The sequence below is a fragment of the Mesoplodon densirostris genome, chromosome 12 (genome assembly GCF_025265405.1).
Source record: "Mesoplodon densirostris isolate mMesDen1 chromosome 12, mMesDen1 primary haplotype, whole genome shotgun sequence".
NCBI classification, from domain to species: Eukaryota; Metazoa; Chordata; class Mammalia; order Artiodactyla; family Ziphiidae; genus Mesoplodon; species Mesoplodon densirostris.
Window position 1 is genome coordinate 30,598,060 of NC_082672.1, and position 72,089 is coordinate 30,670,148.

Consider the following 72,089-nt stretch of genomic DNA (forward strand, 5'->3'; position numbering starts at 1 on the left):
AACCCTAATGCCTTGTTCCAAACGTGACACTCTTTCAAAATGCCGAGGTCCTGTGTATGTTACTAAATTATCTTCCTTTATCCTATATGCATAGCCTCTATTGTAGTTAATTGTAGAAGTGCATGTGAAGAGAAATCAAATGAAATATTTGTTGAATAAGATCCTGTGCTCTGTGATGAGAAGAATAAGGTGCACGTTTTCAAATAATTTGGGACTAGAAGAGAATAATACTTTCTCCTTGAAAAGTTGACCCTAATCCATATATTCTTTATACATATATGACTGAAAATGTAAAGGCAAAAGAAATGGTGCTATTTGTTATTAAAATGAAGTATGTATGTGGCTTTATTTTTCTGGAATCGCCCATGTATTTTAAATTGTTCAGCCATCTGTTACCTTTCTGGATCCTCCCCTGACCACTCCCCCAATCCTGGACAGACTCCTCACCTTCCCTAAGATAGAAACAGTATTATTAAAAGCTCAGTGCACAAAAAGAGTATTTATACAATATATTTCATCAAGTTTGAGAATCAGATTATTGCATTCCAAGATGATACACTCAAAGTAGAAATCAGATAACTGTCAGTTCCCATGTTTGATTTTATCTTAAAAAAGTTAAATAATCATGGTTAAAAAGTGTTTTCATTGACTCTCTCATAGACCCACAAGTAGTTTTTAAAGATGCATGGAATAGCTTTTAAACTTGATGAGCATAATGGATGTAGTAATACATACCTTTGCCTTTTACAGATCTAACATCTCTCTTTTTTTTTTTTAAGTTGGTTACTTGGTTAACTAACCATGTTCTGTCTTTTATTTACTTGAAAAAACTTTTTCAGAATTACTAAATCTAGTGGTAAATCAGTTACTGGCTTCACTTCTGGTTTTCCAGAACTCTTCGTGGAATTTAGAATTGGAAGATGAAAGTATGTCATATTAAGGTAACTTTGATGACAGGACTTTTGAAAAAGAAAAACTAATGGATGTTAGTACTTCCCAGCATTAGTACTTCCAATAATATGATAGGAATGAACAATCTCTTATGTGATCTGGAGAGGCCGAGTCAGATGGCAGTTGGACATGAAACAAAAGCAAGAAAAAGAAGGCAGGTGATGATGAGTAAAGGAGCTAAAAAAATAAACAGTGAAAGTGGACTTCAGTCAGGTATTTGAATAGTTATCTAGTCTCAATATAAAGTTATCTAGCCTCCATAGGGAAAATCAATTGGCTTCGTCTGTATTTCTTCTGTGATATTCTGTGAGTGTGTGAAGGATTTGGTGAGGGGCACTCAGCACAGCCAGAATGATAAGAGGTTTAGCCACTGGCAAGTAAGAGCAGTAGAGCTCATGGTCACAAGGAGTCTTTGAAATAAATATTAACATCCACTGATGTCATCTCAGGTAGGGCCATCAGGGTCATGGGGTGATCCCATATTTTGGCCACAGACATTTCTGGTTACCAGCTGTTACACATGAAGCCAGTTCTTTACTTTCATTGAACTTCATTTCCTAATTCCAAAAATTTAGGATCACTGTGTTTAACTTGCAGGGTTCTTGTGAGAATTAAATGAGATAAGGTATGTGAAATGCCACAGAGGCAGTAAATTATAATGATCGTTTTCAGATAAAATCAAACTAAGAATGAAACAAGAGAAGCTGAAGGGAGTGACTAAGGTAGTGTTCCAAAAGGTGTTTATTCCAAGAACACAATGATGGTTTACATTTAGATATCTTTTTCTAAAATACTTCAGAGTACTAAGTGTCAAAAGGGAAAGACTACATGATGGTTTTGATAAATCCTGAAAAAATAATTTGATAATATTTTACATTTATTTTGGATTAAAAAGATACTTTAGTGCAATTAAAATGTTTATACTTATTGGTGAAACAAAGTGTGATCATACATTCAGGAATAAGGCAAGATAGAAAACACAAAATAAAACTTTCCCCCTCTCAATATTATTCACAGATAGCTAATCTTTTTTTTTTTTTTTTTTTTAGCTAGCCTTTTAGGAAACAAATTTCAAAAATCATATTTTATTTTCACAGATGATTTAAAAGTTAAAAGGATAACATATCATTAACTATGAATTTAAAAACCTAATGTATTAAGGTTTGATCCAGATAGTAAGAAATATTAACCTAGACCATCCAGCCAAAATCATAAAAATCAAATGTCACAATATATTTATTTCCATCTTTGAAGGTGGAAATCTATTTATAACTAACATTTAAGTAGCTTTTTGATGAAATAAAAAATCTAGTTAAAATAACCTTTAAGCTGGTAAGTAAAAGTAACTGCAAAGGGTACTTGATTATATCAGGTCTGTTTTACTGGCAAAATAGTTTTCTTATTAGAAATGAAAGAAATAAAACTCAGATTTTAAAAAAAAAGTTGATTGGGATTGACATATATACACTAATATGTATAAAATAGATAACTAATAAGAGCCCGCTCTATAAAAAAAAATAAATTAAATAAACTTCAAAAATTCAAAAGAAAAAAGTTATCTCTACTACCTTACCCATTCAACTATTTCCCTACTCTTGGTCTTTGGGAAGTCTTTAAATTTCATTTCAGTAATCTTCAATAATTTTGGCTAGAGACAATTGTTTTATTTCTTAAGTAAGAGTACATTCTGATTAACGGTATAGAGTTGTATGTACAACAGTAATACACATGTAGTTGGAAATTCTAATACATGAGGTTGGAAATTCTTCTCAGTGAGAGCGATCAGGCAGAGTTGCAGTGGAAATTATAATTTATACCCCAAAATAGGAAATGTTTTCTTTCTAGTTAAAGGATTGAGAATAATGTCCTTTGAGGGATTTGCAACCTGTTTAGCTTTGAGTGGGTGTTAGGTTATTAACTGTTGGGATTTCCCACAGCACCACCACCCTTCACCAAATTGCCCACCACCTGCACATGGAAGTTTATACTGAAAGGTGAAAATTCTCACAAACGGATGGGAAAATGAGTTGGTTTTCATGATAAGGTTATATGGTCTTTTAATTAAAGTTCGTGGGAATCAGAACATGCAATAGGTTTCATTCTGAGTTCTGGATACACTTCTGAAAGAGCAAATTCACAGTGGAACATGGGCAAAAATATTTACAGTAATGTAAATTTTAGACATGGAAAGAGTGAACCTTCATATTTATCATTTAAACAATGTAGCACAAGTGAAAACCTGATTTAGCAAACTTTATATCTCTTGACATTATAATATAAAAGTGTCTTTAGATGTTTCTAAGAATAAATAGAGCCTTATTAAATTATTTGCATGGTTAGTTTCTGACAATATGTATATTAGATATTCTTTTTAAAAAAATCATCCTTGTAAAAAATCCTAAAAATGTTGGATAAAACTTTAAAAAATCCATCTTTTTAAATGCTTAACTATTCTGGCAAGAAATGAAGGAGGCAGATTCATAGAGGCCAAAAAGAACAAGCAAGCATAAATCTGGAGATCTATTACAGCACTAAATTGGACAGCTGCCCAGGGGGACATCTGCCAGGACTTGGTGGCCCAAAGCTTTCTTTCAAAGGACCAAGTGGACTCTAGGTAGTCAGGCTTATGGACTAATCAAGTTGGGAAATTTAACTATAGACACCCTCATGATTCCAGAACCTTCAAAATGTAACATCTTTGGTAAAGAATGAACTAGAAAAAGTGCACCCCAAAAGGAAAAACTAAAAAATTTGGCTGTAGATAGGGGAAAAAAATCCTTTCTTGAGATTTGTAACCACAAGCAAGGCATTACTCAGGTTCTGGGCCAGAATTCATTCTATTTGTGTGGTCTAAAAACCCCAAGATGAAAATTTTGTTTAAATTGATCCTGGGTTGCTAGTGCCTCTAGCCACCTGGCAGAAGCAAACATTTATCTTCTGTAGGGGAATACATGTTAAATCAAGGCCACAAAACATATCCCTATAAAGTGTTACATGTATAAAGTCTCAATTCAAAAATTATAAAATACACAGAGACCACAGATTTACTTGTAATAAAATATGAATGCTTAGTGTATTGGGGGGAAAAAAAGCTAGAAAAAGTATGACAAAGGAATAACATACTATTTCAACTGTAAAGGGATTTAAAAAAAAAGCAACCAGTAGAATCTCTATAAATGAAAAATAAAGTAATTATTATGAGAACTCAATGGATAGACTAAACAAAAGATTTGACACATCTGAAGAGTGATGTAGTAGATTGGAAGATGTATAAGAAATTATCCAGTTTTCAGAACAGAGAGATACAGAGATAAGACATAGTAAAAATAGATTAAGAAATATGTAAGATAGAGTAAGAAAATGAAAACTATTTTGAATTCTAGAATGAGAGAGTAGAGAAAATGTGGGAAAGGCAGTATGCGAAGAAGTAAAGTCAAGAAATTTCCATAATTGATGAAAAAATTTCAGATTGAGACAATTCAACGAATCTCAAGCAACATATATAAAAAGGACTCCACACTTGGACAAACTGTAAAAACAGAACTTCAAGGCAAAAAGAACTGAAGAGAAAAATTACTTATGATGAAATGAAAACTAGACTGATATCTCAGTAGAAAGAAAAGTATCTAGAAGATAGCATGATAGAGCCTTAAAGTCCTGAGAGAATTACCTGCAAACCTAGAATTTTATGAAAGAGTCTATAAAAATATTTTACACCAAAACTAAGGAAGTTTACTACTAACCAACCTACTCTAGAGGAACATCTGAAGAACAAACACGTTCCAAAAAGAAAAGTCGGAGGTGAAATAGGAATGGTGAGCAAAGAAAATGATAAATGTGAGGGTGATCTATACAGATCTATACAGGTGATCTATACATTGATAAAATGATAATTGTCCAATTATGAAGTTAGAAAAACAGCAGAACTAAAAAATAAATAAGAATAATATATAATGAGGAAAAGTGTGTTTAGAATGTATTCAAAATGTCTAGAATTGCTTGAGAGAAGTAAATGAATTGATTAAATCTGGACTTTATTAAGGTAACTATTAATTTTAAAATTTCTGGACTAATAGAACAGAAATAGAGTATAGAACTTCTAAACTACTAGATAGAAGACACATACATGCAAGCATGTATAAATACATCAATAAATAAATTGGATAAGACACAAATTAGTGAAATTAGAAACTAAAAAATATTTAACTTGTGGCACAGATTAAAAAGATTAGAGATTATTATGCCAATAAATTTGAAAACTTAATTAAAATTTCTAGGAAAATATAGCTACCTAAAGCTATTTTTAAAAATCTGAAGAGTCCTATTATATTAGGAAATTTATGTCACTTAAAATCTTTCCATAAAAAAACTAATAAAGCTAGATGAATTTAATCATGAGTTCTATCAAATATTTGAGAAAGAGGTAATTCCTATTTTCACCAACTTTCCAGAGACCAAATAAATGACAAAACTCTTTAACTTGTTTTGTTAGGAATTACCTTTATTCAAAAAATCAGAAAAGGAAGTTTGAGAAAAGTATAGGACATTCTTATTCATGAACATAGAGGGGAAAATAAAAACAAAATATTAGCATGTAAAGTTTGCACTGTGTACAAAGATTCTATAACATGACCATTTGGATTTATCTCAGGAAAAAATATTAATAAGTTAGAAAATGATTTAATGCAATTCACCACTTTACTAGATCCAAAGGCAAACATATGCTTCTCTCATATTCAGAAACAACATTCAACAAAATTTAATATTTATTCATACTTTAAAACAAAAGATAAAAATTTCTTGACAAACTTCCTCAAACTGATAAATATAATTATCTAAAAATATTCTATAGTAAACCTCATTAATCATGAAGTGCTAAGCATTCTCTTTAAAATCAGGAACAAAATAAGAATGCCTGCTATGATAACTTTTATTCAATATTGAATTGTAAAACCTCACAAATATAATAAAGTGAGAAAAATAAATTAAATACCAAAGATTGGAAAATAAGTAACAAAATGTCACTATTCTCATAAAATATGATCATTTACCTAGAAAACCCTAAATAGTTTATAGGTATATTAACAGAACTAGTAATTTTTTTAGCTCTTTTGCTGATGTAAGATCAGTAATCATGTCTGTACACAAGCAACAAAATAGACAATAAAGTTTTATAGACCATATTATTTACAATAATCTATAAGGTACCTAGAAGTAAATCTAACAAAAGATATATAAGACCATTATGGAGAAAATTATAAGCTTTAACGTAAAATATTAAAGAAAAAGTTAACAGAAAGATGACCATATTTATGGGAAGAAAGACTCAATATTTGGAAGATATCAGTTCTCCCTAAATAATCATGATATTTAACTTAATTCCAATTAAAATCTCAAGTTGAATTTTAAAAATATATGGAAAAGCAAAAGGCAAGAACAGTCAAGATTATCCTCAAGAACTAACAGATATCATGACTTATAATAAAGCAACTATAATTTAGTAAGTGTGATAAGGTACAAGAATAAACAAACAGCCAAATGGCACAGAACAAACATCTCAATGGGCTTATGCATACCTGGGAACATGATATATGACCGAGGTTGGAGGACAGATCATGGGGGAAAGTATTCAACAAACAAAACAAGTCCAGTTGGCTATTCATATATTAACAAAAATAAAATCCCTAATTTATGTCTTAAATAAAAACAAATTCTAAATGAATAATGAACATATGTGAAGACAAAGCTTTTCAGACTTTTAGAAGACAATGTTAGTGAATATCTTTGTAACTTTGACACAGGAAAGAATTCCTTAAATAAAGATACATAAGGCACAAACTAAAAAGGAAAAGACAAATTCGACAATATTAAAACTGAGAATTATATTATCAAAAGACACGATACAGAAAGTGGAAAGATATGCCACAAATTGGTAGAAAATATTTGCATAAACTGGTAGAAAGTATCTTCCTTTGCCAAAAGATTAGTATGCAAAATATGTAAAGAATTCCTACAAGTTGATTTTTAAAGAGGCAAATAACCAAGAAAAGGGGAAAGACTTGAATAGACATTTTACTGGAAAAGAAACTCAGAAGATAAACAGGAAAAGATGCTCATTTCATTAGTACTCAGGAAATCAGGTTGAGATATCATTTTACACCGCTAGAATGGCAAAGCATTAAAATGTCTGACAATCAAGGGTTAGTGAAGCAATGACGACTCATAAACTGCTAATGGGAAAATAAATGCAACAGCTTTGGAAACAGTTTGGCATTTTCTAACAGAATTTAAAAGGTGCATAATCAGGACTTCCCTGGTGGTGCAGTGGTTAAGAAGCCACCTGCCAATGCAGGGGACACAGGTTCGAGCCCTGGTCCGGGAAGATCTCACATGCCACAGAGCAACTAAGCCCATGAGCCACAATTACAGAGCCTGCACTCTGGAGCCCACGAGACAAAACTACTGAGCCCGCGTGCCACAGCTACTGAAGCTCACGTGCCTGGATCCCATGCTCCACAACAAGAGAAGTCACCGCAATAAGAAGCCCGCTCGCTGCAACAAAGAGTAGCCCCCGCTCACCACAACTAGAGAAAGCTCGTGAGCAGCAACGAAGACCAAACGCAGCCAAAAGTAAAAATAAATAAACTAAAAAAAAGAAAAGGTGCATACTCTGGGAGCATTTCCATTCCCAGATAAATACTTTCACATATACACAGAAATCATGTACACAAAATTCTTATCAACATTGTTGATAAGTTGTAAAAAACTGAAAACCAAGCCAGTTCTATTTATGAGATAAATATATAAAACACCAGGTGACATTTTTTGGTGGGAAGATGCATACATATGTGGTAAAACAAAGAAAAGAGTAACACAAGAGTGATCGTTTTAAAATTCAGGAGAATAACAATGAAATCTTTTAGGGGTGCACATGGGACTTCAAAGTGTTGGTAATACTTCACTTCATAAGAAGGGTGGCAGATTTTAACATGCACATATGCTTCATATATAATTTTCTTGTGTAAAAATTTTGTAACGTATTTTTGAAAAAGTTTCTGAGCATTTGTTGGGTTTCACAAAGAGTAGAAACACATTCTTTCCAAAAGCAATTGTGATTTGGGTGTTAATGTAGATGGCTAAGTAAATACTTTAAAAAGTAGCCTATCTGGCATTGTAAAGTAGAGTCAATCCCATTTTATGAATGTTTATAATTCTAAAAGAATTATATTCTTCATTTTTTGTTAAAGTGTTAGTGAGTAGAATATATTGCCCTACTCAATAAGAAAAAATCAAATAAAACTGCAAACGTCATTGTGTATGTACTATTGAGATTTGGAAGAGGTCAGTGCAGCATTTTAATGATGGTGAACCACAGTGTGGATATCGTCTGATTATTAACATAAAGTCTCTAATCAGGTATTGCATCTTGCCTCTGAAGTCAGATGTTTGGATTGTCCCATTCATATGATATTTTAAGTATTGATTTTCTATTTCAACAGATATTTCTTTTATGGAAATTTTGTACATAAGATATGGAAACTGCATTGCCATAAGGAAATGTTTCTACTGCTATTACTCTGAAATTCTGATGCAGAGGATTTCTTTTTTTTTTTTTTTTTGTATTGCAAGAATAATGTCATGAAGTAATTGGTTTTCACTTATACACAATGAAATATCAGTATAACTTTATTGTTTAATCGAGTAGGTAGAAAGCTGATAGTTCTTATTCAAGCTTAAACAATGACTGTCAGTCAATACACTAAGCTGGTTTTGCTGTTAACATAGACAAAGAGGGAAAATGTGCCTGGTGCACAGGATCTCCACTAAACTAAAACACATTTAGAAAAAAAAGGATTAAGGATTTAAAAACTCAGAATTCATCTTGAAGTAGGACCAGACTCCTTACACTGGCATTCTGTTTGTGACTTGGAAAACAAAATGCCTTGTGATAAGTAATCAGATACATCATTATACACCTGTTAGAACAAAAAGTACTGTAGGCTGACTATCATAAAGAGTAGGAAGTAGGGACTGGATGCTTCAAGAGATTGAGTAATAATAAAGAAAAAGGCATCCTTTCAACTCAGAGGACAGTAGCTGATTTTGTTCCAGACAATACTGGGAGATGCTGGAACTGGGACTCATTCATACCTGATGACTAACAAGGACCTTATACAGAACATCAGATAGTATTGGTATCAGTTTAGAATCTGAGGGAAAGCTGTCCACATGGTCAAAGTTGGTATGAAGTATCATGACACATTGTGAGCAGCCTCAGCTCAGAATTTTTTATTATTTCCAAAACCAGAAAGTAAGCCGGATTTTAATTTTGTTCCAGCCCAAAGAAAAATGCATTATGGATTTTATCTCTCCCTATTTAGGGGTTGCCAAATCTACCAAATAAAAATAAAGGAAGTCCAGTTAAATTTGTATTTTAGATGAACAATGAATATGTTTTTAGTGTAAGTATTTCCCTGATATTTTGGGGGACATACTGACACTAAAAAATTATTTATTTTTATTCTAGCATCCTGTATTTTAGCTGGCAACCCTTACTCCATATTCTCTCCAAAGTTCTAAGTTTTTTGGTGATAGTTTGTCCATGATGGATTTTTAAAAGCAATATGGAGTGATGACTCTGTATTTATCTTGAACCTGAGAGAGTAATTCGAAACATCCAGAAGAGTTAGATCATGTAGGTTTCTTTGTTACAGATCTGGCCTGTTCATGTGAAGAATAAATGAAGTCTCTAGGTTAGCCAACATGGGGGAATCTTTGGCTCTTTGCCTGGTGGTGCTTCATTGATTCTTCTTGGCTTGATTTTCAGAAGAATAAAGGATTAAGCAAAAATGGTGAAAGGCAATAGCCTTTGCAAGGTACTTAGATTCTCTTTTACACAGTATGACTAAAAGCAGCTGGCCTGCCTGAAAAAGACACTCTTTTTTCAGAGAAAGCCAACATCAAGAAGTAAATGCCAGGTGTTTAAGCTACAGATTGAAAAACTATGCCCCCTGAGAATTTTTGTGCCATTTCAAATCACCCTCAACACAGAGTATAATTTTTTAAAATGTTATTTAAATTGTCCTTATATCTCAAAAAAGCAATAAATAATACTTGCCACAATCATTCTACCTATAAGTATTGACACGTGTTAAAAATTTGAAGAAAAAGATGTAAATGTATAACACATTGTGCTGGCCCCTTCCATATCCATTGTATCAGTGTTATAAAAGAGTTATAATAATTTGATGGAAGAAGCATAGTGGGAATAGTCAGTGGTAGTATAATATAGTAGAAGGATTGTAAACTCTGTAATTAGACCAGCACACCACACTGACTTTGAATTCCCTGAGGAGATGGCCTTGCTCTCTCATACAGCTGTATATTCCTCCTAATCTTTTAAGTATGCAACAAGAAGCCTTGGAATAGTTCTCTCTACTTATATCACCCCATGTGTGGGATAGAATCCAAGCACCTGCAGTGCTTCTTCTGTGGTGCAAGCTCTCTGCCCACTTTGGGCACTCCCAGAAAGTTTCTCAGACTTTACTGCAGATCACATCAGCTCTCCAAATGTCTTCTTCAGGGATGTGTCCTCTCAACAGGCCCTTTGGCCAACAGAGCTCATGGCAGCCACCCTGGGAAGTAAGGCTTTTTATAGGTGGGCATTAAGATGCACCTTTGCAAGCATCTTTGCTACAAAAAAGACAATGCTAACCGAGAATAAGGAAACCCAGGAAGCACACACATTTTATTCCATCTCTTGTCAAGACCAGTGCATGAAATTAAGGACCATTTGGAGATTACAGCTATAGAATAAGGAGTAACACCAGAACCAGAGCGAGGAGGTGGGAATCTGTTCACCTATATAAATGCTTCAACTGTAAGAAAATAATTTTCTAGATTTAATTCTAGCTAGTAGCCATTTCTTCATTGACAACAATTTTGCCTAATTTTGGCTTCTCAAAATGGTACTCTCTGAAGTATGATAATATTTGCAAGTAAGGATACTCATAATATAATTCAATCTAATGAGCGAAGAAAAACACATTACCTCTTTCAGGCAATTCTCTGGGTTCAAAGCAAACATTCCATGTACAATTAACAATACCCTGGCCTGACTAATCCTCCTTTCTCTTTTTAATTCTTCTTCGTCTGGCAATGTTAAACAGACTCCTTCCCACGAAAAACAGATAGCTGCTGAAGTTTTCTAAAAGAAACTCAACCCAGTCATGTTCCTTAGCTCTTTATTTACTAAAAACACACACAATGACATGTATCCTTATACATTTGATTGTCACTGTGGCACTTCTACCATAGAGACTGATTTATAAAGAAGTAAAAGCCAGATTATTTGTAGGGTGACTCTAGGGACAATATAAAGCTTGAGCAATATGATATGAACAGGAACACCAATGCTATTGATTCATTTAGTGTCACCACTTGTAATGCTGTTTTTATTTTATTATTTATTTATTTATGTAGGCCACGTCAGTGGCGTACATGATCTTACTTTCCCGACTAGGGATTGAACCCATGTCCCCTCCAGTGGAAGCATGGAATCCTAACCACGGGACTGTCACGGAATTCCCACCACTTGTAATACTGTTACAAAACTTACCTAAGCCCAAATCTTCTTTATGAAGTCTTTGACCTAATTGAAAAGTCACTCTCTTGTGACATTGTAGTACTTGCCATCCTCCAGGGAAGCTCCATGTCTCTCTATCCCACTCAGATCAGTTGAGTGATACTCTAAGCATGGCCACTGCCATTTTTTACATCTCATCATAGCCTTGCCATTGATCTATGCTGCTCTTTAAGTATGACTGACTCCTTCAATTCATTATGCCCACTATGGTGTATATTGCTACTACAGTGGCTCCAAGCCTGACTGCATAATCAAAATCTCTGATGTTAGCTCCTAGGAATCTATATTATTGAAAAGCACCCACTCCAGGGGATTCTGAGGCAGCCAGTTCATTGACTAGTATTTGTGGACTTTATAAGATTAACCTGAGCTTTTAAAATTTCTCCTTAACTTCACTGTCAAATATCCCAATACTACCAAAATTCCCATCTTGACTTTTCACAGTTCAAAGTAAGCAACCTGTTACTGTCTGCTTTTGCAAATCCAGTTCCAAGCCTAGGGATATTGGAGAAACATGAACAGTGAGAAGATATGGTTTTCTACCAATGTTTAATGTCCAGCTTCAAACTGGGCTTTACTGAAGATTTATTTTATTCACTACTGATTGATTTTCCTGTTGGACTAATGGTAGCCCATCTAGACCTTCTCTCTCCTCACGTCCCAATACTCTCTTGCCTTTACTATCATGCTCAGCAGATGCCTTTGGACCTTATTCAATAAGAAGTTTAGAAATGTCAGATTTTAGCTTCTGAATGGGCTGTTACCTAACGTCTTAAGCATCGCTCCTATTTTATAAAGACACATGTGCCCTGGAAACCCTTCCTTTTTGATTCCCAAGCTCCTATAATGGGCCCTTTCTCTCTAAAATTGTCTATGTCTCCATTTTCTCTGACTTATGTGTTGAAACTCAGCACTCCTGAAACAGGATGTCAAGGTCTTACCAAGGCAAGCCCAATGCTATTTTCAGGGAAGTATTCCCCCTCTACTTGCCCTTGTGCTTCCTCTGTTCTAAGAGCTTTCAGTCTGCTTGAGGGCAGGGACAGGGTTTCATGCACCTTTGATTTCAATACCCTGCACAGTCCCTGACACATTAAATGTATGCAAGTGATAATTGAATGAATGACTTCACCCCATTCTCCTTATTTTGAATTCCCTTTCCTCCCATGCTTGCTGGTTTACTAGATCCATCCTTTAAGACACAGTAAATGACTCATTCCTGATCACTCCCGCAGTAGCTGATTGTTATCATCTTTAAACTCTTTCAAGCCTAAACTATGCTAAACAGTTTAATGTTTAATTATTCACTACCAAGTGTTACCTCTTATTTGTGTAAGTCTTACTTCCACATCTAGATTTTAAGTCACTTATGGAAAATAAGTGCATATAAGATTATTGCATCACAAATGAAGACTTCAATACTATCTTGAAGATTAATTATTGGAGTTAATGAAAAGAAAGTCTGGTGGTGGAATTTTAGGAGAACAGGGCTCAGACTGTGAAACTCAAGTTCTAGTCCTATCTCTGTTGTAAACTAGATATGGAATCCTGGAGAAATCGTTGATCTTATTGTAGCCTTGGTTTCTTTATCTGTGAAAAAGCAGTTGAAAAAATATGATTTCTAATGGTTCAGTCAACCGTAAAGTCCACCCTCTGGGGACACTCCAGCTACCCTAGGAACGTGCTGAAGCAAAATATTTATTTCACCTGTTTTCTCTGCCTGGAACATTGTTCTTCCAGATATCCACTTCGTTCACTCACTCACTTCCTCCAACTCTCTGCCTACTTTTCACCTGCTCAACGAGGCTTACCCTGCTCACCCTATGGAAGCCTCCAATCCATCCTTATTCTTCACCCTCTCCTGTGCTACAGCACTCCTGGAACTCTGTTGAACATTTCATGCTGTTCAACATTTCATGCTGTTGAACATTTCAATTTTTTTCATAGCCCTTATCACCTTCTGACATACATGTAATTTTAAATTTATTATGTTCTGTTGTCTGTCTCTCCCCATGTAAGCCTCAGAGACCACGAGCTTGGTCTGGTGTCTACACTGATGCTTCTCAGGCACATAGACTTACCTGGCAGTTGCTGCCCAAAAAATATTTGCTGAATGAATGGATCCATTTATAATGGGAACAACATTTTCTAAATTAGAGTTTTGGAATCAAGATTCCCTATAACCTAAAACCATAAATGTCATCATTTTGACTTTTCTATTAAAATTGATTGATAAATAAAAGCATTAAGGCAGGAATGGGGTATAATTCTAATAATATATCACATTAATAAAGTATTTCTTTAAAATGGGTCAGAAGAGATTTTTCTGAATGTTTCCCTGACAAGATCCACATAGAGTAAAACTGGACCTCCTTGTGATCATTAGGAAATGAAATATCTGAGTTATAGATTTCAATCTTTTTTCTTGAAATATATATAAAATGTGGTACCACATATTCATGAAACTCTATAATCCTGAATATTAATGATTTCTCTTTGATGAATACATATTTATAGCAACTCAGTGTTCTGAATAGCAAGTAATTCTCTTGCTATTGCTATAAAAGAAGATGGAGGAAATATAAAAATTTAAGATAAATGTGTATTGTCCAAGTACATACTGTAAAAGTTATATTTGGAACTGTTCTAAAATTCTTCTTATGATTTGCTTGTTTCTCCTAAGAATGGTTTAAAGAAAATGAATGGAATTGATTGAGGATTACAATTTGATCAAGATTTAGTCAAGACTTTATTGTACAATAAATTTTATTTTTGTCTGTCTACCACTATTCTACTTATTTTAAAGTTTCATCTTTCCCTTCATCAGTGTCCAGTTTTGTGGTTTACTTTAGCATCTTGGCACCTCATCATCCTCCCAAGACTAAGAAAAACAGAAGATAAAACAATGTAAAAATTGTTTTGTCTAGATTCCAAGGGGGGGGGATTGAAAAGGTTGGCCTGGGACTTCCCTGGCAGTCCAGTTGTTAGGACTCCATGCTTTCACTGCTGAGGGCCCAGGTTTGATCCCTGGTTGAGGAACTAAGATCCCGCAAGCCACGGGGTGTACCAAAAAAGAAAAAAAAAAAAAAGTGCGGCCAAAAGGTGGGCACTGAGGGGGGCCAATGTGCCTGAGGCCACAGCAATGGGCAAAAGCAGGTAGTAGCAGTGGCCAACCACTTAGATAAACCAGGACATGAGAAGTCCTGTCCTTGGAGGTTGTAGGGAAATGGAATTACTCCCCAGTTCTCCTGGGAATATAGTTTATACTGTGATCTTCCAGAAGAATCCACTCTCCCTCATTGTTGACCAAGAAGAACAAATCTCATTACAATACTACTATGGAAGGTTGTACACCCACAACACTCTAAAGACTTGAGTGGTTCCAGGGTGACTCCCAGGTGTTCAGGGAGCAAGGAGACCATGTTTGTGTGTTCATTCCTCTGCACACATTTTCTTTTGACTAAGTCATTTTGCAGTTAATTTTACTGAGAATGACTTTGAGATTTTGGTCCCTTTATTGGAACATTGAGTATTGTCAGTTGAGACCCAACATTATAGCTAGGAGGTATTCATCATGCTGTTAGAAAAGCTAGCCTCTGCCATCTTCCCTCCAACAGTGATTCACTTATTGTTTTAAATAATTTCTGATCATGATTATGAATGTGAACATTTTCTAATACTCTTAGGCCCTGTTGGAACCCTGAGCACTTGTGGAGAATTTATCAGTATGCAATCAGCCTATCTTGGGCGTTTTGGTATAGGCCAAGTACATACATGTGTCAGAACTTATCTTACTGTGTGTTGCTATCTATTGATGTAGCTATCAATTCTATTAGACCTGAGGTCCATAGGGGCACATGGCTTATTATATTTCCATCCACTGTGTGCTTAAACTATGGCAGAACTTTAATATTTATTGGGTAGAAGTATCAATGAATTAATTTTAAACACACTGTTTACTTAGATATAAAATCCCTTGTAATTCAGTTTCTAGCTTGCTTGTGTTTTAAAATCTACCTGAAAATCAAGAATTTCTCCACAATTGTCAAGCATAATGTAGTACTAGAATGCATACAAAATTAATATAAGGTACTTAAAAATGAGAAAAAAAACATGGAAATTGGAAAATAGTTTTTTGTAGAATAATTCTTAGTTGTATTCATGATCTAAATTCTTTATAACTCAAACTAAAACTAAATAAATACAGATATAATATGCACTTGGAAGTTTATTTTATATAAAATGTAACGTGTCATATGAACCTATTGGGTTAGCCAAAAGTTTCATTCGTTTTTTCCCGTAAGATGGCTCTAGTGGAACTTAGTTGTCTTTAACTTCATTTGAAACAATTGTGTTAGATTGTATGTGACAGCTGTCATGTCAGTGTGCATTTAAAACAAGACTTATCAAAATTGGTGAATTTTTGCATAGCCATTTTAATATTGAAGATGGAAGAAAAGAAAGCAACATTTTTGGCCTATTATGCTTTATTATTTCAGGAAAGGTAATAACAACCAAAAAGCAAAGAAAAGATTTGTGCAGTGTACAGAGAAGGTGCTGTGACTGATAGAATGTGTCAAAAGTGGTTTGTGAAGTTTCTTGCTGGAGATTTCTTACTGGACGATGCTCCATGGTCGGGTAGACAAGTTGAATTTGATAGTGGTCAAATCAAGACTTTAACTGAGAACAATCAACGTTATGCCACACGGGAGATAGCCGACATACTCCAAATATCCAAATCAAGCATTGAAAATCATTTGCACCAGCTTGGTTGTGTTCATCACTTTGATGTTTTGGTTCCCCATAAGTTAAGTGAAAAAAACCTTCTTGACTGTATTTCCGCATGCAATTCTTTACTTAAACGTAATGAAAACATTCCATTTTTTAAAACAAATTGTGACGGGTGATGAAAAGTGGATACTGTACAATAATGTGGAACAGAAGAGATCATGGGGTAAGTGAAATGGACCACTACCAACCACACCAAAGTCTGGTCTTCATCCAAAGAAGGTGATGTTGTGTATATGGTGGGATTGGAAGGGAGTCCTCTATTATGAGATCCTTCTAGAAAACCAAATAATTAATTCCAACAAGTACTGCTCCCAATTAGACCAGCTGAAAGCAGCACTCGATGAAAAGTGTCCAGAATTAGCCTACAGAAAACGCATAATCTTCCATCAGGATAATGCAAGACCGCATGTTTCTTTGATGACCAGGCAAAAACTGTTACAGCTTGGCTGGGAAGTTCTGACTCATCCGCCATATTCATCAGACATTCCACCTTCAGATTTCCATTTATTTAGGTCCTTACAAAATTCTCTTAAAGGGGGGCTTCCCTGGTGGCGCAGTGGTTGAGAGTCCGCCTGCCGATGCAGGGGACACGGGTTCGTGCCCCAATCCCGGAAGATCCCACATGCCGTGGAGCGGCTGGACTCGCGAGCCATGGCCGCAGAGCCTGTATGTCCGGAGCCTGTGCTCCGCAACGGGAGAGGCCACAGCAGTGAGAGGCCCGTGTACAGCAAAAAAAAAAAAAAAAAAAAAAAATTCTCTTAATGGAAAAAATTACAATTCCCTGGAAGACTGTAAAAGGTACCTGGAACAGTTCTTTGCTCAAAAAGATAAAAAGTTTTGGGAAGATGGAATAATGAAGTTGCCTGAAACATGGCAGAAGGTAGTGGAACAAAAGGGTGAATAGGTTGTTCAATAAAGTTCTTGGTGAAACTGAAAAATGGGTCTTTTATTTTTACTTAAAAAACCGAAGGCACTTTTTGGCCAGCCCAATATTATATAATATATAGTATATAACATATATATATATGTTATAAATCCATTAAATATTATATTAACCTGTTTTTTAAAATATAACTGCATGCTAAATTGTGTTTGATATAATCACTAAAATCTTACAGACTTTATATGGATGCTAGACATATTTTCCAGAACAATTTGTCAAGTGAGGTAGTTTGTTACGATTGAAGACAATGGCTATTATAAGGGAAAATAAATTGGCAGATTATATATTGTAGTTCTATTTAGTCTTCAAATTCTCAGGCTAATAGTTTAATAAAAACTCTACCTTAATGATAATTGAGTCAATGAAACTGTATTTGAGTCTGTATATCTTAGATTTGTTGGAATTTTTTGCAAGCCGACATTTTACTTCTTCTCATAAATCAGATTCTCAATTTCTTAAACTCATCCTTACATCCCTTCCTATTCATAGAAACTCATGTAAATATATAAAACTTTTTCTAAAGCATGGAATCTGAAATGTCATGTTTCTTATTTATTATTATTCTTGTAAACTGAAGATTTTAGGTCACTAATGTACCAAAGGGCATGTTTCCAGCTATTGGATACCAGACATTTCCAAAATGACTCAATGAGATTCTATATTTTAATAATTTTCTTTAATGGGTTATTTGGTCAATATCAATAGAAGAACTTTACGTTTGTGTTTCATAATTTTAGTATAACATCTGTTCTAAATCTATGAAAAAAGTGGTATGGATTATAAATTTGTCTTTTTAAAATTTATCTTGGTATCACATATATAACTTATGAGATAAACTTTAATTACCCCCACTAACATGCTAGAACCACTCAGAAATCCTTGTGTGTTTTTGTGTATGTGTGTGTGTATGTGTGTGTGTTCTTCAAATTATTATTGTGAAGAATGTTTCCAATCAACCTATCCAAAATATGAATTGAACCTCAAAATTATTTGGATTGATGTATATGGACAGAAGTTTATGTCCCTTTTTTTGGTAATGGCAGCAAACTGTCGTCAGTGATAGATGAGCTGTAAAGTCCATGACTAATGCCTTCAGATGCTTACACAGAGTGTGGTCTCTTCACTGCCTCCATGGTGTAGACATACAGCATTCTGCACAGAGATTTATCCAGAAAGACTGTTTCCTATGTTTCTCCTTCAGGAGGCTGTCTAATGGTCTCCTGAAATACTGATGAGATCTTTCTTACACAAGCTGGTTTATTCTCTAGATTAGTGGCTCTGTAACTGTGGCCACAAAATCCGGTAGGTGAAAGCTATTGCAAGGAGATTCTGTGAATATATTTTCTAATAAAGTCAAGCTTTGGTGATTGAATGAATGAACAGTATGTTTTGCACATTTATGCAATGTCAGTTTCCCATATAAGGACCCAAGAGAGAGGGTGAATCGTTGGAGTATAGAGGATTTTTAGGATAGTGAAAATACTCTACAAGATACTATAGTGATAGATGTATGTCATTATCCATTTGTCCAAACCCATAGATCGTACAGCATCAAGAGTGAACCCTTGTGAAAACTAGCTACTTTGGGTAATAATTATGTGTCAGTGTAGGCTCATTGATTGTAACAAATGCTGATAATGGGGGAAGCTATCCACTTGTGGGGAAAGGAGGTATATGGCAAATCTCTTTACCTTTCTCTCAATTTTGCTACGAACCTAAAACTGCTCTAAACATTTAAAAAAAAATAAAAAACTTAAGAGGCAGAGGAAGAATACTGATGAACTCTGATCACTTTCATGGCATTAAAGTGTACTTTACTATTTACTCATGCGTAGAAATATAGAGAATCAGTATTGTAGAGCTGGACCCCAAGCACTTCCCCCACAGCTGAGAGAAAATGTCAAGTACAAACAGGTTATTTGTTCTCCTTTTTTGCATTTGAAAATAAGACCTGAGTTGGGAAGCTCTGGGATAGCCTCTTGCTATTCTGTGGGGCTGTTTTGCATAGATTCATTAGCTATGGGAACAGCCAAGGTCCTTCAGAGAGAAAGGGGAAATGGGGCTCAGTGAGCCTGTTCAGTAAAAAAGGAAAATCCAAGTTTGAATCAGCCTGAAGGTTAATAGAGAAAAGAATTACATAAATGCATTCCTTTTCCCCAAGGTTAGGCTACTGTCAGCAGAAGATGATTGAGTTAGCAAAGGCATTTCCCCTTTTCTTCTAAAAACTTCAGCCTCGAGAATTCCACCCCTGCATACTGCTCCCTCTTGTCACTCACCCTGCCGCCCCATCACACCCTTTAAGAGAGCATCTAAGTCTGCCAACTGTGTGAACTTCCCCAGTGAACTATGACAGGTTTCTCATCACAAACACACAGCATGATAGGGGAAATAGTTGAAATTACTTTAAATGGTTTAAAATAGCCATTCCATTGTATTGGTGAGGAAGGAAAATGGGAATTGCAAACAGACCAGTAATCATGCTCTGCTTGCCTCCATAAAAAGCGGTGCTGACAACTTATGCAGACTTTAGTTCTTATTGTTCCACTTCAATATTTTCAGAACAACTGCTCTGTATCTCTTAATAGTTGGTGATCAATGCAAGGGGACCACAGAAGAAAGTATCCTTCTGAAGGAATGAATGACCACACTATTATATATGTCAAATATTTGACTCTTGTTTAATGACCCAAGAATTTTTATATAATATAGACAGTATAGATTTATTTTATTACTTTTCAATACTTAGTGAAAATGACATAATATATTTTTAAACTTTTAGATTTATTTCTGTAACGGGTTTTAGAAATTGTATGGGTGACTTTCTAATAAAGATCCCATTGTCCTACTACTAAATTTCAACCTTCTGTCATTGGCTGGAACAGTGTTAGAACTTCTATTACATCCTTAATGTTCTATCTCATTATTACTTTTTGCTCCATTACTAATGCTCACAAATAGGATTTTATCCCATGCAAAAACCATCTGGTGTGCTCTAGACCGTGAGATCCAGGAGACTTGTGCTACCTGAAAAGGACTTGATTCATCTAGCATCGCTCATTTAAAATATTTTCTTTGGTTTGTCTAGTGCTTGTTTTAAATACATGAGTGCCCCAGGTTAAGATTTATTATGCCCGTTAGTATTGCTCTGTTGAAACTGTAGGATGCCTTCTACCAAGTATCTACAATTTATGATGATAAGTTCAAAGTTTTATAATTATTGTAGTAATTTCCAACTCATTCACTTGTCATTTTTTATTTCCAGACCTTCCCACAGAAATGTTCAAAATTAAAAAGGCTCTTTTCCAACTTGCTCTTTGTTCAAAAGTTAATAATTTTAGCTTTGGTAAAGCAAAAGTCGGCCTTCAAATATATCAGCCATTTTTCCTATTTAGCATATTAAGGATGGGTTAACAAACCTCAAAGAGACTGGGAAAATGACTGAAACACTGGAATGTTGATTTCTGGGGGTCATTTTTCCAGAATGTACTCTTCTGTACTAATATTTTAGATTCAAAGGATGAAAGTGTTAGAAGCTTTCATCTAAGATGTTTTTGAAATCCCAGTTAAGAAGAGCTTGCTAGATCACATGGGGGAATGAAGCTCAGCCTTTCTATCCTGCTTTATCCCCTCATGGAGTGAAAGATACTGCAGTTAAGATGTGCTATTTGAACAGCGTTGCCATGCATAGCATCTGCATGAGTATCCTGGTCTTCTACCATTGCCTATGATGCCACCCCACTGGACCATTTTTACAGCCAGTACTATGACTTCACAGAGATGGCCATGCACTGGTCTTTGGATTCAATAGAGCACTTTGTCTTGGTTTTTCAAAGATGTGTCTCTTCCTGACTAATGAAATTGTCTCTTGTTAAAAGAATTTAAAAGTTGTGATCAACTGACAATTAGAATATGGCACAGATATTTTCGAGAAATTATTTGATTCTTACCATAGCAAATTACTAGGTTTCCAAAAAACCTCACAGTTTTCCTAAAATAGTTGTGTGTTCCACTGAAAATGTTCATGCAGGTGGTTTGTCTTTAAGTAACTCTAATATCTATCTTTCAAATTTTCCTTAGCAGTGAAGTGCTTCCTCCAAATAAAACATTATTATATATCCCATTATATCAATAAAAAGACAAAGTGAAGTTTCTTATTAAAGTGGAGGCAGGGATTCAGAGCCCCATCAGCTCATCCCTTTTGCTATTTGATATGGTTTCTGAGGCAGCTCCAAGGAGTCCTAAGGCTCTGAAAAACAAAGCTTGAAAATCATTCTTCAAAGTCCTTATTCTCAGTCTGTTAGCTATAGATGTTGTGAATAGGCATGAGGCAGATATATTTTCATGTTAATCAGCATCAAGTAGGGGAAGTAACATCTGCATTTTTCACTCTAGAACTAACCCCAAAAATCTATCTAAATCCAAACCTCAAGCAAATTGCGTCAACTTTCAAAGCTTTAGTTTCCTCCTCTGAAAATCAGGATTAATCGTCTACCCTGCACGAAGGTTGCTGAGATGAATGTAATAACATACGAAGACCCTCAATAAATATAGCCACCGTTTCTTTCCTGCCTTTGATAAGTAGGTTTTTCAAACAACTATTTTTTAGATCACCTATAAAACTCTTGCTATTATGTACACTCACCACACTGCTTCTCACCACACCATGATTTCTCATCTGAATCAGAGAACTATTGCTCTAATACAGCTTTTATAGTGGAACACTGGCCTCTTTTCACTGAAATGTCTAGAATAATGTTTATGGTCAGGTTTGGTATTTTGTCAACCTATTTATCATTTTCTGCATAGCTGTCCTCTTTTACAGCTGCCACCATCTTGTTTCCCATTTGGTGTTCTTACCTTGTAAAGCAGGGTAGTCTCTCCAACAACCATTCAGATCCCTTTGATTATTGATGACCAAAAAGATTCAGAGATTACTTAAATACAACAAAGAGGAAAGTTACTTAGATTTTAGAAATTTGTGAGAAGGCATATTATAAGGATACGGTAAAATTGCTTACCGCTGCCATTACAGTCTCCACAATATTTTGTAAATTGTGTTGCGCCTTTGTGGAATCTCAGCTATGCAGCCACAGAATCATCAAAAGGTCATCTCCAAGGTGCTGAGAAACCAGTAACATTGCCCTTCTAGTTGAGTTAACGTTATTATTTACTTTGCTTAAGACATTGAAGAGACTAGTATGGTGAGAGGCCAAAAGAGAAGTACACTGATACAAAAAGTCTTAAACCCCAATTCACAAAATCACTCATACACTCCCCTGAAATACCTTGCAGTATGATTTTAAGTTACTAAGTTCCTATTTAGTGCCTTTGAGTAGGAAATGAACCTGGAATAGTGGTCATCTGGTTTAGTTATCACAGCTGAGAGTAAAATTGCATAGGATTTTAAGACACATACTCAATGTTGAGTACTGGTTCTTAGTCCACTTTGTCAGTCCAACAGAATTTTTTAGAAGTATTAGTAATATTTGTTTCAGCTTATTAACATGCAAAGAATGTTTACTTTCATTTTCATTTGAGAGTAAAATATATTCAGCCTTATCTTAGTTGAATGCTAGATGAAAGTACACAGTGTTTAGTGATAGGTTACTGAAGAAAAACTTGACTGTCAAATCTGGGGGATTTTCAGAAAGTCACTTCTGAAACTTTTCTTCAGGTTCTGGCCCTAAGAATGAGTCCTCTGGCCACTCAACTGAGCTTCCTCAATTATAATGTTTTTTTCGTTTTCTTGATTTTACGGATAGTCCTTGTTTTCTTAGATGAGGTGAGAACTTCCTTCTGAGACTCTCAAAGATTCCTCCCCAGACTCTGAACCACCTTGATAATCTTTTTCAAGATTCTTTATTCTTTTTGGAAGACTACAATGTTCTAGCTTCTTCCATTCATTTTCTCTGATTCAATTTTCTTTTCCCAAAGTCATACTTCTGATTATAGGTGGTGCAGCTCAGTTTCTATACTCAACCAGCGTCTGTAACCAGCCTGGGCAACTCTCATCCCAAAGCCTGCTGCCCTCTGTCACTCTGTTTCTCTCTGGTCACACCTCACTTCTACCTACATTTGTTACTCTTATTGGACCTTCCAATATGTTCTTATTTCTAGTCTGAAAGCCATGTAAATAACACATCTATATCATATCATGGGACACATCAGAAATTCAATAATTATTCACCCTTCAAGTTCTCAGTTTCATCACCTTCCCTTGATTCTCCCTGGTAATCAATTCAAGTACCATTCAGGAGGGTGGTCTTCTGAAAACTATAGTAACAGTTTTATAGCACCAAGATGTCACAAGCAGACAATGAAGAAAAACCACTGTAATTTCCTGCAAGGGAAAAGGAGAGTTTTTCCATTAAATCCTTATCATATGCTGGCATTTCTGAAAATGTTCAAATAATTGAATAAAATTTTTTATATTTTAACCTTCTGGAAAGCAGTAAAGTCACCACAAGATTTATTACACTTTTTGTTCAATTAGGTAGACTTGGACATGCGTGCCACACCTTCATGAGTTTTGTCTGTGATGTATATTCTGGTATAAAAATACTGTTTATAGATCCAGAGTTTGTTTTTATATAGGCTTCCAAAATGTGTAAAACACCATCCAGGTATCAAATATTGTTATTACTAAAGCAAATATGATCAGACACTTCTTTTGTGGAACATAGCAGCAAAAGAAAAATTTCCTAAAGTCAAATACAGCTTGTCACTGATAGAATCTTCTAAGTTAATTAGTGATCTTTTATCTCTGAGCTTGAGTAACTTGAAGAATACATAAGCCTAAGTATTACATTTATGTTGATTTAGTGATCTTATGTCTCCAAGCTTGAGTAACTTGGAGAATACAGAGGTACATAGGCTTAGTGTTAGATTTATTTAGAGATGAACTCTAATTAGAAAGAATTTTCTTGAGTGGATTTTCATTTTCATTTTCATATCTGTTATCAGCTGTGGTGACTGGCCAGAAAAAAAAAAAAAAAAATAACAATAATTAAACCAAGTTGTCCATACTGCCAGAGCTGAGTCTTTTGTGTTTGGGGAGGGAGAGGTGAGGAATAAAAGATGGAAGAGAAAAAGCAGTGTTAGTTTCCTCAAGGGGAATTAAATTCAAACACAGTAGGACAAATTAATTGCTTAATTACTTGTTACACTTTTGAACCCTTCTATAATGTGTCTATCATCATTCTAACTTGAATCTCATGTGCACTATTACCACCGTTCAGGGCACACTCCTGTAATTTGTTAGTCATCTTTTGAAAAATTTCCTCTGTGTAAGACTATGTCTTTCCTCCTCACCAGATGGATTGTAGATATTTAAGGGGGCATGTTTCTGAAAAAGGAAAAGATGTTATCTGTTGAATATAAATATGGGGTCTAAAGTATATTTTTAATGTAATAGAAATCTATTAAGTTATTTGGTTATGTTTTCTAGGGGATCCGAAAGTTCCAGCTTTGTATCTAATAAAATTCAACAAATATCAAAGAAAAATAAAAGTTAGATCCTGAATAAAGTATGGTATGCTTAGGAAAATCTCTGTGGTCAATGATATGCAGTAAGATGATGTATTATCAGCTCTACCTCTCCTAGCAGGAAAGCTTTTGGTGACTGTTGTAGGATTATTTAAAGTATACTTTTCATATCACAAAATATTAAAGAGACAGCTTTTCAAAAGCATATTGTTTATATCATGCAGAGATCTATGTCTAGTGGGTCCAACAGAACATTGAAATACGTGCTTCAGAAAGTGCTTAAACACTACTAACCTCTGGCTCTGCTGGTAGAAAACCCAACCAGTGCACTGATGGTTGAGTCAAGTTACAACAGCATAGATTTTAGAGGAGGAAGAACCGGCTGCACAGAATAGTGTTCATAATCTTGCAGGCTGAAACCCAGCACCTCTTCAGCAACTCCTAATATCTGGCAACAGTTAGTTATGATTATTTACCTGGCCATAACGTGCAGGAATTGTATCATAGATAATTCAATGATACACTGGACTATACAATATTTACATAACAAATTTAAATCAGAAGTTGCCAAATAATTATTAGGCCCTTACTGTTTGTAAAACACTGGATGAGTAGCAGGGAATGCAAAATTGCATATATGAGTCTATTTCCAAAAGACACCGTATTTTGACTAAGGGATCAATGGAAAAAAATTTTAAGTCTTTCATGGTTTTCATAAAACAAAAATTAGCATAAAAAACCTGGGAAAACAGGGACTTCCATTGCTTTCTTTGCACTATTGCTTGGGATGGTTCTCTTTAAAGGAAGACTCCTGAAGTCATCTAGTTTGTTTCTGTCTCATTTGTGGTTCCCCCCTCACAATCTTACTGCAACCCAGTCCAATTAAGTCTTGATTCTATGCTTGTCGTGCCCATCCCCCCATATGAAGTGATGCTTTGGACAGCCCCTGTGATTCTGGATGCTCTCTAACCAGTCATCAATCCAGCCCAATCCTACACCTACCTCTATTTCCTTAATGTAGACAAGACCAGAATTCTCAGCCTCCCTGCTCGCACGGGAGGTTCATTTGGACAATTTGTTTCATCTCACACACCAACAGTGTTCAATAATTGGTTATTGGATAAAGAGATGAATATGATAATATCTAAATTTTATGGTATTTCTACTCCAGCTTTAATTGACTGTGTTTCTTCCTGAGTTTCCTGAATTTCTACAGTGAGATATTTCATATTTTCCTTTATTTATTTATTTATTTATTTATTTATTTATTTATTTACTGTAAAATGACTTCTTACCTCATAGTAAAAGATGATTATGCATATAAGAATGGATGCTAAGAAGTTTTTTTAATTAATTAATTAATTAATTAATGGCTGTGTTGGGTCTTCTTTGCTGCACATGGGCTTTCTCTAGTTGCAGTGAGCGGAGACTACTCTTCGTGTAGTGCACGGGCTTCTCATTGTGGTGGCTTCTCTTGTTGCGGAGCCTGGGCCCTAGGCGTGTGGGCTTCAGTAGTTGTGGCTTACCAGCTCCAGAGCGTGGTCTCATATGTTATGGCACACGGGCTTAGTTGCCCCACGGCATGTGGGATCCTCCCGGACCAGGGATCAAACCCGTGTCCCCCGTGTTGGCAGGCGGATTCTTAACCACTGTGCCACCAGGTATGTCTGCAAAGAAGTTTTTTACACTATGGAAATTATCTAAGTCTAGAGGAGCTGATGACCCTGAAATTCTATTGTTTACTCCTGAGACCATTTCCTTCAGCCTTTGAATTGAAATGCTGCTGCCCTGACCCTCTGGCTGTATCCAAACCTGGGTTTCCTGGTGCTGTGCATGTTGATGTTCTGTGAGTATCTAGTCTCAAGCTAGCACTATTATGTGATTTACCACATTGGATCTCAGTTTGGCTCATGTTTTGAATGCAGTATGGAGGGCAGAGATAGTAATGTGCTATGCTTATAACAGGCATTGTCTGCTGTATGAATGAGACTGTATACATAAAACTTAGAAGAACTCATTTTTGTTTACTTGTTATGTAACTTCATCCCCTTTTTCATGTCTTTGTATGTTTTAAATTTATCTAAAGCTTATAGTGCATGACAACAACACACAGAGGTTTTCCTGGAAGTCTTACTTAGCATAATCATTTAGACTCTTCAGTATGTCATCCAAAACAGAAAATTGCCACTTTCTTCCCAGAAACTAAACAGTAACAAATCATTCCCTATGTATAAAAAACTGGATTTTACTCACTTTCCTCCTTACTCCTCAGATGTGGAGGACTTTTTATTTTCATGTTAATTCATAGTACTTTGGGTAAGATCACACATTCTGAAATTCATGAGGTTGAAACTCAATTTCTATGCTTAGCTCTTAAAAAATTTACTTGAATCCAACCTTGTAATCCCCCCACCGCAAACTTCCAATCTACCCTTTAATGCACAAATAAGGTATATTTTAGGACTTGTTGCTCTGACAGAATTTTATGGTGAATAACATTGGCCATGTACTGTTGAAATGAACATTTTTCCCATTAGTATATTAGGCTACAATCTCAGAGTGAACATCTGTACTATGGAAACACCTCAGAATGAACATCTGTACTATGGAAACACCATGCGTACAATTTTGGGTTCAAGTAATGTTAAATCTATGTTCTCCAAAGTCATAGTCTCTTTCATAATAAATGACATACAAATGTAAACTTTATTATGTACCTAACAGCTACAAATCTATTATTATTTTGACCCTACAATAAAATTTCCTTATGACGATGCCATTATTTTAAGTGTGTAATATATCCAGTATGCTGAGGGTCAAAGAGCAGGCTGCCTCTTTTGATCTCTCTTTTTCAGCGTTTTTTGGACAATTATTTCCTTCCTTCGGTTAGCTTTGGGTTTGATTTGCTTTTCTTTTTCTAGTTCTTTAAGGTGTAAAGTTAGATTATTGATTTGAGATCTTTCCTATTTTTTTCACATGGGCTATATAGCTATCAGTTTCCCCCTGATCACTGCTTTTGCTGCATCACATAAGTTTTGGTATGTCATGTTTTCAGTCATCTCAAAGCATTTTCTAATTTCCCTTGTGATTTCTTCTTTGACCCATTAGTTGTTTAAGAATATGTTATTCAATTTCCACATATATGTGAATTTTCGAGTTCCTTCTGTTACTGATTCCTAGTTTCACTCCACTGTGGTTAGAGAAGATACTTTTTATGGTTTAAATCTTTATAAATTTATTGGGACTTGTTTTGTGGCCTAACATATGCTGTGTCATGAAGAATGCACCATGTGCACTTGAGAAGAATGTGTATTATACTGTTGTTGGGTGGAGTGTTCTATTGATGTCTGTTAGGTTGGAATATTATTTTTGACAAAGGTTCAAAAGCAATTCAGTGGAAAAGGGAAAATATTTTCAACAAATAGTGCTGGGCAATTAGATATTCATATAAAAAAACCAAAAATTCAAAACACTTCTTTCCACATCTGGCACAATATACAAATATTAACTCAAAATGAATCACACACAAAAATATAAAACCTAAAACTATAAACTTGTAGAAAAAAAGTAGGAGCAAATCTTTGCGACCTTGGGTTAGGCAATCATTTTTTAGAATTGACACCAAAAGCATGGTTCATAAAAGAACACATTGAAGAACTCGACTTCATAAAAATTTAAAACATCTACTCTTCACAAAAGAAGATATATATATACTGGGTGAAAATATTTGAAAATCATATATATGATAAAGAACTTGTATTCAGAATATATAAGAAACTCTAAAAGTATAATAAGGAAACAAAAATACTAATTAAAAAACAGGCAAAAGATTTGAATAGACACTTCATCAAAGAAGTTATATAGGTAGCAAATAAACACACAAAAATATACTCAATATCAGTAAGGTAGTCATTATGGAAATACATATTTAAACCACAGTGATTAGCACTACATACTTCTTTAAATTGCTAAAACTTAGAAGTCTGACCACACCAAGTGTTGGTGAGGATATGGAGGGACTGGAATTCTCATACACTATTGACACAAATGTAAAATGGCAAAATTACACTGGAAAACTATTTGACATGTTTTAAAAAGTTAAACATGACCTATCATATCATCTAGCCATTCCACGTCTAGTTATTTTTACAAGACGATAAAAACATATGTTCTTACAAAGACCTATGCATGAATATCCGTAGCACCTTTATTTGTAACAGCCCAAAACAAGAAACAACCTACATGTTCATCAATAGTCAAAAGGATAAACAATTTGTGGTATGTTTATATAATGAAATACTACTCAGTAATAAAAGGGAATGAACCACTGATATATAAGAGCACTGACAAATCTCAAAATAATTATGTTGAGTGAAGGAAGCCAGACAAAATGAGTACATGTTATTTGATTCCATTCATGTAAAATTCTAAGAAACATTAATCTGTACTGACAGAATGATCAGTTGTTTGTTGGACTCCTGGATTTGGTTGTGGGAGAGAGGAGGAGAGAGGGCTGATAAAAGGGCTCAAGGGAACTTTCTGGAGTGATGGATACGTTCACTACCTTGATTGTGGTTATGGATATATATATATATAATATTCCATGCAAAAAATAGTTTATTGTATGTCAATAAAACCTCAACAAAGATGTTTAAAAAATAATAAAACAAATGGGATCATGTCACTTCTCTGGTTAAAATTCTTCAGAGCCTCCATAGCCTAAGACAGAAGCCCGCCCCCTGGCATGGCATGTAATATTTGTTATGATAAAGTCTCCTGTAGTTCCTCCACATACATCTTGTGTTCCTACCATAGAACAACTTGGAGTTCCCCCAAGAAACTATAAATTTTTGAACCTCCTCATTGGGAAAACTCTGTTTTTTGCTTGGTTTAAAGCTTCTACTTCTTTCACACGTCAGGCAAACACCTGCTTATCCCGTTAAGACTCAGTTCAATTACTTTTGTTGAGCCTTCTCTCCAATTCACTAAGGAGCTAGGTTCCGCTTCTTCTGTAATCCCATTACACCCTATACAAGCCACTGTGATTACACTCTTGATGGTTGAAATTATTTGTTTATCTTTTAATCTCTTTTCCATTAGATCGTGAGTTCTTGTGGGACTCTGCTTTATTTGACTTTCTCCTCAACAGGGAGTGGAATTCAAAAAAATTTTGTTAAATAAATGTATGATCTCATAACCAATAAGGTAAAAACATGAATTATATAAAACGATGGTACACAAAAGCCAACTACTGTTACTGTCCTGAATATATCCTGAGGATAAAAATCATCCCAGGAACCATCAAAGCATCTTGCACAGAAAGAAAAAACAAGTTTACATCATGCTTTCCATCAATAAATTATTCCATAGTCTCTATCATCTAGATTTATATCTCTCTCTGCACTCAGTGAGATCTTGATGTTCATACATCTTAATTATCCTAGTTCTCACATTACTGAAGTTAAAACAGTTATTTGATTATAATATTGCCAGTGTTTTTAAATGGGAAATAAATCTATAAAACTGTTAATAAAGGTATAAAACTGACTTAAAAGCAACTTTTTACTCTAGCAGTAATAGTATAATTAAGTTTTAATTCATTTTGTCATGTTTTCTTTGGGTAATCTTAAAACAACACAGTGCTTTAAAAAATATTTCCTGCTTCCTGGTTTTTCCACTTTGATTTTATATAATGGTTGTTCTTTCTTAATTAAAAAGGCTGCTGGAGGATAAAGGGGTGGTAATACAATCAGGCCAAACTTTTTCAAATTTCTTTCTTTATTGCTTTCTACCTTAATGAAAACATTCTCACACTAAGCCATAGTTATATAAAGAACAACATAGCATTGCATTTCGCATTATAATCTAAATCAAAGAAAACAATTTTGTTGCTCTCTAAGGAATCTGAAGGCAAGTCTATAATTTTTAACATTTGGATTTGACACAGAAATAGCATTCTTACAATTAAATTTGCTAATAATTTCATTATAAATATTTTCACCTATTGAATCATGTGAACAAGTCATCTTCTCATCAATTAAAAGGCCAAATGACTGGTGACTGGGAAAATTCAGAAGGGACAAAGTTACAAGACCAACTTCAGAAGACAGACTCCTAATCCAATTGATTATGCCTCAGAGAGTCTGTGAGTTCCTTTTCCATAGCTTAGCAATTCTTGTCTGCTCAGCTTTAAATAACTATGAAATCCAGACTGGTGGAACTACTCCAATCTGTGGACAGTGTGATTAATTCAGAGCACTTTGGCACAGTAACAAAGTCAAGTGTTTCTCACTGTGAGAAATACTCAACTTATTTCATGGATAAGATAGAACAGATTTGGAAGTACACTGCTTCTATGCGAATAACATTAGTGACACATGGTAAGGGACGGTCTGGAAAAGCACTACCCTTGCTGCTGGTTTATCATAGAGTTTCACCAAGTGCTTTGAGGTCTTGAGGAATTATAGCCAACCAATGAGGGAATAAAGACTTGAAGTTCATTATACCGGGGAAAGGTGACTCATTTATCAAGCACCAATGTTGACCCAGTTATTCACTATATAGTGAGCATCTATCTATTACATGCAGGGTGCTACTAAGCATTCAGAGTACAGTGAGAAAGACACTGAGAGACTTATTTTTGGTCTGAGAGAATGTTTCTCATGGCGTGATTCTAGAATGGTCTTCAGCAGAGCTGCCTATGTGTATGTCAATAACCTAGGCACCATCCAAGTTATTGAATAAGAATTTTGGATAGTTTGGCCTGGAAATATGAAGTTTAACTATTTCCCCAGAAATTTTTATGTATGCTAAAGTGTGAGGACCACTGCTCTTGAGTTTGCATTCAATGAAGAAATAGAAAAAACTGACAAGTTACTATGATACATGGCATAATTTGATTTCTATAACGAAAGAGTTAGAAACTGCTATTTAGATTTTTAAAGGGGGGGAGAGTATGCCTGACAATAAGAATCTGAAAATATCTAAGAAGGGATGTTTGAGACAGACTTCCTAGGATAATATGCAGCATTTCTATAGTTGGCATTTGAAGAAGTCATGCTCTAGATGAAGGGAAAACATCTGTAAAAGCAGAGTGTATTCATGAAATACTGAATTTTGATTAGTATTTCTTAGCCTTCACATTATAATACCTGGGAGCTTTTAAAAATGCTGATGCTCAGGCTCAGGCCTCAAAATTCTTATTCTATTTGTCTCTTGCAAGGCTTTGACATCACCTTTAAAATTTTTTTTAATTTTATTATTATTATTTATTTTTTAAAAAGGAAAATCAAGAAGATGAGGTGTTTGGCAAGGGGAAAAAGGTAGGTCTGGTGAGCAAAGAAATGATAAATTTTAATTTGAGAAATTATTAGAATATTCAGGTGGTTAGTTCTGGAGTTCTGGAAAGAAGCTAGAGCAGGTGGTGTTGACTTGAAAGGGGTTTTTAATAACTTTGAGTATGGACGAAGAGAAAAATGCAATTAGGATTTAGAGAGGTAGGTGGAAAAACAGACATAGAAGTCTTTAGAAGTATAGCAGAAGAATCAAGGCATAATCACCAAAGTGAAGGGAGGAAAGAGTTTTGAGAGAATTTGGGTGATTATTATGATGACCAGCTATAATAAAAATTCTCAATCTTAGCTTCACATTAGAATCGCCTGGTAGTTGGGCACGTTTGAGAACCACTGACTACAGAAAAGTTGAAAAAGATAGGGATAAAGGAAAGCTTCAGAATTGGGTGATTAGGAGATCACTAGTGATTTTATTATTTATTATTATTTTTTTTGTGCGGTGCACGGGCCTCTCACTGTTGTGGCCTCTCCCGTTGCGGAGCACAGGCTCCGGACGCGCAGGCTCAGCGGCCATGGCTCACGGGCCCAGCCGCTCCGTGGCATGTGGGATCTTCCCGGACCGGGGCACAAACCCGTGTCCCCTGCATCGGCAGGCGGACTCTCAACCACTGCGCCACCAGGGAAGCCCAGGCATTATATTTGTCAGGAAATATATTCCCTATATTTCAACACTCCATTTTTGTATCATTAAAAACACAAGATACTTATTATAAAATTGTTAAACAAGAAGACATTTAATATTAAATCACAATAGAGATCTTACTGTTTCACTGTGTACTGAAAACTCCAGATCATTGCTTTCTGCAAGTGTATGAAATATATTGCAACATGTAACTGTTATATGAGTTGTAGAAATATCTGCTGCTTATCAATAACAACTGACTTCTAAACTTGTTGCAACAGTTAGAATATTTTTTATTGTTTTATATTGTATTTCTTTTCTTTTGCTTATATGACAGAAAATTGATGACACTGAAATACTAAAATTATATATAATTGTTGTGTTGTTACCTAACAAAGGTTAAAACTGATAATTCTACTTCAAGGCTTTTGAATGGAAGGTTAATAATTGTACTTTATTCCCTTACTTAGAGAAACCAGTTAACAAGTTGTGTAGAGAAAAAAGAATGATAACTCGAATGAGAAGAGTTGAGGAAGAGTTCCTTAAAACTACAACCTATTAGGATTTCTACAAATGTCAGAAACAAATTCGTCTTGGATAATGTTGAGTAAGTGTGAGTGTTTGACAGAGTTTGTAGTAGTTGCTATCAGGTTTAATTTGGAAATTGGTCAGACTCCTTAATGTGGCTGAAGAGGCCATTACTTAAAATGAGATAATAAACACAACTTCCTAAACTCATATTAATTTAAAGATTTAAGGACCCTCCTTAATCTATCAGCAGGAAATGAAAACACTAATTTGAAGAGACATGTGTACCCTTATGTTCACTGCAGCATTATTTACAATAGCCAAGATATGGAAGCTACTTAAGCATCCACAGATAGATGAATGGATAAAGATGTGGTATATATATGTATGGTAGAATACTGCTCAGCTATAAAAAAAACAATGAAATTTTGTCACTTGCAACAATATGGATGGACTTGGAGGGTATTACACTAAGTGCAATAAGTCAGGCAGAGAAAGACAAATTCTATAAGATTTCACTTATATGTGGAATCTAAAAAACAAAACAAATGAACAAACAAGACAAAACAAAAACAGACCATAGATACAGAGAACACCTAGTGGTTATCAGAAGGGGGGATGGGGGGTTGGGCGATATGGGTGAAGGGGACTAAAAGTTACAAATGAGTCATGAGGATGTAATGTACAGCATAGGGAATATGGTCAATGATATTGTGATAGATTTGTATGGTGACAGATGGCTTCTAGACAACATGGTGATCATTTCATAATCTATATAAATGTTGAACCACTATGTTGTACACCTGAAACTAATATAATGTTGTATGCCAACTATATTTCAATTAAAAAAAGATTTCAGGATCCTCTCTCTAATTGTGTGACATCAAATCCTAATATCTGCTCCAATTTTATCTGAACTCTTGTTTTTTCCTTGAAAATGATGACTCTGGTCCAGTTCTTAAATACTGTAATTTGTGGCATTCGAAGACTGTAAATCAACTGGAGACAACTCTGAGCTTTGTTCCCTTTGGGTTACAAGCAGGCTTCTAACATATGATTATATTCAGAGTCAAAACTCTAATAATATTTATCAAGGAATTAAAGAACCACAATAGGGACTTCCCTGGTGACGCAGTGGTTAAGAATCTGCCTGCCAAAGCAGGGGACACGGGTTCGAGCCCTGGTCCGGGAATATCCCACATGCCGCAGAGCAACTAAGCCCGCAAGCCACAACTACTGAAGCCCATGCACCTAGAGCCCATGCTCCGCAACAAGAGAAGCCACCGCAATGAGAAGATCGTGCACCTCAACGAAGACCTGCTTGCCGCAACTAGAGAAAGCCGTGCTCAGCAACAAAGACCCAATGCAGCCAAATAAATAAATAAATTTAGAAAAAAATAAAAAGAACCACAGTAAAGAGGTAACTACCAGCCTTCTGTTGTCAAATTCAGTCAGATGGAAGGTGATTACACATGTAGTATAAATAAAAAATGGATGTTTAAAAATCATCAGTTATCTCCTAATACTTGAAATTTTAGTGTGAAATGTCATTCCCCAAATATTATGAGCAGAGAGGCTCAAAAACTATAATAAATGTAGATAAAGCTTTTAAAAGACACAAATAATTCTTTACATCTTGGCAAAAATAAATCATCAGAGAAGCCATGGCTTCAAATGAAGGCCGTGGCCATATGAAGTGTTATTTTCATTGCTTATTCAAGGAGAACCTGTTTTCAATTGCTCTGTCCAAGTAACAATTTTTTGGTTATAACATAATGATGTATTCCATTCAGTGACCTTCTTTTTGCTTTATGTTCTAATTCTCTAAAGGTAAGGAGAGAGCATCTAGAAGGTATCCTAAGGTCTAACTTACTTAAGTTTTTATTCTTATTTAAGAAACATTACTGCTATACTGACCAAGGATTACAGTGCAACTAACATAATATCTTCCTAAGCTATTATTCAATTGAGAAACGATATTAAAACTTTAACAATATTACAAGTTCTTAAAACAGTTATAAAGAGCCCTATGACAGAATTGCAGCTTGAAGGAGGGAAAAATTACTTTAAATGTTTTTATTTCACCAGAAAATGCAAATTCAGAGGCATTTGCATAATTATGTCTAAAGACAGGTTTATACCAGGGCTCTGAAAGAGATGAGAGATTAATTTTGGTGTAGCATGTGCTTAAAAGAGATTTCATCAGGACTCTAGCCAAGGTAGACTCCCCATGTCCCCTGCAACAGTAACTGAATATGGTTTGAAGAATGAAAGGTAGGAAAATTAATCTATGGTGATAGAAGTCAGAATAGTGGTTACTTTTTGCAGAAGGCAATGACTAGAATGGAGCTTGAGTGAGGCTTATGGGTTCAGGTAACATTGAATAACTTGATCTGGGTACAAATTACATAGGTGTGTTCATTTTGTAAAAATTAATGGAACAATTCACTTAAAACTTCTGTACTTTACTGTATGTTATATTTCAGTAACAAAATTTACCAGAAATATGAAGGTACATTCTAAAAGACAACTGACCTGGATTCTTAAAAAAGTCTTCAAAAGAAACAAAACAGGGTTTCCCTGGTGGCACAGTGGTTGAGAGTCTGCCTGCCGATACAGGGGACACGGGTTCGTGCCCCGGTCCGGGAAGATCCCACATGCTGCGGAGCGGCTAGGCCCGTGAGCCATGGCTGCTGAGCCTGCTCATCCGGAGCCTACGCATCCGGAGCCTGTGCTCCACAAAGGGAGAGGCCACAACAGTGAGAGGCCCACGTACCACAAAAAAAAAAAAAAAAAAAAAAAAAGAGGAAAAACAAAACAGCAAACAACCAGATGCAGTGAATGTATGACTTGACTGGATCTCAGACTAAAAGGAAAATAGCTATAAAAGTCTATTGGGGATTGTTGGGGATATGTGAATATGGAATGGATAGTAAGTTCTATCATGAAATTATTGCTAAAATTTTCTTAGGTGTGATACGGTATTGTTATATGGTTCTTAGGAAATGCTAACTGATGTAATTAAAGTGTCAGGGTGTCTGCAGCTCACATTCAAATGGTTCAGAAAAAGGTGCATGAGTGTGTATGTTGTATGTATGTGTGTGAGTGTGATTTTGCATGTGAGTGTGTTTTTGTGTGAGGGTATGTGTGAGTTTAACAGTGTGAGAGAGAGAGAACAAATGATAGCAAGTGAGATGAAATTTTAACAATTGCTGAATCCCAGTGTAGAGTATAATTTTCTTTCAACAGTTCAGTATTGTAAAAAAATAATTTCCAAATAAAAACATGACTCTAAAAAAAGGTTAGGAAGAAAAGGGAAAAAATGATCACCTGACCTAAATCTTCAGTCTCGAGATTCCTGCTGAGCTGTTCTGAGGACCAAGATGAAGCTGCAAGTACGGCAGAAGAATGTGGAAATAATGGGGGCTGAGACGCTGGAAGAGTTATATGCCTCCATACAGAGCTCCTGAGCACTCACCGTCCTAAATTTTATTTTTATATGGCACACATTTAGAAAATTTAGGAGTGTCCTGGAAAGTTGTAACAGCTGGTCTGCTAGTGTTGGGCCCCGGGGCTGGGGGTGGTTGAATGTCTGAGGAATTCCGAGGCCTCTGAGAGAAGCCTGTTTCAGAGAAAGGCCCCAAACTGCCTGGGGACCCACAGTGTGAGAAACAGGCCACTGGACGGGCCCTGACAGATGTTATGAAAGGGTGGTGTTAAGTGCCTTTTTCAGGATATTAAACCAGCGTCCTAACTGGCAAAAAAATGAATTGTCACTGACATTATGTCGGCCCATTGGAGACCCTCTCTGCTACTTTCCGTGATCTGGGAACCATTATACATGGTAGATCGATAGGGTCCCAGGCAGGAATTTAAATAATCATTTCTAATGAAACCTATCTTAAACTGTTGGGGCCAGAGGATAGAGACAAGTCACAAAACGTAATGTGTTTAAAGCCGCTCTCCCTCCCTTTCTCTCTTCTTTAAAGAGGGGAATAATGGAAGCGAGATCTGGCGATAAGGCACAAAAAAGGCCTTTCGGTCCTGGCCAATCTGCTTAGCTAATGGCTGTAAACTGACACCCCTAATGAAATAAAAATGTCTCAGTTCAAGTGCATAGCTGCACAATTGTTAACAACCCCGAACTCTGGCTGTGATCCTGGTGACGGGTACTAAGTAACGCCTTGACAATTTCCCATGACTCTTCCTGCCTCTCAGCCCCTGCCCATTGACAAGCAAATAAAAGAATCCTGCAGCAAATTAAAGGACGGTAGCATCAGGCATTGAGACCAGGGAAACAGTGGAGTGTATCATTTTTATCTCTCCTGTCTGCTCATGACAGTGGACTGCTTGTTTTTCCTGTCGAGTCCTAAGGCCCGAGATGGGTCATCGGCAGGGAGGGTTCTGATGGGCATGGGCTTTTTAAGAAGGTGCAGGTGGGGTAGAGACACAGAGGTGTGTGCAGCCTGGAGGCGATCCCAGCCCCTCATTCTGCCCTCAGCCTCCTGTGGCCGAGCTCCTCTGAGCTCTGGGGTGCAGGCAGCAGGCGGAGGAACAACCCTGTTCGAATGTGGCTGGATGGCTGCAGTTAGAATGGTTTCCCCTGGCTCCCCTCACAGCTTGCAGTTGTCTGATTTCAATCAGTGGCAGTTCCCTCCACATGTCCAGCCATCAATCTTCCACCGCCCCTGGATGAGTGTGGCACAGCACGGGGCATGTTCCAGTTAAAAAATAGCCTTTGCCACAGCTTTCCTTCTTCAGCCACTGATAAGTCTGCCTTTGATATTTTTATTAAAAAAGAAAGAAAACACATTGGGAAATAGGTTTCATTTCTTACAGCCCGGACCAGAGCCCCTGAGGTGGTGGAGGATTGAAGCCTGTTGAGGGGGACCCTAGGGAGGGGGGCTGAGGTCTACCTTTAAAATTCCAGCCTGGTGCCAGGTGGGAAAGAAGGACTCACTCCTGAACAGCAGAATCCCTACATTCCGTGAGGGTGCTCCCATCACAATGATACACAAGGGCATCTTTTCACAAGCAAAAAACCAACATCACACTCTTCCTCCAAGGAGGGACATGCGTTTTATGGAGAAACCTGGCTTTGAGAGACAGAATTTGAAAAGAAACTGTGATCTCACCCTTGACCTTTTTGTCATACCCCCAAAGGTTTTGATAGCACCTTTGATAGACTAGCCGAATCTCCTCCTTTACTGCAGGCTCGGCGGCAGGAAGGCAGGCAGTGTGGGAGGTGGTGAGTGTCACTCCCAGGCAGGCTCTCCTGGCCGGCCTCCAGGAGATGCCTGCCCACTGAGTCACCTCCAAGAGACGACACAGTAAACATTCTGTAGCCAGGTTCCTGGTGCCTATTTTAAAATAGACTGTTTCAATCTTCTTATCATCAGGGGTCCACCTACCTTCCTGGCAGAGTCATTAGAGAACCTTCTGGAGGTATAGTAAGGTAGACACCTGATCCCTGCATCTCCACGCCTCCAGCCCTCTATTTATCTGTAAGGCTAAGGAGAGGTGAGTCTGGGTGAGGTTTCTTCCAATTCGTTTTTTTTTTTTTTTAATTTTTAGAAATTAAACATACACACTCATGCACCTTTTTCTGAACCATTTGAATGTGAGCTGCAGACACCCTGACACTTTAATGATATCAGTTAGCATTTCCTAAGAACCATATAACAATACCGTATCACACCTAAGAAAATTTTTAGCAATAATTTCATGATAGAACTTACTATCCATTGAAGTATAGTTGCTTTACAATGTTGTGTTAGTTTCTGCTGTACAGCAAAGTGAATCAGCTATACGTATACATATATCCTCTCTTTTTTTTTGGATTTCCTTCCCATTTAGGTCACCACAGAGCATTGAGTAGAGTTCCCTGTGCTGTACAGCAGGTTCTCATTAGTTATCTATTTTATACATAGCATCAATAGTGTATATATGTCAATCCCAATCTCTCAATTCATCCCACTCCCCCCTTTCCCCCTTGGGAACCATACATTTGTCCTCTACATCTGTGTCTCTATTTCTGCTTTGTAAATAAGATCATCTATACCATTTCTTTTAGATTCCACATATATGCGTTAATATACAATATTTGTTTTTCTCTTTCTGACTTACTTCACTCTGTATAAAGGAGATCAGTCATCCATTGCTAGGAGGGTCTTTCAAGATATCAAGCCTTATATCTGGCAACATAGGAATGGAATTTAAAGTAAAAGATGACCTCTCTGCATCCCAGCCTCCCATGCCTAATATTCTTTGGAGGTGGAGGATAGATTATAAAATCATCTGCCATCCTTATGATGTATAGGGCTTCCAGCAGTGGCTCAAGAGCCTAAGAACATGGTTGGAACATTAGAAAGGAAGAGGGGAGGGTTTCTAAATGGTGCAGTAATTTGAGCTGAACAAATCCGTAGGTCAGGGAGCAATTCTATTTGGGAAAATCTTAGAAATAGCAACAAAAAAATCCAGGACCTGAGGAAATGTTAAGAACTATTTTTAGGCATCTGCTACTGGGTACGCTCCAAATAAGGGTTCAAGGACATGGTGAGCCTTCTGGCCTGTGCAGGACTACAGACAATAGTTATGGAAAGTATCCCCATTTCAAAGGACTAATTCATGTTAGAGAAGGGAAGGTGAGTCATAACAGCTCCAAAAGGACATGAAGGATGCAGGCTCTTCATTAAGTACCAGTTGAATGGTTTGTCCATCTGGTTAAGCCTTTCATCAGAGACTAACTGAATTCACTGACTTCCCCCACTTGCTGGCTTGCCATAGTCCATAAAATTTTACTAGTTCTGAAATTTTAAATTGTTGAATGAGTGAATAAAATTGCGGTTTGTGTTGGTAGTGATGATTAGGGTGTCTATGGTTTAAGACATAAAGTCTGGAATAGAATAAAAAAATGATTCATTTACTCAGCAAATCTTTGGGAGAAGTCTGCCATGTGTTAGGCAATGTTTGGTTGGGATAGAGTAGAGAAGAATAAATATTTCATGGAGTTTTTATGCTAGAGGAGGATACAATTATTTATATGATGAGAAGGAGTGAGCCAGAGAAACACCTGGGAGAGGAATGTTTTGTGCTGAGAAACCAGCCTGTGTGTGTGAGAAGAAGCAGGCAAGCTGGTGGTGGAGTGACCATCCATCCCAGTTTGCCCATCACTGAGGGGTGTCTCAGGACTTGGGACTTTCAGTGCTAAAATAAGGAAAGTTCTGGGCAAGCTAGGAAGGATTGGCCACTCTCTCTGTTTCTGGACATGTCAAATGAGAAGGTGAGTTTGGAGAGTTGGGCATGAGATCATGTGGGCCCCTAGAGGCCATGGTCTGGAGTTAAATTTATTCAGAGTTTGATGAGAGGCTTTTGTAGGATGTCTGTGGGTCCAAGGCTCTTATTCCAGAAACCATCCCTATTGCATAATGACATTGACACTTTAATGATTTATTATTCAGTATTGACTGTATATGGGGTTAGATTAGCAATGTTCTTACAGGTGCTTTCATTGTAAGGAATTTTGGAAAAGTAAAAAATATACCAAGTTTGGAGTTGGAATGATCCAGCTTTGTAATTTGCTGAAGTTGCTACAAAGGCTCCAGCTATAGAATGGGAAGAAGGAGAGGGACATGGCTTTGGTATGAAGACTTTAATATTGCAGATCTTCATCTCCCGGTGGGATCAAGGGAGGGAAGATTTGTTTTGGGGGGATTAAATTTATTTGTGGGAAAAAAGTTGGTTTGACCTATTGTATAAGGACTTCATTTGTGAGACTTTTATAATGAGAGGGGTTGTACTATTAAATTTTATCAAGTGGCAGGAAATATCAGACACTATGTTGGCACTGAGTTACTTAAGCTATGTTGTAATCTGTGCTCGTTGTATAAACCTTTCTGGTGAGTCTGGGTAGACAGAACAGAGCATAAATCAAGATGGAAAATAGAATGGAAGGTAACAATTGGAGATACCGTATAATGTTACCTTGGGGGAATATTCGTATCCTGTATTTGCCCCTACCAGAAGCTTCTGGAGGCGACATTAAACAAGCATTCATCAAAGGCCTTGGGAAGTGAACTGACCATTTCATTGGTCCCCCGTGGCTACACAGTGGCCAAAGACTAGGGAAAGAGCCCTGCAATGATGGTGGTGGGACATTCCTGACACTGTTAAATTTGTTTCTCAAGGGAAACAACCTTATCTTTAGTTGAATGCTGGATTGTTAGTTCCCACGCCCATCACCTTTTAAATGAAAGCAGGAACTTCCTCCTTATTGGTCTCCCAAATTCCATTCTTGTCCTCCTGGAACCTATTCTCAGGAGACGTCAGAGTGATCTTTTAAAACACATAAGTTCATATCTCACCCTGCTTAATAGCATCCCATGATAGCAAGAATAAAATCCAAGCTCTTTCAAATGGCCTTCAAGGCCTTACCTCTTCCAACCCTGTCTTTTTCTCCAGGCTCATGTTCTAACACTTTCCTCTGCCCTCAGTCCACTCCAGCCACTCTGTACTTCTTGCTCTTCCTCCAGCTTGTTTCTGTTTTGAAGCCTTTATACTTGGTAGTCCCACTTCCTGGAATATTCTTCTCCAAGTCTTTGTTGGACTTATTCTTTCCTGTGAGGTTTGTATCACTTAATGTTACTCCCTTAGAGAGTCCCTTTCTGTCTCCAATATCTAAAAGAGCCACTGCCATCCTGTCACTTTCTATCACCTTAGCCTGCTTTATTTTCTTCATAGCACTGAGGAGCCATCTATTCACTATTCAACCAGGATTTGTATAGCTTGAAATCTGGAAAGAAAAAAAAATCATTTCCTCTCACTCTCTATAATAATCTCCCTAAAGAACTCTGATTGATGCTGCTTGGGTCATATGCCTAAACTGGGCTAAGTACTTTGCTTAAAGGGATAAAATTATGTGCCTACCCTTGTATTCAGGAAGTATAGTAATGAAATTGATGGCCCTATCATAATCACAGTATGAGGGAGAGGAAGCAGGACAAAAAAAATAAAAAATAAATAAAACCAGATGTTTGCCATGATACAGTAAATATACTGTTACTGTTACTGTTACTCTGTAGGTGTGATGTAACTTTCCTAGAGGTAGCTGATCAGAAGTCACTCAAGAAGCACTTAATGACTTTTGATATGAACATGGCAATTTATAGTCAGGATTCTCCACTTTTATTTTTGGGTACTAAAAGAAAACAAGCAAAATTAAATATAAAAGTATACATTTCATTTTTGATAACACTTGGAGTCAGAAATTTTCTAAAGCTTGCCAAAGTGGTAGTGTTTACACAGAAGCTGTAGAGAAGGAAGTGGAGAACAGTGCAGAGTCAAAACATGATGGTGGCAGATTTCTGAATGCATATCTGAAATAGTGTTAACCAAATAACTTCATGAAGGGGACAGTTACACATGAGGGTCAAAATGTTTGCCTATATCTTCAAAAGAGGGTACAGAAACAGGAGTGAGCTAGTTAAAAGCAGAAACCACCATTTCTCATCCCTCACCACAGAGAATGATTAAGTCAGAAAAAGAGAAAGATTTACAAAAAAGAATCATACAGAAATCCATATCTGCATGAGGCAATGTAAGTTTGTAGTAACTGGGGATAAGGCAGGATCTGTGTTATGAAGAAAACAACAACAGAAAACAAACAAACAAATAAAACAGCTACTCTGGAGTGCTACCTTGTCCCACTCCACCTACAGGAAACTCTTATTATAACAGGGCCACAAACACTGGATTTATATAATAATCTAAAAAAATAAGAAGTAATTAGCACACATCTATGCAGAGAAGTCATAAAAATAAAGGAGGAAAAAAGCAACAAATTCTAGTAACAAACCACTTGCCAGGTTACAAAAACTGTTGTCATGGAACAGACTAAATTTTAAACAAATATTTTGCTATAGAAATTTTTTAAGTGAATGAGGACAAAACAGAAGAGCAAGAATTTGGGGAATAGAAGAGAAATAATAGTAGCAGTTAAAGTAGCATAATTCAATAAGGACGTAGGAAAAATAAAAGCATCAACAAATGAGGAAGGAGTTAGAAGAACCTCAAAAGTGAATAAAGGGCTTCCCTGGTTGCACAGTGGTTAAGAATCTGCCTGCCAATGCAGGGGACATGGATTCAAGCCCTGGTCCAGGAGGATCCCATGTGTCGAGGAGCAACTAAGCCTGTGCACCACAGCTACTGAGCCTATGCTCTGGAGCCTGCGAGCCACAACTACTGAAGTCTGCATGCCACAACTACTGAAGCCTGCAGGCCTAGAGCCTGTGCTCCACAACAAGAGAAGCCATCACAATGGGGAGCCCGTGTACTGCAATGAAGAGTAGCCCCCACTCACCACAACTAGAGAAAGCCCACGTACAGCAACAAAGACCCAACTTAGCCAAAAATAAATAAATAAATTTATTTTTCAAAAAAGTGAATAAACATTGGAGAAAAAACAGTAATGGACACATAAGAGAAATGACAAAAATAAACAAAATACAGTTGAAATAGTTAAAAAGAATTAGAGAGAAAATGTTGGTAATAGAAAATAGGAAAAGGAAATATACCATATGCATAATTGGAGTCTACAAAAGAGGTAAAATGGAATAGATCAAATATTGAAAGATACAATTCAAGAAAACATTTCTAAAATAAAAAGCACTTGAATATAAATATAAAGGGCAGGTCAGCTGTTATGGATATTCAACACCTGAATATTTTTAGTAAAGTTACTAGACTTAAAAAAATCCTTTGTGCAGCTGGGAAAAGACATCACTCAAATGGAAGAAAAACAAATCATTCTTCTCTCATAGATCTTAAAAGCAATATTTGATGTCAGAAGTCACATGATATATGTATATCAAATACTAAAGCATGAAAATAGAGAATCCATCTTATTTTCAAGTGCCCATAAACCTTTCACAGACATCAATCATACTGGACAAGAAAGAAAATCTTAGTATACTCCAAAAAGTAAAATTAATACAGAAAACCTTCCCTGATCACAACGCAGTGAAACTAGAAATTGACAGAAGCAACAAGAAAATGCACCCACCCAGGAAATTAGAAAGTTCTTAGCAACAACTTACTCAAAGAGAAAATTTAAAGATAAACATACCTTTATGACAAAGCCTAATAAGGACTATCCCTGTATTAGTTTTTGCACTGCATAATAAATTATCACAAATTTAGAAGCCTGAAAAACACACATTTACAATCTCATATTTTCCATGGGTCAGGAGCCCAGGCATAGCTTAATGGGGTTCTCTGCCATAAACGTATCATCTATGATGCATTCTTAAATGGATGCCTGATTAGGGAAAAATCTGTTTCCAAGATCATTTAGGATTTTGGCTGAATTCACTCCTTTGTGGCTGTAGAATTCATGGCAATTTGCCTTTACAAAGCCATCAATAGAGGAAAAGACTCTAAAAAAATTTGTTAGCAAGATGGGGATTTATTTAAGGTAATGTAAATAGGAGAGTTATATCCCATCACCTTTGCCATATTCTGTTGGTTAGAAGCAGGTCATGTATCCATCTCACAATCAAGGGAAGTTAACCATAAAAGGACATCAACACTGGAAGTTCACTTAAAGTCTGTCTACTATATCCTCTGACAGAAAACTGTATGGCTCTCTCATACATGAATGTCACTGTAAAACTTTTGAATAAAATATTGACAAAAAGAATATAGCAACATCCTAAAAGAAGAGAACATTATAATCTAGTGAAGATAACTCCAGAAATGCAAGGATGGTTCAATAATGTAAATCTATTATTGTTATTATAATACATTGTATTCATTTATCTGAAAGAGAAAAATATTATTTCCATAGATTCTGAAAAGATATTTAACATAATTCAATATCCACTCATTAAAAAAAAAAAAAAAACTTAAGGTCTTAGTGACCATAACTTAATTGCTCCTTAACATGAGGGAGTATATCTTAGGTAATAGCCACCTAGATGATTCCCTCTAAATTAGGAAGAAGAAAGTACACTACAATTATTCAAAATTGTATCAGAGGTACCAGCCAATGTGAGTAAAATAGAGAAAGAAACAAGAGACATAAAAATTGGAAAGGAAGAAATAAAATGATTACCTTTTGTAAATGATATAAATATGTACGTGGAATGCCTAAAAGAGTTGACTGAAAGCTATTACAAACAATAATAGAATCCAGTTAGATAGCAGGGTAGAAAATAAATATAAACCAAGACCAAGCTCAACTCTTATTATAAGATGAATATGGCCCTTTTCTTTTGTTCTTGTGATTCAAGACTCAAGCTACTAATGTTCCACCCTCTTCAAGCCCCAGTATCTCAATCTCACTCCATGACTTTAAAGACTTTCCTTTGGTTCTCCACACTTGATGGTAGTTACCATAATGCTGCATGTTCAAGGCCACACTGTTTATGACACCATATCTCTGTTCTCTCAAACCAAGGCCTGCAATTCAATTCCCTCAGGAAGACATCTCTGATTATGCTCAGCACATTCTCTGCATACCACTATTCTGCATGCCCGCATCACCTGTGGCAGCAGTTTCTTGTGTCCTAATTTGTGTTTCCTTATATATTGCTTGCTAAGTGTTAAGTGGTGTATGCTTTTTTTGCCCAAATCAAGATTTGGAGAATCTTGTCTCTTCTATCTCCCACCATCCATAGCACCTAGCTATAGTAGTCTATACCAAAGTATTCAATAAATAATTCTTTAAAATTTTTAATCAGTTTTAAATACATGGAACGTATTTCCATGGTTCAGACATTTTAAAAGATATAAAAGCATATGGTGGGGCTTCCCTGGTGGCGCAGTGGTTGAGAATCCGCCTGCCAATGCAGGGGACACGGGTTCGTGCCCTGGTCCGGGAAGATCCCACATGCCGTGGAGCAGCTAGGCTCGTGAGCCATGGCCGCTGAGCCTGCACGTCTGGAGCCTGTGCTCCACAGTGGGAGAGGCCACAACAGTGAGAGGCCCGTGTACCACAAAAAAAAAAAAAAAAAAAAAAAAAAAAAAAAGCATATGGTGAAGAGTCCTTCTTCCATCCTGTTCTCTATCTTCTCAGTTCCTATAACCTCCTAGGCAACATCTATCACTATTTCCTTGTTTATTTTTCCAGAAAAATTTTATGCCTGTGTAACTCCTCTCTTTTCTTATATTTTTTATATAAATGGTAACACAATATATTCATTTCTCTCAACCTTGCTTTATACCTAAATGGTATATTCCAAATATCTTTCCCTTAATATATACAGGGCTTCTTTAATTTTTAAATTACGCATTTCATTATTAGTATATACTATCATTTACTTAACAACTACACTATTAGTAGACATTTATGTTGATTCCAATCTCTTCCTATTACTAATAGTGCCTTCCAATTGGCATATTAGATAGACATAGATTTGCATTAAAATTATAGATAGATAGATAGATAGATTCACGATGAAATTATAAAGTCATGGCTTAGAATTACCTTGACTCTCTAAGATAACTTTTCATATTAGTGCTCCAATTCATAATGTGTTCCTGGAGAAATTCTCACTAGAGGCTATCTCCCGTATTCCCCAACCCTGCTTGCACTTCAATTGTAATAGGAAAACAACCATTTTCAACAAGGAGGGAAATCACTCAAGGGGAGAACTAGCTTGATTCCCTTAATTCAGGACTGTGAAAATAGATAAGATAGGGGACTTCCCTGGTGGCACAGTGGTTAAGAATCTGCCTGCCAATGCAGGGGACACAGGTTCGAGCCCTGGTCAGGGAAGATCCAACATGCCACGGAGCAACTAAACCCATGCCCCACAACTACTGAGCCTGCGCTCTAGAGCCTGTGAGACACAACTACTGAGCCTGTGCTCTAGAGACAGTGAGCTACAACTACTGAGCCCACGTACCACAATGACTGAAGCCCACACACCTAGAGCCTGTGCTCCGCAACAAGAGAAGCCACTGCAGTGAGAAGCCTGTGCACCATAACGAAGAATAACCCCCTCTCACTGCAAGTAGAGAAAGCCCACACACAGCAACAAAGACCCAATGCAACCAAAAATAAATAAATAAATTTATTTTTTAAAAAACAGATAAGGTAGCTGATTTCATCTCTTCCTAAAAAAACTTCTTCAGCAAGTATGATATTTCTGGACACTCAGGCAGATGATTCATGTGCACTGAGGCAATCAAAATAACTACAGTTGTGGACCATATATCATCATATTAATTAAGAGCTTGGACTGTGGGAGAGAATGGATACATGTATATGTATGGTTGAGTCGCTTTGCTATGCACCTGAAACTATCACAACGGTGTTAATTGGATACACTCCAATATAAAATTAAAAATTAAAAAAAAGAAAAGAGCTTGGACTTTGAAACCAGACTAATTCCACCTCTGACTTTGGGCAACTTATCAACGTATTTGCATGGCAGATGAGTGCATCTGTAAAATGTGGATAATAATAGTCCCTATCCAGTAGTTGAGAGCCACATTGTATGTGTTAGTTATTATTATTCTTTTTTAGTAAACATTAGCAAATACGTACTCCTCATTCATAATAAAAGCAAAATGCTTCCATTCTGCCTTCAGCCCCATAGAAGACACAGTTGAAGCAGACATGCTTAGAGTTTTGCTCACATTGACGCCTAGAGCTATCAAACTTGATTAGGACCTATGAACCATTTGGGCAAGCTCACCAACCAGAAAGTGACATTTGCACCAATGGTTTTGCACAACCTCCCTTTCTATATGCAGGCATAGGCAGAGGCTTACATTTATGTGTTTCCCTAGATTCCTGATTGTTCTATTTACACAGAGTGATCTGCAACTTACTTGCTTCACTGTAATCCTCCCTAAGGATACCATCTAAGCTGTGGGATTGCTTCAGCACAGAGAGTGATAAAGCAACAAAGTCACCAAGGACTATTAAAACTGAATTGAAACTGTGGTTTAAAATAATAACAACCAGAGAATTCAAGCGAAGTTAATATATATACATATATATACATATATGTATATATCCCTCACTGTGCTAAGCAAGGCCCATTGCAGAGCCCCCCTGCCAATCTCCTCTCAAATCACCAATAACATCGAGTCCATGATACAACTAACCTTTCCCTGGGAGTCTGAAGCTAAACTTAGCGACAGGACTGAGGCCACTGCTGCTGGTAATGAATACATGTTAATATTGACTTATTTCATTGACTGGTTACTGCCCATCAATATAATGGTAGATAGATGGCATCTGTGCTGAAGCTAATAACTTTTAGATTTATTTATTTGTTCTCTTCAGAACTTCTTAGGAAACAAATCACTCTTAACCCCCAAATAAAGCACAGTTTCTCAAATACAAATGCAATATGTGTTACCTTCCCTAATATACTTTTAAAACTGACTCTGGGGCTTCCCTGGTGGCACAGTGGTTGAGAGTCTGCCTGCCGATGCAGGGGATGCGGGGTCGTGCCCCAGTCCGGGAGGATCCCGCATGCCGTGGAGCGGCTGGGCCCGTGAGCCATGGCCGCTGAGCCTGCGCGTCCGGAACCTGTGCTCCACAACGGGAGAGGCCACAACAGTGAGAGGTCCACGTACCACAAAAAAAAACAAAAAAAAACAAAAAACAAAAAAACCAACGGACTCTGAAGCATAGAAGGGAGTTGAACAACTCTGAGTGAACGGTTGAATAAATGTAGCTCTAATACACAGGATTCTGACACACAGAATTTTCCATTTCTCATTTCCAAAATGAAACTTTTATAAAGAAAACAAAAATGCTTCCTCTGCATGGGCTGTCTATTGGCATCTTGGAAGCATTTCCACACCCCTCTTTGTTCTTTCCTGTAGTGCAGGAGCTGAAGGCCTGAAAACCACATTTCCCGGATGTCCTTGCCACCAGGCTCCTGTTTAAGGTCTGGGAATTGAGGTCCCTGTGTGAGATTTGCCTAGGAAAGAGAGGAAGAACCATCACTGCTCGGTCGTGGCCAGAAGGCATATGGACTTCAGCAGAGGGCCAGAAGACAGATGTGAGGATTTTGCCAGCATTTCCTGGAAACCACCTACTTGAGGGCTACAAGCAGTGAAGTCATCAGCAGGTCATCTCCCTGAGGAGCCCGCCCTTCCTGATTTCCTGAACATTAGCAGCAACTTCTTTGGCCTTTGTGCAATCCACTCTTCCACTGGTTTTGTAAATCTCTGATCATTATATTAAATCCCTTCCCAATTGAACATCCTAGAGCACTTTCTACTTTCCTTTCTAAATTCTCACTGATGCATGGTTGGTACCAAATGTAAAAGCCAGCAGAGTCTTTTCCCGACTTTGGGCTGCAGCAACATTTCTTAACTCGCTTTAAGCATGTCTTCCTGTCCCGTGTGGTTTTACTCCCGAGAGATGGCCAATGGAAAGGGAGTGCCGCCCAGATGTGCCCCTCTTGCCCAACCTCCCAAAGGTGATTCTCCTTCCTTTTCCCACGAAGAAGCTGAATGGAGCCGGCTCCTGAAGGAGGGCAGAAACCAGGACGAAGAAAGCGCCCTTCTAATCAACTCTGGAGCAGAGTCCTGAATTCTGTCTTCCCACCCATGCACACCTCACCAGCATGGGGAAAGTAACATTTTATTGTGAGAAGCCACTGAAATGTAGACATTGTTCCAGCAGCTGCCTTCTTCAGTTAGTACACAGTCTTTGAAAGCAGAAACTATATTCTACAACTTTTGTGTTTCCCATGGAGCCAAAAATACATCTATGGAGAGAATAAACAGTCAATAAATGCTTGCTTTATGAATGAAGAGAAAAAGAGAGAAGGATAAATATATTTAAATAAGGGCAACTTAATAATTGGGTGATCACTGGAGGACGTTCACTCTAATATACACTAGTGATCATCATGTCCATGTGTCTGAATGACAAAAATGTGCTAGCCTTCCAGACTGTGCTGAGGGCAAATGTTGGTTAATGTAACACAGAGGCTAAAAGCATGGATACTGAGTTCAGAATTGCTCTCCCATTTACTAGCCGATTATCTTGAAAAAAATACCTAAACTTCGGGGTTTGAGTTTCTTCATCCACCCGTTTCATCTGGGGATGATAGTCATAGTGTAACTGTTGTATAGGGTTGTTTTGTGGGTTCATGATCTCACACTTGTAGGGTACTGTGAAGGGTGCCTGGTACATCATACTGTATCTGTTAGTATTGAATATAAAAATTTGGAAAGGTATTCTAGCTTTTCTTGTCTTTGGCAATGAAGCCGCCTTTGATTCTGCTTCTTTTCTTCAATTCTCCTTCTTCCTACATTGATTGTCTTTGGCGGCCATAGATTCCTTTTGCAGAGAACTCATAGAAAATGTCCTCACATTGACAGTTTCCAGATTTCTTCTGGTTTGTGAAAATTCCTAATTTGCTACCAGGTTGGTTTATCATCTCACACATCACTCTTGCATTCTGACTACATTAATGTCCCAGGTAACAGTAATTGTCCCTTTTCTTTCTCAACAACAATAAAACCTTAAAAATTAGGTTTTATTGTTCTAGTATGATTTTTAAGGACTTTATGAAAATATTTAAGAAATTTTGAGTTTTTAGCCTCAATACACTGAGTGTTGTGCCACGAATCCTTCTTTCCGTTTGTATTTTGTTACGTGATGCCCTGCTTATCGCCTTGCTTTTTACTCTTTCTCTCAATTATATGTTGTGACATTAAGTATCTATAACCTGTTTGCCCACTGTCACATTATTCATCACACCCCCAGTTTTTTGTCCCCCTTAGGTAATTCTGGATGCCAATTCAGTGACTTTTAATGTCATTCGCTTTGCCTGTCCTCTTCCTTTCATTCATCCCCCCTGAAGGAGTTAGAGTTAATGAAAAGGTCTACTACTCTATATCATGACAATCTGCAATTAAATATCACTTCTCCCTCCACTCCACCCACCCCATACAGTCATATAAAGTCCCAGATGTCAGGAGAGTGGAGGGAAACCCCTCAAGAACATGATATGCCTCTCCATCCTTCTTACTTTTCAAATAGAGTGACGGACACATACATAAGACCCTTGAGGCAAATGTTATGGCCTTCCTTTTTGATTATGAAGGATCCTTTGTTGAATTTTTTCATTGTTTATTCCTGATTTCAAAAGAGGAAGAAAGAATAGCTCATGAGGAAGAAACCGACATTCAGTACCCTGTATGCAAGGTACTTGGCAGAATTACTAAGTAGACCCTTTACAAGTTATCAATGCTTTCTTAAAAATTATATATTAAATGAGCATTTGTTAAATGTATCTGGGCCTTGCAATGGCTTGGTGCTGCCTTCAAGGGCCCTAGTGTCTGTTAGTAGCTGGGGGAGTTGAGTCACAGAGAAGCGTTGAGGGTGGGTAGGGGTAAGTCTATGGGTACACAGTGGAAGACTTTTTGTGGTATTGGTGTTCACTAAGGCTACCTTAAATGGAACAAACTAGACTCCAAACAGGGAGCCACTGTGTGGATGCATCTGACCTCTGCAATGCTTTAACAGCACTGCAGTTTGTTTTCAAATCTCTCCCTGTCATCCCTTTGGCAACACCCTTTTGCCCTCTCTCATCATTCCCCGATGCTCCCCTGCTTCCACTGGTCAATTTCAGCATCCTCCTTGGCTGCTCCTGTCCTGACTGATCCTCAAGGCCACATGCTCTAAGTCTCTCTCCCCTCACTTCCCCTCATTCCACACATCAAGCTTTTCTTATCCTCTCAGCTTCTTACTCAATTATTAGTTCCTTGAGAAACAGAACTAGATCTATCTATAGTTTCCTCTGGGCATACAGACCAGAGATCTCATACAGGGACACGGCACAGTACAAGGTACAACATATGTGTGTGGGGAGAAGTGATATTGACTCTGTCTCTCAGGATCTTGCTGATTTACAGGCTGACTGAGAAATTGTTCATGGGTAAAAATGCAATAATGCTTTAGCCTTCTTAGAAAATATTTAAATATTTTTATTAGGAAAGTGAACATGCTCATTTTGAAAACTTTGTCAAAGCAGAATTATATGAAGCTGTGACTTTTCTTTTAACCCTCTAGTACTCTGCCCAGAGAGACCCATTATTGATATGTGTTCTTCTAAATATGTTATATGCACATACAATCACACAAACACATTTATAATATATGAGAAGCTTTATAATAAAGATTTCTATGTATGTATCTATATACCTATCTTTATTTTAACAATGGTGGAAAGGTGAATGATAGTCTTGCCCACATTCTTCAAAAGTGAATACTGAACTTGATGTTTCCTTATGACTCAGGCTTATCAACATGAATACCTATCACCATACATCATCCTGTGATGTCTTCCCAAACTGCTGAGCTGGTAAATTTCTTCTTCTAGTAGTGAGAGAGCACTATATTTTTCCTGTGCCTGGTTTTAGCATGTCTCTGACTCCTGCTTAGCTGTCAGGTATTGCTTTTTGTTGTTATTGGTCTGCTTGTTTCTTTCCTCCTAATTTGCCACCCCTGATTTATTAACATTTGCAAATTTGATTACCAGGCTTGCTAGCAATGTGCATAAAGTGAGGGCAGAGAAATTCTGAAAGAGGACTTCAGAGGGTCTTCTTGAGATGTGTGTACCTTTGGTCATGAGCTCTGTGATTTTAGAATTACATGCAGAAGAGTCCCATGACAGGCTGTTGACAGATTAGACCGGCCAAGACAACCAAGACCATCTTAACAAGTGTTCCTGGCACAAGGCTTCGTTCTGAATTGGGGAATGTCTCTAGCTGGCAGAGACACAAAGAATTCAACTGATCAGAAAGAAAAACTCAACAACTTACAAAAACAACAACAGAAATAAGTTTTCTGCCTAATAGCTACAGGGTTGCTTAAACGTGAAGTCATATGAATTGTGAGAGTAACTAAGAATCATCAGAGGAACCATCATCAGCCTCAACATTCAGACATATTAAATGCAAAAGAAAATACAGAGGTGGGGGCAGAGGGAGAAAGCTCTGTCACTTTGAGTTGCCTCATTTTTTTAATGGAAAAATTGTTACAAATGGGTTCTTCAGCATATGTTATTAATTTCATTATCCTGGCTTCTTGCCAGCTAAACATCAAGCCCTGGTTTCTGTGATTTCAGTTGCAACTAGTAAAACTCACGTGGGCATTAACAGAAACAGACAAGAGAACTTTCTTTTTCCCAAATCAACTCCAAGTGACTATTTTAAAGGCTTTTAGTTTATAAAACTAGTTGGAACATTTGTTTTTGTTGATGAGAAAATTATGCTTTCTTAAAATATGGTATTCCCAGCCTCTGCCAACTTTATTTGAAGAACCTTGAATGAATTATTTATACGTACAGGTAAAAAAAAATTTAAGTAATGTTTTAAAATATATAATATTTTATAAATGTTCATATAATGTTTCTTTTTCTTTTTTACTCCACTACATAGGTTTTTTAAAAAAATAATAATGAAGACTATGAGAACAAAAATGCTTTTCTTCTAGATGAAATTGTGATTAAGCTTTACAAACAGAATGGCAAATTTAGTGTCAAAATTTTACCATGAAGCGTCTTTATCTTTTGAGATAATATGAAAATTCATCATTCACACACACAAAAAAAATACACTGGGATTAGCATCCTTCCTCATCTTTAAGCTAACATTTATCAAATGTTTATTATAAGTCAGGTACTTTAATAATACCATTTGCTGTTTATCCAGCATTCATTATGTACCAAGAAATGTAGTGTTTATGTATAGTTCTTTTTAAGAAATCCCTACAAAACTGTGATCCAGATATTTCCACCCCCAACTGTAAATGAAAAACTAAAATCAGAGAGAGTAAGTATGTCTTGCCCAAGGTCACATTGCTAATAAATGTGAATGGGGAGTTTAAATCCATGGAGGCATCTGACTTTAAAAGCCAGAGTAGCGACCTGTCCCAGTTTGCCTGAAACTGAGGAGTTGTATTGGATGAAGGATTTGGGGTCCTATAACTGGAAAATTCCTAGGTGACCTGAGAGGAGTTGGTCATCCAACTAAAAATTGTCATTCTACCTGCCATGGTGGCCCTTATCTTGGTCTGATCAGCCCCTCATGCTCTCTTAGTTCAAAGCCCATCCACTGCCTGAATTTTGCATTATTACTTTTTTTTAATCCTAAGCAGTAGTCCTCATACTACTTTACAGTTTTAATGTTTTAAATGCTCCTAAGAACACAGGACACTTAAAATTGATATATCCATTCTACACATACATTCATTCATTTATTCAATAACTATTTCTTGAATGCCCTCCAGGTCCCAGGCACAGGCAAACCACAGAGTCTTATTGCTGTTGAGCATACATTGACCTGAAGGAGGAAAAGATAAGAAACAAATACGTCTATTTTAATCTGCTGGTGATTGAGTGTGTGAAGCAGGGTGAGGAAAATAGAATTGGTCATAATTTGTTATTTCACACGTTGTAGTCAGGGAAGGTGTGAGCAGTACTGAGGCAGGAGGGAGCTTGGCATGAAGGCCCTGGGGCTGGACCTGAGAAAGTAAAGGGGAGTGTTACATCAGGTAAGGCCTCCTTAAGGCTGTGCTAAGAAAATTACTGGGAGGCCATTGGGTGGGAATGTGAAGTCCCTCTTTTTTTCCCTCTTTCTCTTTCTCCATCCAGAAAGGATAAAAACAGACTACACAATTTAGAAAATGCTTCCCTGAAAGCTCTTACTTTGCAATTTGGCCCTGGTGGCCAGGATCACATTAAGTGTTAGTACTGGGTGCATATAAAGAACTGCAAGTCAATGAAAAAGTATTATGCCTAAAGTTCCATGTTCCTGAATTTTATCATGATTCACAGTGTATGGCTTGAGATTGGTGAAACTCAATCATACAGTTTGAAGATTTCTTGGGACACTAAAGCAAATTAGACATCTATTGGCAGTAAGTTCTCTCAGGTTTCTTGGGTCCTATGGTCTTAGGTGTGTGAACATAGCAACAACAATGACAATAGCCACATGAATGCCTTGCATTTGAGTAGTGAGTTACAGTTCTCAATGCCCTTTTCTTAGCATTATAATTTATTCCTTTCAAAACCCAGTGAGGTAGACAGGGAGCATATCAACAATACCATTTTATACATGATGAGATTGAGGTCCACAAATTTAAAGTTAGATGACTTGTTGGAAGTTGTATTTGTAGAAGGTAGTGGAGCCGGAATTAAAGCACAGACCTTATTCTTAGTTCAATGGTTCCATGTATGGCCTGCATGTCATTTTGAAGTGATGACACTACTGGAAAGTGTACACTGAGGGAAAAGTGTCAAGTCGATAAGCACCTGTCTCCGTTGACGATGTCAATCACCATTTCACTGTAAAGCCAAAGTACCTCAACCCATCCTTTCGTATGGAGTTGGTTTCCACGCTTATCTTGGAAATTCTTTTCATGGTCTGAAAGGTGAGAGTGCAAGTCAGGGTTCTTTATTTTTTATTATTTTTTATTTTTTATTTTTTTTGCTGTACGCGGCCCTCTCACTGCTGTGGCCTCTCCCGTTGCGGAGCACAGGCTCCGGACACACAGGCTCCACGGCCATGTCTCGCGGGCCCAGCCGCTCCGCGGCATGTGGGATCTTCCGGGATCGGGGCACGAACCCGTGTCCCCTGCATCGGCAGTCGGACTCTCAACCACTGCGCCACCAGGGAAGCCCCGCAAGTCAGGGTTCTTAATCTCATCGTGTCACTCACCTTCCTTCGGATCATCTTCAGATTCCCATTACCCTTCCTTCCAGAGCATCTATTTAAGTTCCCTGAAAGTGGACCTAACAGCCCTTTTTTCTCCTATTCCCACACAGGAAAAATGAAAACATTAGATATTTCAAACACATTGGTCTCTATGGAGAAAAGCATATTATTCTCAGTTTTTTTCCCCCCAGGATCTCCCCCTTTATCTACATGCTCAAATCTCACTTATCCTTAAAAAACAATCTATTTGATTCTCACCTTCCTTCAAATTACTTCCCAATCTCTCTGATTTTCACACCCCACTTTCTTTCAAAAATGGTATTCTCTGATTTCTTTCTTCCTCACCCTGTGCTGCCTTTAATCAATCATTAAATATTGTATTTTTTGCTGTTCAAATTGCTTTACTCCTCTCCATCCTTTGAGGCTGTCCAAGTTTCAGCCTTTTGTCTTTTTCGTTGAACTCAGTTTCTCACTGGTATTCCTGTCACCAGTTTCTTCCTCATTTCATCTGTCCTCACATTGCTGCAGAATGATCTTCCCAGTCCAAACAGATCGTGACCGTCTCCATTGCAAAGAAACTTCTTTAACTCTCCATGACTTGCAATATGTAATCTGAATTCCTTAGCTTGGCACACAAGACTCCTCACAAGCTGATCCAAACCTCCTTTTCAAGCTTTATTTCCTGCCTCGATCATTCTTCCTCCTTTCATGGCTCCATGCAGGTTCAAATGCTCTTCCCTCTGCCTGGTAAATGCTCATTCATCCTCTAACACCCAGTTCAAGGGTCACCATCTCCCATCCCCCTGTGGGATTCCAAAGTATTTTGATTATACCCCCTTTCAAGAGTTCCTGCCATATGGCATGACCATTTTTCCTTTTATGTATTCTTTTCCCTGACTATGCTGTGTTGGACTCATTGCCTGACACACAGTAGGTTCTTCATAAACTTTTCAGTCAATATTGATATGAATAAAGAAATGCATGAATGGAATGAGTGAACTAGGGAAATGTATTGCATAAATATCAGCATATATGCCCTTTGTTCAACACAAGGGAAAAAAAAGTTCAACTTTACCATCAATAACTTACATGAAAGTGTGTGCTGTGTGTGTGTGTGTACACATTTGCCCTAGAAATTATTTCCTAAGTGTATTTCACCTACTGTCGCTTTAACAGCTGTCATATATGTAAATATTGCAGCAAATTTAAGCTTGCAGTTTTATGGCATGAAAGTGAAAATGAAAAATTCCAGTGAAACACTAGACTGCAGCAGTATCAGAGGCTAAACGTTAAAGATCATATCACAAGATGTAAAGCCATATAAAGTACTGAACCTTTTTTGACCTCTGACAAAAATGCACCATTAAGGGACTAGTAACTCATAGTTTTTATAATTAAAAGATAGAAGTACATCATGAACTGTGAATTTTAGTTAATTCTCTATTAAAATAAGAGCAATAAAATAAAATATCCAATAATATGTGAATTGTTATTTTGCTCTATTCTTTGTATTTTCTAATTTGTCTGTAACAGGCACACATTATTTTAATAATGGGATGACAAAATAAAAAATAGCATACTTACATATCTGTAGGCCAAAGAAAAGTTAAATTAATCAATGGCTAGATGTAATTTTTAGCTGCTTATATTAGATATTTCTTTGGATTTATTATATTTAAAAATTTAACTTTTGTTAAAAGACAATTTGGTTTGTTGTAATTTTGTTTATTTTAAAATTATTTTTATTTGTGATGGTAACTTTGCCACATAGAAAATACAATTATTAAGATTTGTTTCTAGATTCCTTTTCTAGATTTCTTTGGTCTGCCTTTGGTCTTTAACCTAGGCCACTCTGCCTTGTTATTACAGTTCTGTATTATGTTTTTTAATAACCAGAAGAGCTGGTACCCCAGAATTCTTCTTTTTCAAAAATTTCTTTGATTTCTTATCTTTTTATTCTTCTGGATACTTATGAATTTGAGAAATTCTCACTAGGATTTCCACTATGATGATACTACATTTATAACCTAATTTGAGAAAAAACTGCCATCTTCACAACATTAAGGATCTTATCTATCAACATAGAAAGATTACTATTCTTTATTAAAATTAAAGAGTATGGTAAAGAAGTTAAAATACAAGGTTGGTTAGGTCAAGACTATAGAGGAAATTTTAGATAAATGCCTGATTTCTGGATCCAAGGCCAAAATGCCAATCTCTCAATTGTCCACTCCTATACAATTGAACATTTTCTTTCTTACTACGCACATATTCTTCATGATAAAAAAGGTTTTGTCTTCTTTCAACTCTTAATTGTGCATGCTGTAGATTTAGATCACTTGCATAAATTTTTGACTTTGCGTCTATAACATAGTGTGCCTGGAAAATTCATTTTAGCTTTCATTTAAAAAGTGAAGGAAGCATCATATATCTTATAATACAGGAGGGAGATTACCAAAGGGAAAAGGAAAATGATCAAATTAAGGTAATCTCATAACTCTCTTCTTTAAACCGAGGGGTAAACTAAAGTTAAAAGCGTTCAGATTTGCAAGTTAATTCTCCTCCTATCCTGGATAGTTAAAGGTTGCATGTTCCTCATATAAGGCTGGCTTCTCGAAGGAAACCACAGTGAATCTATTATGTGAGAGCTCTTATTTTAGGATGTTGCTGCTAGAATCCCTTAGAGTTTTTCCTGTAACCTTGAGCTGTCCCTCTAGATGTCATTCACCAGTCACACACAACTATATATAATCATACATTACAAAGTGAAACATTTTTAAATTTTCCATTAGATTATTAAACAGTATTTTGTCAAAAAATATTTTTAGGAATTCTTTCCTCTAAACTTTATAGTTATTGGTTTTATTTATGATTGTATGGAACAACTACAATTCTTAAGAGAATTTTCAATGAACTTCAGCTTTGGCCATTCTGTCACAGGGCTAGCACAACTATTTGACTGTTGTTTGATTATTTATAAAGGGCTGGACTGCAGTCTGTGAGTTTGTCACTGCATTTTTTCTTTTTTATTGAATGCTTTGGAAATATAAGAACAAAAATAGAGCATGGAAATCAGGGAAAATGTAGTATCTGATGAAAATATGGGAGTTTTAAATCTTACTAGTCCCCAAACGTGAGTTTACTTATAACCAGTTTCCTTCTCATTTGTGCAAAATTACTTCCTGGCCCTTAACTAAAGATTCAACTTTAGGATATGCTTCACAGGGACATAAATACTGGAATTCTTCAGGAAAACAAAATTCTTTCTCAAGTGGGATTAAAATTATATTAATTCATTGGGTAATGACAATCCTCTTTTTTCCTCTACTCTTACAGTAGTGCAATTAATTGTTACTCTTTTAATCTGAGAAATGTCTCCACTTGTTTGATCCTATTTTGTGATCACATAGTATATTCTTTGTGCCTGCCTGTCAAATACAGATTATTTAGGGTGTTGTCAGTCCATGTTGAGATGTTGAACTTTAAGAACAATGGTGAGCCAAGGAAGGGTTTTAATATATGCAGTTTAAAAATATCATGTTTGTGGGGGCAAAATGGATTGAGGGAGACAATTTGGAGACAGGAGGGTTATTGCAATAATATATATTTTTTGTTTGTTTTTTATAAATGTATTTACTTATTTATATTTGGCTGTGTTGGGTCTTCGCTGCTGCGCACAGGCTTTCTCTAGTTGTGGCGAGCGGGGGTTACTCTTGGTTGTGGTGCGCAGGCTTCTCATTGCAGTTGCTTCTCTTGTTGTGGAGCACGGGCTCCAGGGGCACAGGCTTCAGTAGTTGTGGCACACTGGCTCAGTAGTTGTGGCTCACGGGCTTTAGAGAGCAGGCTCAGTAGTTGTGGCGTATGGGCTTAGCTGCTCCACAGCATGTGGGATCTTCCCGGACCAAGACTGGAACCCGTGTCCCCTGCATTGGCAGGCAGATTCTTAACCACTGTGCCACCAGGGAAGTCCCACTGCAATAATCTAGATGGGGGACTATGGTGCTTTGAGCTGGGGCAGTGTCACTGTCCAGCACACAGTGGGACATACAGGATTGCTCCTTGTAGGAAACTCTCCAGAAAGTGGAAATATTCAGAGTCATCTGCATAGAGGTGGTGATTGAAGTCGAAGTTGTGGAAGTAGAAGAGTTTTCCAAGGAAAATAAGAAGAGGGCTAAGAACAGAATCATAGGGAATGCTGGCTTTGAAGGGAAGGGTCAGGAAGAGACCTGAGATCAAGAGCAGGCAAAGTACTGAAAGGAATCAAGTACTGACTAAGGGACCAAGTACTGATGTATTGACCAAGACAAACTCTTTAGAATTCTCTTTGACAAACTTGCCTGCTGGTAGCATAGGCATCTTTTCTTGCATCATATTACATATCTGTGAATTCTTCATGAAATGAGTGCAGATTAATTTGATTTTGCATATCTCATCTTAAACTGGCAGAAGTTGAATTCAGTATAATTGTACTATACAGTATAAGTAGAAAAAGAAGAGACTAAAGACTGGAAATTTAAAAAGTAATAATTAAGATGACGGGATGCAGGAGGAGATAGTGGCAGAAAAAAAAAAAGTATAGTTTTAACAATTGAGATGAGGGATACTAAACATACTCTCTGGAGTTTTTTTCAAGATGGCAGCTGTAAAGAACGAGCTTTCCCTGACCTCCCAGCTGAGACGGATTACATGCTCTCAGATACTGCACGATTTCCCTTTGTAGCACTCCTCAAAATTGGAATAAAATGTAATTATATAATTCGTTAATTAAAATCTGTCCCCTTCCCAGGCTGGAATATAAGCATCTGGAAGTCAAGGACTGAATCTGTATCTGATAGGTGAAACAAGCTCATTAAATAGTTCTTGACTAAATGAGGCAGGGAACAAAGATCCATATGAAAAGTGCTGAAAGAGAACATCTGAGATGAGGGGAGATGGGATTCAGAGAGATGCAGGAGTCAACAACTGTCAAAACTCAAAAAAGCACTAATCAGAGGGTGGCCATGTGTCGAGGTTTGCCTACCGCATTCCTAGTTGACACCTGTTATCCTAGTGTAATTGTTAAAATCCCCATTTCATTTTCAAAAGTGTTTCAGTTTTTGTGATAAATATCTCACCTTGACTAGATATTTGACTGAAACATCACATAAAGAAAAAATTATGTGCATATATATATATATATATATATATATATATATATATATATATAAAATAATATGACTATATATGCATTTCATTCAGGGTGAAAGTTATGGTAAGTAAAATATGATACATAGAAACTAGCATAAAAAAACAATCATTTATAAAATTTAAGATGGCATGGATTTCATTGATCGTTTCTTTATTTGGCTTACTGTCACCATTATTTTATTTCAAGAATATAAAATTGCTCAGAAGGTCCTGATTTCATTTTCCAAAATCCTATTTTCCCCATGACACAATGGAATTTTTAGAAGCCTAACTCTGTTTGTAATGGAAGTCCCCACCACACTCTTCTGCTCCTTCAAACAGCTGTGTGTAAACTCCAGTCTTGAATACCACCCCCCTAAATTTGCAAAGCCTTTGGAATCCTTTGGATCAAAGCATCTTTTAACTGTACATTTCTATTCTTAATTTGGATGTGAATTTGAAAGTTTCCCTGGTGGGTGGAATTGAATTGCACTGCTGATTTTATTAAGCTGATCAAACTTCGGTATCCTGTAGTAATTCTTTTCTATCTACTGTTCAGGATAAACAGATGCTCAAACTAATCCCAGAAAATACCAAGTAATAACTTTTCATTTCAGTGTGGGCCATGACAGGCACAGGTGAGGAGAGCTAACCACTCACAGTCTGTCCTGCTGCTCAAACAGCCAGCGATCTCTCTAGAATCTCGTGATTATTACTGCAACAGATGCCCCAGTTTGGGAAATAGTTGAAATTTTTCCTTGTCTGGAGAAGCTATAAACTTATCTTATTCATTTTGTATCCTGGTACATAGTAGTTGCTCATTATGAAATATTGAATACTGATCAATGAACATATTCCTTGGCATTGTTTTCAGTTTTGTTTAGCAAGTTTTTTACACAATTTAGCTAAATTTATGTAGCGTGGCACTCAGAGAGCCTTTTAAAATATTTATTGAAAACAATTTTTTAAAAATAAAATATTTATTGAACTGATATTATTCACCTATTTCCCCTTAAAAGGATTTGAGAGGCCTTATATTGAAAGTCATTTATCAACTGTTTTAAGAATTAAGTGAGGTTATGTTTTTGAAACTTGTTCTTGGTGTGACAGATTTTCAAAATTATCATATAATAATAGTAATAATAATAATTATTATTATCATGGTCATCATTCCAACACTTAAAGATGAAAAATCACATAGTAAAAGAGTTGCACAGAAGTCATCATACTAACATAATAAAGAAGTAACTCAGAGCCATCCTCAAAATACTTGGGCAGATTTCAGTCCTAGTATTTCTGACATCCTTGTTTACTGAGTATGATGCCTTAAACTACTGTGGATCAGGGTTCTTTCATTTCTGTTCCTGGTTCTATTAACTCACTAATTGTGTGAATAAAGAGAAGCCACGTAACTTGCTCAGTCTCATTTTTTAATTTATAAAATGCTACCATTATCTGCTCCTCTTTGATCCCATAAGACCTTATAGTTACCTCTGTTATCAGAGCTGAGATATAGCAGGTACTGGTCTAAACTTCTTACACGTATTAACTCATTTAATCTTCACAAATACTGTGTAAGTTTTCCCCATTTCCTCCTGTTCTCCCTTCCTTTTTTCCTTCTTCCTTTCCTCCCCTTCTTCTTTCTGTATCAAATGTATGCCCTTTCCAAAGCCATACAGTTATTAAGAAACAGAGCCGGGATTTGAACTCAAGCAACTTGGTGCCAAAATCCAAACTCTAACCACTGTTTTCCATCTTATTTTATTTTATTTCATTTTAATTAATTGGCTACATATGTCTCTTCACCACTAGAATGAGATCTCCTTAGGGCCAAGCACCATATTTTATTAATCTTTTATCTTCCTCATCCTCAAGTATTTTGTTGGTACCTGGCACATTGCACATATGCCATCAGTATTTGTCAAATGTGTACATGAATACTTGCCTGCTATCTCAAAGCAATATAACTCCTGTGATTAGATTATGTTATGTTGCAATGATGAGGGAAGTTTGCAGTTGAAGTAAGGCCCTAAATCAGTTGACTTTGAACTAATCAAAAGAGAGATTGACTTAGGTAGCCCTGACTTAATCAGGTGAGCTTTTTAAGAGACTCAAAGCAGCAACAAAGTTCCTATTGGCCTTAAGGAGTAAACTACCAGGATATGCAGAAGAATTATATGACAGGAAATGGTAGATGGTCTCTAGGAGCTGAGGGCTTCTGTTCTATGTCACAGGTACTGAATTCTGCCACAACTAGTGAGCTTGGAAGACAACCTTGAGCCTTAGACAAAATCATAGCCATGTCTGATACCTTGATTTTAGCCTGGTGAGACCCTGGGTTGAGGATTTAGCTAAATCCCATGGCCAGACTCCTGACCCATGGAAACTGTGCCATAATAAATGTGTATATTGCTTTCAGCTGCTGAGTTTGTCATAATTTGTTGTGAACAAAAATAAACACATCCAGGGCACTCTAGTTTAACTAGAGTTAGAGTTCCAGTTTTGTTGAATTCCTAGAGTTTTCATGCTACAGTGATGGAAAACATGAAGACAGAAAGGAAAGGGCTATGAGCGATGCAACTGAAGTAAAACCTCTTGTTGAAATCTGTTCATATTTCTTCTGCCCATAACTTTGCTTTGGATGTCAAGTGCTGGGAATTCAGTTGTTCCTCCTCCCCAGTACATGGCACCCATCATCACTGGTCCATACAAGTTTCGCTCTTCTTTTATTTTTCCCTCTTTATTCCCCCCTTTCCCTTCCTTTCCACTGGCACCCTCTTTAATGTTTTGATATGTTTTTGGCTATGTAATGATCCTCCTAAAATACAGTGTTACTGAGCTCCTGTATGTGTGTGACCTTACTTTATATAAATGGTACTGTGTCATAGTTCTCATTCTAGTTCTAATTTTATTCTCTTAAGTTTGTGAATTTAAGGTCTAGCCACCTGGATCCTATTCATATTTTGTTTCTTACTGTTGAAAACACAACTACCACTGATCTATTTCCCTAGTCTGGAGGCCTCCTGGTAGCTTCCAACTCTTCTCCTACCCACAATATTATGACAAACCTCTTCAAATGTGCCTGCATATCTATGTGTGCTAGAGAAAGACTCCAGTGTTATTGATGGATCACAGGGAATGTACTTGGTTTTTACAGAGTGCTGTCAGTTTGCTCTCCAGAATGGCTAGTTTACATCCCAGTGGTGCATGAGAGTCCTACTTCCCCATAATCTTACCAAAACTTAGTATCATACGATTTCCTACCTTATTTAATATGACGGGTGTAAAACCTTATCTCACTAGTCTTTTGAGTTTCCCCTTCTGTGCTGTGCCAGTTCATTTACTTTGCCTTTCTCTCTCTTTCTTCCTTTCTTTCTTCCTTTCTTCCTTTCTTTCTTTCCTTCTTTCTCTCTCTCTCCCTTCCTTCCTTCCTCTTTTTCTCCTTCTCTCTCCCTTTCCTTCCCTCCCTCCCTTCTTATCTCCTTCCCTCCCTCTCTCCCTTCATTTCTCATTCTTCTTTCTTTTTTTTTTCCTGATTTGCAGAAGTTTCTTATGCATCCAAATATTAATCTATTCTTCTAGGTATTATAATTATCTTTTCTAAACCTATCACCTGTTTCATCATTAATTTTGATGTGCTGATTTTTTTCCTATGATTTGAGACTTTGAGGTCTTCTGTAAAGTGTTCCCCACCCCAGTATCATGACAATTTTGTCCTTTCACATTTAGTTATTTATTCAATTTGGAATTTATTTTTATATATGATGTAAGACACCAACTTTTGTTTTTCTTTTCATAATGAACTAATTACTCCTAACCCATTCCATTAGCAAACTATTCTATCCCCACACGTTTTTGGCACCAGTTTTTAATCCTATATCCACTACAGTTAAGCACAGATTAACTTCTGTTATTATGGTTCTGTTTGTTTCTGTACTAGTGCCACACTAATTTTTCAAAAAATTAATAACTATGTAACAAGCGTTAAGTCTGGGTCCCTAAGCAGCAGATGCCAAAATGGGGGAGGGACCGGAAGCTGGGAGAGCCATCAGACCAGAATGCCAGTTTGACCTCAAGTGTAGAAGAGAGGGAAGGAAAGGAGAGAGGTTGGGAGAAAAGTTCTTAAGCTGCCACGCAGTTCTAAGGAGGGTTCAGCAAGGCTATTCGAGAGTCCTGGAGCCAACATTGGCCATCAGAAGCATTCCATGTCTCTCTGTAATGGGCTTGTCCTAGTATCCCTATTTTCTTAGTCAATTCAGGCTGTTATACCAAATATAGAATAGACCAGGTAGACTAAACAACAAACATTTTTTTCTCACAGTTCTGGAGCCTGGGATGCTAGCAGATCTGGTGTCTGCTAAGGGCCCACTTCCTGGTTTGCAGATGGCCATCTTTTCTTACATCCTCACATGGCAGAGGACAGAGAGAGGAAGCAAGCTCTCTTTTGTCTCTTCTTATAAGAACACTAATCCCATTCATGAGGGCTCCGCCTTCATGACGTAATTACCTCCCCAAAGTCCCACATCCATATACCATCACGTCGGGGATTAAGCTCATCTTGTGAATTTTTGGGTACACAAACGTTCAATCCATTGCACCTGCCATGCTTAATACTTGACTGGAAGCAAGAGAGTTCTTGGACACAAGCACAAGCACGGTAGTGGATTTCAGAGTGCAGCAGCCGGGAGCTGGGTCAGTCACATTTACTGATCCTCTCGCTACCAGCCACAGACCTCATGTGGATTCAAAAGTGAGTCTTCAAGACTGACTTAGCAATTCTCAGATCACTATTTTTTCAAATAAATTTTAATGAGTTTGTAAAGTTCTTCAAAATAACCTAGTGGAATTTATATTGGAATTGTATTGAACTTTTAGATTAATCTGGGGAGAATTTATATCTTTAAAATGTTAAACTTTCCCATTCACAAATATATCATACCACTTTATTTATCTGGTTGTTCTTTTAGGTAGTTTAGTAGATTTTAAAATTTTCTCTATACAAGGCTTGTGGTTAAATTTTAGAAAATTTAGAAGACTGATTGCTGTTGCCAAGACTATTCATCATTTATTTATATGGTTTATTACTCAACATATAACTGTTACTTTTTTGTGTATTACACATAAGAAACAATCAATTTTTTGGTTCAAACTCTGTCCTTATGATTTTCATCTCCACCAGTTAAGTGGGAAAAGCCTCTTTTAAAAAAATAATCTTGTGAATATACTTTCTCTACCTACCTTCAAGTGTTTATGAATGTGTGAAATGAGCTGAAACATCTTGTAAATGGAAATGTGTTAAATAGACTAGAGTTTTCACAGAGTCCAGAAGACACTGGGTACTCAAGAAATGCTTGTGGGCTGTAGGTGGAAGAGAATATTAGTAAATTACTGTAGTATATTTGCATTTTCTGACCCCCAAACTCTCTAGTCCTTCTTCAACTACATATTGGACATATCCACTTGAATTCCTCAGATGCAATATCTAGCATGATACTCCTGCAAGTGAGTAGTGCCTTATTCTAACTAATTTGCCACAGTAATTTACATTTAGTAGGAGCTTCTACATACGTGAATGTTATCTGTCTCCTAGGATATATCTCACCTTTACAAACGAAGCATAAAAATATCTTTTTTGTGTAGGTTCAAATAAATATCTCTGATAGTGCCTTCAAATATAACTCCAAATCTAATGAAGTATACAATCATGTACTTGCTGCAGACTCAGTGACAATAAAGCTGAAAGTGAACAAGGAAGCCAGGTAGATCTCTGATCAGTGCAAATCATGACTTTGAGGTACTAAAAAAATGTCTTTTAAGTGTAACACAGGAAATATATTCCTTTAAAATTCATAGAGCTTCACCATTTCTTTTAATTTTATTAATTTATTAATATGTTTTCCAAACTAATTTATGCATATCAATAAAATTATTTTGAAATATGTATAATCACTAAGTAACAACAGCCTCCCATCTAAGTCCTAATGCAAAAATTGATGTTTTCTGGTTCCCTCTACTGTTAATTTGACACAATACCTCTATCTGTTTTTATCACTGACTTTGGTTGTTTTTCTAGGTTTTGGAAATATTCAATTTTCATTCCCCACCCTAAAATATTTCCCCATGAGTTTTAGGCCATCTATTAGCCACTTTCCCTCAGCTCAGTAAAGACTCAGGAACAGTGTCTGCCTAATCCCCTATCACCATATAAATAGGCAGTAAAGAATTTACAGCAAGGGCAAACAGTATGAGGAAAATATTTAAAAGATCGTTAAAGTAATTATTCCCTGGAAGCCAATGTAATTGTTTTAAAATCAGATTTCTAGATCAGATGGCTATCAAATGAGTGTAAAGTTGAGAGAGTTAAGCACAAAGTATGTCTTTGACACGTCATTTAGCAGTCTTTCAAAAAGGTGGTTTAGATTTCATTGTGAAATCATACAGATGAAACAACATACATCATATTATTGGGTTTACCTTTGCACTGAAATTAGAGGTATACATTTCTCCCCTGGTTTGCTTGACTTGCTCTGAGTCCCTGGTCAAGTCACCTTTCTTGATAACTAGGTTTTTAGGTTTCCTGGTTTATATTGTACTTGTCACCCACTCAGGGAATCTCTAGCTAAGGAAGAGGAAACCCAACCTGGTTCACCGAGGCTCCTCAGTAACTATATACTTTCCCACCCCAGCTTTATGTATGCAGACATTTCAGATAAGCTCATTTGGGTCCTGTTGACCAGGAATTTGTGACACCGTGGATGGACCCACAGTAGCTCTCACCACTGTAAATAAAACCTTCTGTGCTACAAATGGGAGGAACCTGGGACAGAAAGGAACAATAAGCAGCCACATCTTCCTCACTGGTGTAAAGACTTAATGAATAAAGAATGTTGAATAAGTTACTTGGGAGATACAGGAGACTATGTAAGTGCCAAATTATCAGAAAGATTACTTATTGACAAAACCTAAGTGTCAATACACAAAACCTCAGGATGTGATGATTTATGTATTTATCACCAATAAAGATGTAACTGAAGCCCTAGTGTTAACTGATGAAATTACATTGGAAGGTGTATTCATTTTCTATTGCTCCCATAACAAATTACCACAAAGTTAGTGGCTTTAAAACAACACAGGTTTATTATCTTATAATTCAGTAGGTCAGAAGTCTGCATGGGTTGACTGGTTTTTCTGCTCTGGGTCTCACAAGGTCAAAATCAAGTTTCTGCCAGCATAGCTCTTACCTGGAGGCTCTGGAGAAGACTTTTCCAGACTCGCTAAAGTTGTAGGCAGAATTCAGTTGCATGCAGTCATGGAATTGAAGGCTCCATTTCCTTGTTGGCTGTTGGAGATCATTCTCAGTTTCTAGAGGCTGCCCACATCCCCTCATTCATGGCCTCCTTCATTTTCAAAGCCAGAAACAGTGGTTGGTCTTCTCAATCTACAAATCTCTTTGACTTCTGCTTCTGCCTCATCTGCTAAATTCTCTGCTTTTAAGGACTCATGTGATTAGATTAGGCCCACCTGGATAATCCAGAATGATCTCTCTCTTTAATTACATCTGAAAGTCCATTTTGCTATATACCATAACATAGTCACAGGCTCCAAGCATTAGGGTGTGGGCATTTTTGGAGGCCCTTAGGCAGGCCACAGAAGGTAAATTATAAAGACTAAGTCATTCTCTGGGATCTGGTTTGTGTGCATCTCCTTTTTAGCATGACTAGGAAGAGGCAACATGTTTGGGAGGAAATTCATTGTATGATGTTTCCAATGGCCACCTCATCTATGAGTCACTTTCCAGTTGAGAGCAGAGTTCAGCAGCCTTTATAGTCTATTTATTCCTAGTGGACCTGTCAGGGATCAGGGTCATTCAAATATGTATAAGACCAAACAGAGGATGTGCTAATTGAGTGAATTTTGCAGTTTTTAGTCTCTGAAACACTTTAGTGTTATTATTCGAGAAACTCAATATCCCAATCTCTGTCTTTGGTGCCCACACTGATGTAAAATTAAATCGCTAAAAAGGATTTTTGATTGATAACTTGTAGAGTAAAATAAAAGTTGGCAGCTGTCCAGACAGAACTTTTAGCTTCCTATATGACATTGGTTTAAACAGTGCTTCTTACACTAGATCTTTTGTGCTTCTTGAACTCAGAGGTACCAAAAAACTAATGAAAATTTCTATCATTAAACTAGCTTGAGAAATAGAAATGAATTTACTAGAAGGTAAGTTCCCTAAGGACAAAGATGGAGGAATTTATTCACTGATATATTCTAAGGTTCTAGCACAGCATAAGCATTCAGGCAATATTTGTTGAATGGATAAATGAAGAATGAATAAAAGAACAAAATAAGTATTATCATCACATGCAAACTAAATGAATCTGGACAATCTGCCATGACCTTGATTTTCTGTGTTTGTTTGTAAGGAAGTTAATCTGATATCAAAATAAATGCATATAAGGAGATGTCTTTAATGGAGGTCTTTACATAATTGTCCTTTTATTTATTTATTTTTGGCTGCGTTGGGTCTTTGTTGCTGTACGTGGGCATTCTCTAGTTGTGGTGAGGAGGGGCTACTCTTTGTTGCAGTGCTCAGGCTTCTCATTGCAGTGGCTTCTCTTGTTGCAGAGCATGGGCTCTAGGTGCAAGGCTTCAGTAGTTGCAGCACGTGGGCTCAATAGTTGTGGTTCGCAGACTCTAGAGCGCAGGCTTAGTAGTTGTGTTGCACGGGCTTAGTGGCTCTGCAGCATGCAGCACGTGGGATCTTCCCGGACCAGGGTTTGAGCCCGTGTCCCCTGCATTGGCAGGTGGATTCTAAACCACTGCACCACCAGGGAAGCCCTGCATAATTGTCTTATTGAAAGCTTATTATAGATATAATGTTACAATATGACAACCTCTGTGACTATATTGTAAACTGAATTGGCCAAACGCATGAATGAAAAAGTGTTTGATGATACTCAGACTCTGAATTATATGTGCTAACAGGATGAATCCAGGCTTAAACATTTTTCCAACACTTCGCTGTGTTCATTATTTCAAATCTCTGTGTCTATAAAACTACTTCCCATAACTCTTAAGTGTAGCAAAATTTCTGTTTTAAAAATGCATGGAAAGGGGAAATAAATTGAAAGCAATATGTTAAAATATTAATGGTGATAAGGCCATGGATGATTATTTTGTTTATAATTATAAATAAATACTTCAAGCATATGAGCACATTTTACTTTTATAGCCAGAACACAGTAGCCTCCACCAAAGAGCAAAGTCTTGGCACCTCACCTGACTCCACTGGCACTGTTTTTTAATGGTCAGTAAGGTGGTAAAAGAGGCAAATGGATTATTTCACAGACATCACAGAACTGAGATGTAAACTATAAAAAGAAATAAATCAAAATTTGATATGCTAATAAAATTTTTCTAGCTTACATATCCTTTCACATTAATTTTTATGTTAATGTTTTGTATATTCAAAACAGTTGTGAGTTGGATGAAAATGACTACAAGATAGAAGGAATTAGTCAATGATTTGAAGGACTTGTATGTCTTAAGTTCTATGATTTTGACAGACTCTTACAAACTGGCCAGGAAAACATCCACAAGGCAGGTAACCGGGTGAGTTTCCACTCATTCTGCTTCCCAACCCCCAACCCCTTGCATCTGGTAAAGTGGAAAAAAATTACTTTACATTCTTCTGGGGGAATCCTTGCTTTCCTTTTTGGGCATTCCACTATGGAAGTCTGTATAAATAGAAAATGATTATCAGAAAATCAAAGGTTTTAAAGTTTACAAAATCTTCTCACCAGTACAGATTAAAGTTTGCATCCTTCAAGAGTAAACAGAGTGTGAGAATTTGGATTGTGAGGCAGTTACAGTAAGGTAAAGTCTGGCTTCTGTGCAGAGTAAACTGGCTAAAGTTGAAGGGGAGGGCACGAGAGGGTCGCCTCCTTCCGGAGACTCATCAGCAACGTAGAGTTGTTGTGTCAACAGGGAAAAGTGTCAAACTCCGAGAGTCACAGCCACTAAAGAAAGGGTGTAATTCACACATCCTTATGTACAACTGCTTGGAGCTTTTAGAATAATGAAGTGGGCAGTTCATAGGTTATAGTTCATTCTGTTTTTGAAGAATGATTGTAAAAACTAACAAAGCCACACAGAAAAAAAAAACACTTATGAAACCAAAAATATGACCTGTACACACTTAAATTGTATATTTGCTTTTCTCATAATCTTTAAAGGATTTAAAAGAATGTTTACACCCTAGTTTCTGACCATATATATTTTTCAGGGGTCTTCAAACAGAAGGAAATATTTTGAAAAACCGTGAATAAAATTTGATATGGGATGCATTTAACAGCTGGAAGGATTTCACACTTAGAACCCAATTTACAAAGCTTTGTAGCTGGCATTATTTCAATTCTAGTCCTGGAAGTCATAATTTCCCAAAGTTTTTTTTCTTGACTTGAAAATTATTTCTGTAAGGAACATATATCATTTCAAAAATGAAGATATCATAGCTGACTTTGGCCAGGCATAAATAAATAACTTCAAGAAGAAACGTCTGAGAGCATTATTCACTCCCGCTAAAATCCAACCATCAGTTTCAGTTCTTAATGTTCAAAATTCTTTTTTTGCAAGCAAACAATCTATGCTTTTACATTCCCTAGCCTTAATTAACAGAAGAAACTGGTTACTTTGTTAAAAAATCAAATACAGAATTTCAATATGATAAATAGCAATAATAAAGAATAGAAACCAGTTCAATTTTGTTCTAATTGTGTGTGTGCTTTGGGGGTGATGTAGGGGGTGATTAGAATAATAGTGAGATGAAGATGAAGAGATTCAGAGGAACTGGAGTGGGTTTGTTTTTACTTGTAAGAATAAGGAAGGAAAAGAATGGTAGGGGAACTA